This window comes from Amaranthus tricolor, chromosome 4 (assembly GCF_026212465.1).
Source record: "Amaranthus tricolor cultivar Red isolate AtriRed21 chromosome 4, ASM2621246v1, whole genome shotgun sequence".
Classification (NCBI taxonomy): Eukaryota; Viridiplantae; Streptophyta; class Magnoliopsida; order Caryophyllales; family Amaranthaceae; genus Amaranthus; species Amaranthus tricolor.
The window spans coordinates 12200953-12265952 of record NC_080050.1 but is presented as its reverse complement, the minus strand read 5'-3'; the positions used below and the strand labels follow the sequence as shown (position 1 = coordinate 12265952).

The window sequence follows — 65000 nt, the reverse complement described above, 5'->3', positions numbered from 1 at the left end:
CCTTTGGGTACTAGGTTCAAGTCCATTTTCTCCTTTTTTTTTATTAATCATCTTTATCGACATTATCATTGATTCGTTTCTTATTAATTTATTTTTTTCATTCTTTTTAGTAAATATTTTAATAACGATGACAACTTGACAAGCAATGAATTTCGCTAATAATCAAGTAATCATCAAAGGTACGTCCGCAATATTATAGTATTTTTTATTATATAAATATTTAAAAGAAAAAATAAAAATGGAACCGATCGTCCGACCCGCCCGTCCCGTGAGTTAGAACCGCCGGAACCGCCTCATGAATCGCCAAGGAACTGTTTGGAACCGCCCGGAACCGAAACCGGTCGCGACAGGTTCCAAATGGAACCGGAACGGAACCGGACCAACCCGAACCGTGGCCATGCCTAAGTATATGATATTATGAAATGTAACCAGGGTTTTCTATTGTCACAAAGCTACCGTGTTTATCCTCTTTTAGTTCGTCTTATCAACACATTTAACTTATTAATTTATTATTTTATATTTGCTCGGTCATGAGGGTAGACTAAAGAGGACACAATCCAAGTCCCATGCCTATAGGTTAGCAATTTGCCCAATAAAGTGGCGCACTTCTGTATAAATAACAAAGGCTAAAAAATAATTAAAGAACCAGTACAATGAGGAAAAGGATCGGAGACTAACAGTGGGAATGTGGGATCTTCATAATTAGTATGCATCAAATGTGGAGACAAGTTTCTTTTAAAGAAGGATGCAGGTATTTTGATCAAAAAAGTATGTGCACTACATACATGCAGTGGCACATCCAACGTTTAGAGTCCCTAAAGCACCAACGAATAGACGAAATTTTGACAGAGTTTTGTTTGTATAATTAACAACTAAAATATTTTTTATTTCGGTAAAATGAGTTCTAGAAGCGCAATAATCCCTAGAGAAAGCCAGGGTAATATAAAAGGTAACGAATAAACTACAAATATTCAAATTTAAAATGATATTATGGTCCAATTAAATGAAATGTAAAGTAAAGAACCAAACAACAACTGAAGCAGAGACCCGTTAAGAGTTGAAATCCTTTATGCAATTGCTTTTTAACACCCAAAATTTGATTTTATAAACTATCAATGATTCTAGTTCCCACAAATTCGTAGAGCATTTAAAAGCAAATAATTTCAGTTTTAAACTCCCAACCTCAGAAAATTCAAAGAAACCCAACAAAATCCAGTTCAATACAAATATATATGAACCAGAATAAATTGACAAATATTCACTCATTGTAAGAATAAAAAAAAATAAAAAAATATTCAATAATTCAACTATTCAAGATAAACAAAGACATTAAAATTAACAAATATTCAATTACTCAAAGAACATAAACAAAAAAAAAATCAAGAAAGAACATTTTAACAAAATTCAATAATCAAGATGAAAAATAAAGATTAGAAAAACAAGAGTAAGAATTTGTGATTAAGATTAAGACTAAAGATTAGAACATAAAGATTAAGATTAAGATTATGAGCGAAAATACCTAGAAAAATCAAAATTTTGATTTTTTAGGGTTTTTATAAAGAGGAGTAGAGCTGTAGACGTGAGCACTGAGCAGCCAGTAGGCGAGCCAACGGCAGCAGCAGACGGAAGTGGTGAGGCGACGGCGACGGTGACGGTGAGGCAGTATGCCGAGAGGGGCTGACGGGAGATGGCTGTTATTAAACAGTAGAGTTTTTTAGGTTTTTAAGAGTAGAGAGAAGAGAGAGAATTTTAGAGTTTTGAAGTTCATTGCTATTCTAAAAAACGTGTGTTCTAATCTCCTAAAATTCGCTTGTTTTTTTTATTTCGCTTGGGGCATATGCCCGGTGGAGCCCATACATAGATCCGCCCCTAACTAAGTGTGTAGGTTTAATTGTATCACATTTTGGACATTTAGTGTATATTAAATCCTAAAATATATTACCAAGTATCACAAATAGTAGTGGGAAAAAGTGTATTAAAAATACAAGGTCGAAAGGGGACAAAACGCAAAAAAGGAAACCGAGTCAGTAGGAAAATCCAACTCGGCTTTCATGTGGTTTGCACTATAGCCGAGTCGGCTTTTAGTGCTGACCAGGTTCTATTTTGCCTTTTTTTCTACTTTGATAAATGGGTATTAGATTCAATTCTTGATCATCTTTGATTATGAAATTACATGGGTGTTAATGGCTTGTAATAACTCTCATGAATTCTATAATTAACATGGCATTGACGTATAGTCATTAAGTTTGATCAGCCTTGACCTTTGTTTATTATGACTAGTATAAATACGGGGTCTTAAGGAAGCATGTCACACAGCTTTATTTGAATTTTTATCTATTCTTACTTTCTCTCTTACTTGTGATTTCCAAAAAAAGTTATAAAGTTTTTGTCAATCTTCCAAGTTTTATAATTCATATAAACACTTTATTATTATGTGGTATACCCTAAGTATTAAGGGTATATTGTGTTATTTGTGTCTCGCTGTGAATTTCTAAATTCAAACCCAAATACCTTTGTGGGAGAAATATCACAAAAAAAAGTGAATACACGCCTACAACAATTATGAAGTTTTTTGGTAACAGTCTTCGTTGCACAAGTATCATCAAGTTTTCTTTTAGTGTAATTGTGTAGTTTATTTTAGCCATCAACAATGAGGAATACAATTCCTCCTAATTGTAATTTGTATTTCATTATTATTATTATTTGTAATAATCTTTTGTGATACTTTACTTCGGGATGGAAAGTATCAAAGAACTCACTTCCAATTTCACTAAGATAGAAAAGTTAGTCGGGATTGATTTTTTTCATTGGCAAAAAAAATGATGATTCATCTTACTACACTGAACGTGGCGTACGTGATAAGCACCCCTAAGCGGAGGAAATGAAAGTGAACCCTTGGAATAAACAAGGATAAAGAACAAATGGAAAAATGATGATTTCACTTGCTGAGTTCATATTCTCAATGGGATGCAAGACTTGCTCATTGACATCTTCCACCTCCATAAGTCCGCTATGGAGATTTGGGAAAGCTTGGAGAATAAATATATGGCGGAGGATGCTAGCTCCAAGAAATTTCTTGTAATAACTTTAATTCTTACAAGAGGTTGAAAATCGCCCTGTTATCGATCAATTTCATGAACTACAAAGAATGCATGCTAACATGAAAATTCATGAAATTAAATATAGACGAAATTTTTATTGTTTCACGTATTATAGACAACTTGCTTCTTTCTTGGAGGGATGTTAGACATGCTTTAAAGCATAAGAGAGAAGAGATAACACTCTCCGATTTTGTACAAGATATTGTTGTTGAGTCTAGCATAAGGATTCAAGAGAATCAAAAGGATGACAATCCAAATATTATTACAATTGACATGGTTGCGGACCTATTCTACGAAAAAGCAAAAGAAAAATACTTCTTTCAAGGGGAAGACTAATAATTCTACTAACAAAGCCCTAGAAAGTGCATGTTGGGAGTGTGGAAAGCCCGGACACCAAAATAAAAATTGTTTTGTTTTCAAGAACAAGAAAAAGAAGGCAATGGGTGTTCAAGCTTCTACGAGCAAAGACCCTCTAGTATTGAATCGATTAGGCTACAAACTAGTGTTTGAAGCGGATAGGTATATTATTTGCAAGAATAACTTGTATCTAGGACATGCTTATCTTTCTAATAGTTTGTTTATGTTATATTTGAATTTGAATAAGATCACAAGAACACCATTTAAAGTGTTGAACAAAAATCCAAAATTTTAGACTTAATACATAGTGATCTTTGTGACTTTCATAATACACCATCATTAAGAAATAAGAAATATGTCATTACATTTATTGATGATTTTTCCAAGTTTTTCTATGTATATCTTTTACATACAAAAGATGAAGCTCTTAATTATTTTAAGATTTACAAAAATGAAGTAGAAATGCAAATAGGTAGTAAACTTAAAATGTTAAGAACTGATAAAAAAGGTGAATAATATGATCCAACTTATTTTAGTTAAATGGGTATAATAGTACATGAAACAACCGCCGGATACACACCGCAATCATTTAGTGTGGCGGAGAGGAAAAATCGTACTCTGGAAGAGATGGTTAATTCCATGTTATCCTACTCAGGCTTGAGTGAAGGATATTTGGGTCAGTAGTGGAAAAAATCTCATTTGCTGCGGTTTTTTGGCCATAATATGCTGCGGTTTAGATCCAAGCATTAGTGATAGCAGCAGATGGCCTATTTTAAATGCTGCGGTTTTTAAACCGCAGCATAAAAAAAGACTATATGCTGCGGTTTTATAGGAACCGCAGAATATAATGTAAGACTATATGCTGCAGTTCCCACAAAACTGCAACATATAGTCTTTTTTTTTAAATCAAAAATACACTAATATTGCGGTTTTGGGAGAACTGTAGCATATAGCATTTTTTTTTCTTTTTCGTTTAATATTAATAAATAATCCAATGATTAATGTATAATGTAATAAACAATGATTAATGTATAATGTAATAATCCAATTATCACCATTAATCACCAACTAATATATATATACACTCTCGATGGTATATATAATAATATTTACATATACAAATTAAAGTCCTAAATCTAAACTAATTACATTATTTACTAAGAACAAAAATTAGCAAGATACGCGGCAATCTTGTCTTTCAATTCGCGCATTTCCCATCTCTCAAAGGGCGTGTTTTCCTTGGAGTGTAGTATAAAACCTATAATTTAATATTAAATTAAATGATACATAAACATTAGATTTTACCAATAGTAAATATATAATATTATAATTTAAGAACGTAACAAATACTTACGGCATCAATGTTTTCGACTCCAACCTCCTTCAAGGATTGTAAGATATCGTCCATGTATTTGAGTGTAGTAGCTGCTATCAATGGTATTATAAGGTTGTCGAAAGCACTAAAATAAAATAGTTGTTAGTGCAAAAAAAGCTTAAAAACCCTTAAAATCGCAACTTAGCACGTAATTTCAAGCATATGACTATGATTTTCAATTCTAACCACTTGAACACAATAATATCAACCAAATAGTGTTGTGTGCCAAGTTTCATGCAAAACAAACCAAGTTTGAGCTACTTTATGCGCGAAAGTGCCAAAAAAGCTTAAAAACCTTTAAAATCGCAACTTAGCACGTAATTTCTAGCATATGACTATGATTTTAAATTCGAACCACTTCAACACAATAATATATACCAAATAGTGTTGTGTGCCAAGTTTCATGCAAAACAAACCATGTTTGAGCTACTTTATAAGCGAAAGTGCCAAAAAAGCTTAAAAACCCTTAAAATCGCAATTTAGCACGTAATTTCTAGCATATGACTATGATTTTCAATTCTAGCCACTTCAACACAATTATATATACCAAATAGTGTTGTGTGCAAAGTTTCATGCAAAACAAAGCAAGTTTGAGCTACTTTATGCGCGAAAGTGCCAAAAAAGCTTTAAAAACCTTAAAATTCATACTTTGTGAGTCACTTAATTCAAATGTATTCCTTCTGCGTGATCTACACGCATATAACCAACATCTACATCATCTTGATCCACTGATTTTGGATTGATAAAGGGCGGGGAGTCTTCAAAAGCTTCATATTCTTCCTCATCTTCAACATCACCTATACCAAGGATACTTCTTTTTCCAGATACAACAATAGTCCTTTTTTTATCAGACGGGTCTACAATGTAGAATACCTTCTAGTATGAATGACTTCTCACTATCACGCAAACGAGCTAAGTTTACAAGAGTGAGTCCACAAGGATCGTCATTTTTTATGCATCGTCGATTATTATCTACCCATTTACATTTGAAAAGACCAATAGTGAAAGTAGAGTAGTCAAGCTTCTATATTTCATGTACCCGCTCTTAGTACACCAATTTAGCTTCAACCGGCAATTGATCCTTGGCACTCCTGTAAAATGTAGATGACGCCAAATAGAAACCCCACTATTCTGTAGATAAGATGACTTCTTATCTTGACCCTCAATCCAAAATGTGAAGCCATTGACAGCGTAACCCTCATATTTGTTGACATCATCACGAGGACTAAAAAGCTAACCACTTAACAATTTCAAATACACTCTTGAGTTCTTCACTTATTACTCGATTATGAAACCAATCAATAAACGTCTTATTATACAAGTGCATCAATCCCCTAACCCCTTTACAAGGATATTTTGCGCGCGATATATCTAAATGCTCATTCAAAAAAGGATGGACTTCAGGAATATGATGCAACACATACAAGTGTGCTTGTAGAAGACTGTCTCGAGGAGGTGTGATCGATTTGGAGCCAATTGTTCCTTTTCCCTCAAGCCTTCCTTCATGTCGAGAGGTGGGAGGTCCAATAGGCTTTACCATGGCCAAATACTCGGCTATAAAGTTACTAATCTCATCGCTCATAGTGTCTTGAATCGTATTCTCCTCAGGTTGTGCTGCATTCCTCACCTTGTTTTTTAAAACACCCATGTGTCTTTCAAAAGGATAACACCACCTTAAAAAAATAGACCCAAAAGATTGATCTCACGAACAAGATGGACAATAAGATGAACCATTATGTCAAAGAAAGAAGGTGAAAAATACATCTCAAACTTGCATAAAGTTATAATCACGTCGACTTGAAGAGCATCAAGTTTAAAGGGATCAAGAACTTTACTACAAATTGTGTTGAAGAACGAACATATCTCGGTAATAGCATATCTCATATGTTTTGGCAATATTCCACGGATTGCAATTAGTAAGAACACTTGCATCATTACATGGCAATCGTGAGATTTCATGCTTCCCTACTTCAACTCACCATTTAGGGTCACAAATCTCTTCATGTTGGATGAGTACCCAGACGGAACCTTAATGCCATAGAAAGACTCACAAAATGCCCGCTTCTCTGCTTTGGACAATGTGCAAGCTAGAGGCAACTAAACTTTGTCATTACTCATCTTCTTCTTACTGCCCTTTCCCTTGTTACCGCCACCAACTTCATCAGCTTTATTACTTTTCTTACTCACCTTAACATGTGCCCACAACTCCGGACGAACACCCTTACATACAAGCCAATCTCGCACGGCCTTAACATCCTTTGTCTTACCCAGAATACTCATGAGAGTCCCGAGTATAGCATCGCATACATTTTTCTCTATATGCATAACGTCAAGACAATGCCTAACCTATAGATCTCTCCAAAATAAAAGCTTCCAGAAGATTGATTCTTTTTTCCATAATCGGTGTTTACCCCCTTGCATCTGTCGTGTTTTACCAAATATAGTCTCAACTACCTTAACCTATTCATAAACCTCATAACTGGTCAACGATCGACGAGCTACACGGTCCTCAACCTCCCCGTTGAACATCTTCTTCTTCTTATGATATTTGTGATCTCGTGGGAAGAACTTTCGATGGTGCATGAATATGTGTTTGCACTTAGGAATCCACGTGGATTCCATGTCCTCAATACATATTGGGCATGCTTTCTTCCCTTTGTTCTTATACCCCGATAAGTTGCCATATGCCGGAAAATCATTAACGGTGCATAAAAGCATTACACGCAAGGTGAACTCCTCATTAGCATATGCATCAAGCACGAAAACGCCTTATTCCACATCTTTCTCAAATCCTCAACGAGAGGTGCAAGATATACATCTATGTCATTGCTAGGTTGTTTAGGACCCGAGATAAGGTCCGAAAGCATAATGCACTTACGCTTCATACACAACCAAGGTGGCAAATTATAGATCACTAACAACTCTGCCAAAGTACTATGTTGAGAACTAAGATTGCCGAATGGATTCATTCCATCCGTACACAGTTCGAGCCTTAAATTACGAACCTCATCCCCAAAAGTCTTATGCAACCTATCAATACTCTTCCACTCCGGAGAATCAGATGGATGTGTGAGCAAGTGACCTTTCTTCAGCTTATCTGCATGCCATCTCAAATTTAACGCATCTTTCTTTATAGAAAACAAGCGCTTAAATCTAGGTATTATTGGAAGATACCACAATACCTTAGCCGAGGGCCCTTTAGCATCCCGAGCCCTTTTACGCTTGTAGTGTGATAACCACACCTAGGACACTCTTCTAAGTTCTTGTTTTCATTCCAATACAATACACAATCATTCGAAAACGCATGAATCTTCTGTTACTCTAAGCCGAAAGGACACATGAGCTTTTTGGCATAATATGTTGACTTTAGAAGTTCATTTCCCTCAGGAAGCATCTCACCTAACGCTTCTAATAACATTGTGAAACTAGCGTCACTCCAATTGAACTTTGACTTAATGTTGAAAATTGTCAACACTACTATTAGTTTGGTGAACTTTGTACATCCAGGGTACAAAGGCCTTTGAAAAGCCTCTGTCAACAAGTCATAAACACGAAGAAGTTTTACTCATCCTCGACTCCCTCCATCATCTAATCAACACGATCCACATCCTCATCCTCATTGACATCCTCTTCATATGTCTCATACTCATCAACACGATCTACTACATCCTCATTGACATCGGTCACATTATTGACATCCTCAACAACACTTTTCTCTTTTTAAACTCCCTCCTCACCATACCAAACCCAAACATGATATTGAGGCCTGAACCCACGTCGATGTATGTGCTCCCTAAGGATATGAACACTATCTACCTTTGATACATTGCCACAAGTAACACATGGGCAATAAAAACCAACTCTCCCCCTAACTTGATGTTTAATCCCAATACTACAAAGTTCGAATACGCCATCAATAAATCATGACGATTCAATGCTTCCATACATCCAAGAACGATCTTTTGTCATCCTAAGTGTGATTAATTAATTCCAAACAAAATTAATACACCACTTGTAACATATATAATTAACCCTAATTAACCCAAATTAACCCTATTTAACCCCATATAACCTTTATATTATTTAAAGTAATCAAAGTATGTATATTTGAATTACAAAACATATATAACAAAAAAAAAAACCATTTTCTTTAATCAAATACACATAAATCAAAATAATAAGAAACTAATAATATACAACTACATACATAAGTAAATTATTCACATTCAAATATGCAACTACATATATACATAAGTAACTATTCACATTCAATCTACCCTAAAAATCCTAATTAATTAAAATTATTCACATTCAAATATTCAAGTACGACATACATAAGTAAATTATTCACATTCAAATATAAATTTGTTTCTACAATAGGATTATGTAACCTATAATGAAAGACAAAATCAAAATTAGTATAAAAAAGACTAAATCCTTATTAAAACACAATAAAGCTATTCTTGAAGAACATTAGCAAAGATTGAAAAATTTATACTTTGAAGAAGAACAAGCTTAGCCCTAATTTCGTGGGTTTTTGAAGGAAAAGCAACAATGGTGGGTTGAAAAACTTAAACAAAGATGGAGAAGGAAATTCGTGCAATGGGTGGTTATTGAAGAACACGTACAGTAGCAGTCGTGGGGTTTGGAAGATGATGAACGAAATTGAAGAGAAGAACACAGTAGCAGTCGTGGGTTTTTGAAGAACTCGAAGAACTTGAAGAGATTTTTGCAGAGATTTTCGTGGGTTTTTGAAGAAATTTTTCAAGAACTTGAAGAAGAAGACAATCGTCGTCGTGGGTTTTAGGAGAATACAACAGTTATATGAGGGTTTTGAGGAAATGAACGTTGAAACGCGGGTAAATTTATATTTTTAGAATCACTATTTGCTGCGGGCTGCTAAAAACCGCAGCATATAATCACTATTTGCTGCGGGCTACAACAAAACCGCAGCATTTGATTAAATTTTTTTTTTTTGCGAATTCTTTTATGCTATTTTAAGCTGCGTTCAACAAAAACCGCAACAATTGATTAGCAGCAGATATGTTTTTTTTCTACTAGTGGGTGAAGCAATGTTGACGGTTTGTCATATTCTTAACTGGGTTCCAACAAGAACAAATAAGGGGACTGCTTATACACTTTGGTACAAAAGAAAACCAAATTTAAGTTATCTTAAAGTTTGGTGTTGTAGGGCCATTATAAGATTGCCTAATAAAAAAGAAAGAAACTCGGTGAACGAGGGATAAAATGCATTTTTATAGGTTATGCTATTCACAGAAAAACTTATAGTTCAATGTAAGAGAACAAAATAACTCATATCGATTCATTTGGTTACTAAGTCAAGAGATGCAACTTTTGATGAAAATAGATTTTCATCATTGAGTAGACAAAGAATTCTATAAAAACTTACCAATTTCGATGTTCATGATAATCAACAAGGTTCTCCTCTAGGTATTGATGAAAATTAACAACTAGATGAACAACAAAATGTTGATCCTATTCCTATACGGGATAAGAGACAACGGAAAGTTATAAGCTTTGGACTCAAATTTTAAAGTATATTTGGTTGAAGGTACTAGAAATGAAGTTCATTTTAGTGTTTCATTAATTAAATGTGGAATCCATCATGGAAAATAACACTTGGGTGTTGATGGATTTTCCTCATACTTGTAAACCAATAGGTTGCAAGTGGATTTTTCGAATGAAAATGAACATTGACGTTACTATTGATAAGTTCAAGGCCTGTTTAGTGGCACAAGGCTATAGAAAAAATCTTGGTGTCGATTATTTCGATACATATGTACCAGTTGCAAGGACAACCACTATAAGGTTGTTGACAACTTTAGCTAAAATCTATCATATAGAGATTCATCAAATGAATGTTAAAATTGCATTTCTATATGGGGAATTAGATGAGGAGGTGTATATGAAACAACCCAAAGGGTTTGTTTTGGAGGAATAAAAGCAAAAGGTGTGTAAACGTGTTAAGTCCTTATATGGACTCAAACAAGCACCTACACAGTGGAATAAAAAATTTGATGAAACAATTTTGTACTTTGGGTGCAAATTAAATCAAGTCGATAAGTGTGTGTATAACAAGTTTGTTACCCATGAAAATGGGGTTATTTTGTCTATAAGTAGATGACATGCTCATATTTGGTACTTGTTTATTGCAAGTTCAAGAGACAAAATATTTTTTTATCTAGGTCTTGTCAAATGAAGGACATGGGGGAAATCGATGTGATTTTAGGTATTAATATCATGAGAGATTGTAATCAAATCAAGTTAAGTCAATCTCACTATGTTGAGAAAATACTTAAGCGGTTTAGCACGCTTAGCATTAGTCTCTACTCCTGTGGAACCAGATATGAAATATGCCAAACATACTAGACAACCAATTTCATAATTGAACTAATTGAAGGTCATTGGATCTTTGATGTATGCTATGACCTGTACAAGGCTAGACATAGCATTTTCGGTTGGTAAACTAAGTAGATTTATAAAAAACCCAGGTCCCCATCATTGGATAGCGATAAGAAGAGTATTACGATACTTGTTGCATACTATGGATTGTGGTATAGCGTATAGTAGTGAACCTTCTGTTTTGAAAGGTTATTCTGATGCTAGTTGGATCACTAATGAAGAGGATAACTCTTCAACTAGTTGTTGGGTGTTTGTTTATGGGAGAGGTGCCATTTCATGGTCCTCGAAGAAACAAAGTTGTATAGCTGCAGAATTCATAGTCCTTGCCTCAACAGCGAATGAAGCGGAGTGGTTAAGGAATCACATGTTTGAGATATGTTTGTTACTAAAGCCAATTTCACCCGTGGCAATTCATGCGAATTGTAACGACTTTCAATAGACCTTATAGTCAAGTGTATAATGGTGTGTGTCGTTATATTGCTCTTAGGCATAGTAAAGTTGAAGGACTTATCACTGATGGGGTCATAACTCTTGACTATGTGAACACTAAGTTCAATGTGGCTGATTCTTTCACTAAAGCCTTGAGTAGGGATTTAATTGAACAAGCGCCAATTGAAACTGGTCTATGTAAATGAAATTCAATTAGAAAATCCCAATTTTACACGCGAGTAACATCATATCTTGAATTCAATGTGATAAAGTTCCTTTTGATTTATATAAGGAATAAGTTTTAATGACCCACACTATCTTTAGACTGTGATGAACGAGGTAGTCGTCCATTAAAAGTTCTCTTGGTCAAGAGTTGAAGAGCTCTTGGTGTTATATGCATATAACGGGGATTACATGTAATGAGAACCTACTTATATAAGTTTTACGTGTGGCCACTTCAAGTATTCAAAATTGACATACCGACTATGATGAATGACTTTGTGTTATTAATTTTGTGTGTACTTCATCTTCGAGTGGTTGGTTAGGTCGTTTGATTCTAATTCGTAGGGATATCAATTCTAGCTCGATAATTCGTGAAGTATGTTTTACTAGGCGTTAATTCAATCTCTAAGGACATTAACGTTGATGCATGAAATGGAATAAATTTTGTTTTGTAAAAGAGTAAGAGGTTTTAATATACTTTAAATGGGGGAAGATTGTTGGACATTTAGTGTATATTTAATCCTAAGATATTTTACCAAGTACTACAAATGGTAGTAGGACAAAGTTTATTAAAAATACAAGGTTCGAAGGGGGTCAAAGGGAAGGATAAGAGGAAAATACAGAAAACCGAGTCAGCAGGAAAAGTCGACCCGGCTTTCCTGTGGTTGACACTACAGCTGAATCAGCTTTTAGTGCTGACCAGGATCTGTTTTGCATTTTCATCTTCTTTGATAAATGGGCATTGGATGTCATTCTTGTTCAATTTTGATTTTGAAATTACAAGGGTGTTGTTGGCTTGGAATAATGCTCATAAATACCACAGTTAACATGGGATTGATGTATGACCAGCAAGCTTGATCATCAATGGTAATTAGTGAGCCTTGACCTTTGTTTACTATGACTAGTATAAATAGAGGGTCTTTGGGAAGGATGTCACACACCTTTTATTGAATTCTTATCTATCCTTACTTTCTTTTTACTTGTGATTTCAAAAAGAGTTATAAAATTTTTGTCAATCTTCTAAGTTTTATAATTCATATAAACACTTTGTTGTTAAGTGGTATACCCTAAGTACTAAGGGTATATTATGTTGTTTGTATCTCATTACGAATTTTCAAATTCAAACCCAAGTACCTTTATGGGAAAAATATCACAAAAGAAAAGTGAGTACACACCTACAACAAGTATCAAGTTTCCTGATAACGGCCTTTGTTGCACAAGTATCTTCAAGTTTTCTTTTAGTGTAATTGTGTAGTTGGTTTTAGTCATCAACAAAGGGGAAATACAAATTCCTCCTAATTGTAATTTGTATTTCATTATTTTTATTTGTAAAATTGCATTTGTAAAACTTGTATGTCTCTTGTGGAGTGTGTATCACGATGGTGTTTGTTTGTATATTCCACTCCTATACTTTTTCATCTTGAGTGGCCTATCTTCAGGGGCCAATGTTCAATGGCTTTTTCCCAAAACTGGGGTTTTATGCCAGTAGTCTTGGTTTTTCCAATTTCACTGTTCTTCCTTTGATGAATTCCCAATTTTCAAAAAAAAAAAAAAAAACTTTTTACCCAAGAAGATAAACCTCTACTTTTTTAGAAATTTTTAATCTTTGAACACAATATGCAAATTAATGTTTGTCCCAATCTCCAAAATAATATTTACCGTGCAAGTTCAAGAATTCAGGCGACCTTCATCATGTCCATGTTCCCGCTTTCTCAATTGTATATATCTTTTTCCTTTAATTTAAATTGATTTGTTTTCAAGTTGCAAGTCGGATTTATTTCCAAACTATTTCTTTCAATCTAATACCAAGAAATTTGAGAACAATTAATTGTTTTTTCTCCAAAATTGGAAGGGATTGAAACAATAATTGTTGTAGTGTTGTCGTTGGTGGAGTCTGCAGTTTGGTGGCAGGTGGTGGTCTAGTGGTTGTTTAGGTTGGTGGCTCTTGTATAGTATTACCCTGTAGTTCTAAAACCTAAATTTCAAGCTATTGGTGATGAGTTTGATCATCTCATTGCTCATGCTGTATCTTACACACTTGAGAGTAAAGATGTGAGAGGCATGGATTATGGAGGATTGAAGTTCGGATCACTTGATGAAGTGATCAATATTGATGATTTGGAAAGCTTTGGGCAAGACATGGAGTGGCTTGATCAAAGCAAGAGAGCATTCAAAGAGGGGTTTGGCTTGTGCCTTGAACAAGGCAAGACAAAGGGGAAAAAGTGCTCATCCAAGACAATAATGAAGAGAAGGCAATAGCTGTTTGCCCCAGCCGCTCGTTCAAGCGCTTGCCTAGCTCGTTCGAGTGGTTACTCTAGGCTCATTAGAATCGTATTGTTCTTCGTGGGATTTTAGGCTTAGGGAGCAAGCCTTTTATCTTAGGGTTTTCTAATATGTTAGGCACTATATGTATGAGTCTTAGAACATCATTAGAAGTTTGTGGAGAGCCTAATACATAGAAACAACTAGGGTTTAGCCAATAGAGTTCTTTCTTTCTTGTATTAGGTTGTTTGTGAGAAATTAAAATTGAAGGTTTAATCTTTACTTTGAGAAAGTGTTCTCAAATATTGTGTTAGGATTTTCATTAGTATATGTTTATATATTAATAAAAATAATCTTGTTTTGAGGGGAGGTATCCTTAGATACCGCATAAATCTTGTGTGTTTGCTCTTCTTTGTTGTTGCTATGTTTTTTTGCATTCTTTAACCCATTTTGTTCTTCCCAAACATTTCGAAGCCTTGCATTTCATATCCAATGAATTAATACATTGATTTTTGAAGCCTTCCCATTTATTATGAAATTTTCATATTTGAAAAATTTTGTAATGAAGTTTGATTGAAGTTCATAGTTTTTGTTTAATTTTTGTAATAATTTGGAATGATTTTCGAATACTTGTTTTCACCCATAAAAAATATTATTTATGGTTTTTATAAATTAAATGTTCTTTTATATTTTTCTCGGTTCACACTTTCGAAAGATCTATGTTTTCGGAAAATTTAGGAGGAAAGAACATCAAGAACAATATACATCGATGCTATTGTTTTGGTTTGTTGTACGGTAGATTTAATGATGTACAATATTTGAAAACGTTATATAATGATATTGTATGATTGAAGCAGAAGTTATCTTGCAACTTTTCAAATTGAAATAGGACTTTTAATTATACTTTTAAAAGATTATACTTCATCTTAGAAATTTTAAAAGAGGAAACTATCTACTTATTTATTTTTGTCTTTTTTTTTTATTTAGTTTTTTCAATAAATACCTACAAAATCAACTTGGTGAGATATAGGGAGTAACAACATTTGTCAGAACCAAGAGGTGTAAGGAAAAAAAAGTAAATCTTTGTATGGAACAGCTAGCATTCATGCCCATGCATGCTTGTCTACCATGTTGGTGCTGATTTCTATGATTATGGTTTTCCAACTGCATTAAGTGCAGTCAATGACTTGAGTTTAATAAGTTAGAGTGCAGTAAAAAATTGTTATTTATACTATCTTTGAAGATTAGACAAAGCCAAGTTATTGGAATCTATGATGATAATGCGTGCAGCAAGAAAAGGTTGGTGGACGCTGAGTTGCATGTGAAGTAAGTACAAAGAAAGTCATCAAAGTCATCCCCATTTCTATACTCCCTATCGTCCCATTGAATTTGCATTATATTTTAATTTGGTTCGTTTCAATAATTATTTTAGTTTTAGTTTTGGATAGTGGCCTATCACTTTCTTTTACTTTTATCCATATATTTTAACTCTTTTAATTTCATCCACACGATTTATTTTCTTTCTTCGTTTATTACAACTTTTATAAAACTTATCCGCTTTATCTTTGATGCAAATCAAAGATTACAGATGAATAGTTGAAGTATAAATATTACTCCCTCCTATTCACCTTACGTGTCTCATTTCCTTTTATGGTCAAGTCATCTTAATTGTCTCAATTCTATTTTTGGTATGGGTTTTGACTTTTATGTCCTTAGTAGCTTTATCCTGTTTTCAATTATACCCTTCATTACTCATACTAATTTTCCTCCCTTACATTAAAAACCCATAATATCACTCTATTTCCTACACTTAGGGTCCTACTTTTGACTCTCCTTAAAATCCGTAAAAAGTCGAATGAGACTCTTAAGGTGAATAGGAGGGAGTATGAAGTATCTAAGGCATTTGATATCATTGTTCTTTTTTTAAAAAAAGGGAAATTAACACTTACTCCTCATAAAATAGTTTTTAAAAATAATTTTATCAGTATTTGCAAAATCACAATCTAAAATCCAACTTTAGTTAATTTTTTCTTTAACTTTTTTTTTAAATGTCTTCTTGATTTTGTTTTAAAAAATGAATCAAGCAGACTCCTACGCTCATAAGACTAGTATTTAGTTGCACTTGTCCTGAACTAAACAACCGAAATCGACTCTATATAAGGGAATTATTTTGTGAAATCTAATGACTTAAGATCGGTTCATGAAAGGCCGATTAAAAATTAATTAGATTTAACTCTAATATAGTTATATTAAACTCGGCCACTTGAACCCTAATCATTCATACTTGATTTATAGGCTTAAATCATATATGTACACGAACTAACCCGACCAAGGGTCTAGATCTTATTATTTTTTGAGACTCGATAGGTCAGGGTCTGTTATTAATTGTTTCCGTAAATAAGGTATATGTGTCTAATTAATATAGTTTTCATATCAAAACTGATCTTTTGACCTTATCCAACCAAGATTATATGGAACTCATAAACTCGGACCTGCTTCGCAATCATAACTTGACTAACGGTCAATAAGTGACCTTATACCCAGACCTGACCAATACAGGCCGAACACAATTTAAGTCATCCTAGACTCTTGGTGTCTAACTCCTGAGTCTAGGATCCATTTTAAACCTATGTTGGACTTTTAGTTAACCGTAATTTGTTGTTTTATTTTTTTATACCTAATGATTTTGGATCAACGGTTTTAGTCTAATAGAAATTATTTGATTTTGGTCCAATTATTTCAAACAAAGTCTGTTTATATATTTAAGATCAATTTTGATCAAACCTAGCCCCAACCTATCATAGCTATGACCTATTTCAAACATATTACTCTTGCTTTGAAGTCTAAAGAATGTAAATATAGTGAAGTAACAATAAAGGGCTAAATCTCATTTTTAACTCTAGACTCATCACATAAGGTTGATTTAAAAGTTTTTAACTCTAATGAGAATATTGATAGGTGTTTGAGCTTAAAAGGATGAATTTGTTTAAAATCTCGATATCTTTTATATTTAAATCAAATTAAAACTATCTCTCATGTTGCTTTCATAATAATGTTTAAATAGAAAAACAAAAATTAAAAAAAAAAAATTTTGGAAAGGAAAAAACTAAAAACAACGGTAGCTAAGATACATCATTTTTTTAATAACAATATTTCTCCCTTATATTGTATGTAAGAGTACTTTTTTTTAAAAAAAAATAAACTTATTAAAAAAAACTTAGGATTATAGAAATATTAGTAATTAAATTGGAGCGTTTTTTGTTTTCACTTCAGAAAAATTAAGGATCAATAAATATTTAAGATATACTTGTATATAAATATACTAATCAAACAGTATAATGGTACAGATAAAGCGTTATTAAGGCATAAATATCCACTTAGCAAAGCCCATATTATATGGAGGTTTGTTTCAGTTTGGTATGTTTCAGATTGGATGATTGACCACTTTCAGAACAACAAGTATATAATACGGGAAGGAAGCTAGGAAACTTCTATCATAACATACCTTTAGTTGAACTTGAAGAAAATCATGGTTTTATGATCCATGAACGAGTTTGTATGTTTAATTTATTTGATCAGTAGCGTAATAAATTAATTAACTAAATACTATTTATCGAAAAAAAAAAGATCAAGAATTAATATATATCCACAGTAAATAAGATCAAGAATTTGGATAAAATTATCTATATAAAAAAAGTATAAATATTAAATGACATAATCGAATAGACTAAGAAAGCCGGCCATAAACTGAGAGAATAAATTAAACTTTGTTTCTGTGTACTTTAAATTCTTAGTAAAACTTTATAAAGTTTGCATCGTCTAAACAACCAACAAAGAAAAGAGAACATTCATTTATAAATCCAACAAAGGATCGAGTAAATTGTAACAACAATTTTATAATTTTTAATAAGGTGGTCTATTAGGATTACCCCAAAAAGCTTCAGGTTGCAAAGAATTCAACAAATTTGGAGACAAGCCACTATGCAATAATCCTCCTCCATTTCCGCCGCCATTATTACTTGGATCACTCATAACTTGTCCCCCTAATCCTCCAGATGGTGAAGATTCTATGCCACCTCCCCCCGGCAACATAACCCCAGCTCCGTCTTCCTCTTCAAGAGGCAATCTTTCATAGGCGGCGTTTCCAAAAGATGCCGCCATGACCACTATTGGCCCTGATGCTAGTAGTGGCCCCACAACCCCACCCCCAACTACCTGGCCCTGCCCTCCAGCTAAATAAATAGTTAGACCTGAAGCAGTAGGTGGGGCCGGCGGAGGTAGAAAAGACCCAGAAAGAGAAAGAATCTCAAACCTCCCATGTAGCGTTACAACCGCCCCCGGAGCTCCAGGCTGGCGAAGTGTAACATTAAGAACGGTCCCGGTCCCACTTAAGATACAAACCCCTCTTTGCCTACGACGGGCAAAATTAGTAATAGTATCCATGATATCACAGCCATTAGCTAGTTCCATAACATGAGATCTAAGGGCATTAGCACTATCCCTTGTGATTATAATGGGTGGTTTTGGTTTATTCTTTGATCCAGCGGGTCTTCCTCTTGGGCGTCTATGGATCTCACTATCTCCCCCATGATCTCCACCTTCATCTTTGCTTTCGGCTGCTCCGGACTCATCTCTTTCCCTTTTAAGATTTGATTTGAGGTCACTGCTACTCCCACTTTGTTCAGCTTCTGAGCTTTGATGATGATGCTGTTGTTGTTGTTGCTGTTGTTGAAAATGATGAAATTGATGATGAAGATTATTATTACTATGAAATGGAGGTGGAAGTGGTCTTCCATGAGCTGTAACTTGATCCATTTTCAACCTTTAAATTTAAAGCTTAATAACCCTAGCTAGCTAATTAAAAGAAAGAAATTTAATCATGATGATAAGACTATAGTTTATTTTCAAGGATGAAAAATTAGTTCAAATCTTGTTTGGATTTAGAATGAAAGAGGTGATGAATCATTTTAGAATAACTTAATAACTCCATGCTCTTTTTTGTAAGCTTAGACTTTTCCTTTTATTGGGTTGGATTATTTGGTTTTGTTGATTTGTAAGCTAAGCTCATGTAAATTTTGCTATCTAAAAATCTGAAGTTTTAGGTTGACTGTTGAGTGATTGTATAGGTGATTTTAATGGTGTTGGTAAGGATTTGGGAAAAGAGAGGGAAGGAATATTAGGAAGTTGAAGATTGGGTTTGAGAGCAAAGATGTTTGCTAATATTTGTTGGGGGTAAGAAAAGGGAAGAAAATTGACAGAATTGGGTTAGGGTTAGGTTTTAAAGGGATATATTTTGTTTTTTATTTTTATCATCAGTTCATTACTCCTTCGTTTTCTATTGTTCTTTCCTTTTAGAATATTCCATCTTTATAAAAGAGAAATTTGATTAATGTTTTTAACACATATTTAGAAGATAAAACATATTCATGTGAGATCTTGTTAGATTTATCATCATGTACTTCCTACGTTCTAATTTACTTGCAACGTTTGATTTTTTACGCAATCTAATGCACTAATTTAATTTTTAATATCTTTAATTATGTATAATAATAAATTATAAAAATTTGATATTAATAATCTTTGCAATGAGATGAATTAAACAAGATCTCACTTAACTGTATTTTAACCTATAGATAAAAAACTAATCACAAATTAAGAGTGATATATGAATAGTACTATTTTGTCTAATGTTGCAACTAATTTGGAAGGGAGGAATTATACTTTTTTACTATGTATTTTTTATAATTTTTTATTAAGTGTGTTTAGAGATATTGAGATTTAAAATTTACTTTGAAAACTGTGTAAAAATTAAACAGAAAAAAAAATAGATTGAGTATTTATTTTTTTAATTATTTATTTATGTGAAAGTGTTAGGGGTGGTTAGATTATGGGTTTTAGGATTTTGTGCAAGTGAGAGGGAGAAAAGCAGCATGCGCATGGGTAATGTGTGAATGGATCGGAAGGAATTATTAAATAATGGTACAAGATTAATATTATTATATATACTTCATTATTTATTGTTTCTGTAGATTATATGATTATTTTTTCAAGTTAGTTATTTATATTAAAAACGTATATTTATTTCGTCAAATTTATGTAATTTAAACAAAGTTTTTGCCATTTCTAATTTTTTACGTTCCATTTGGTTAGTTATACTAAATGTTGGTAATAAAAATGATTTATAGTGTAAAATTTTATTAAAAGTTTCATTTGATTCCCATGGTAATGAAACTTTGATTACAAAAATTTTTTTGTTTACAAATTTTCATTACCACCAAATCCTATGGTGGTAATACATCGGAATGAAATTTATGAAGAAAATGAGATGATTGTAGTTGGACAAGCATGGCCAGCAAGGCAGCAAGAGATTTTTCAATCAAAATTACACTAGTTTCATTCTCATTACCACCATTTAATACCACCTACCAAAAGTGCCATTAAGGTTTTACAACCATAATTAGCTAGTTATTAACAAGGTGAGTTGATGATGATAAGAGTAATAATGCGGAATATAGATTGTTTGGGGTTTTGAATACTTGATTTGTATTGAATATTAATGAAAGGTAGTACCTCTATTTATAGATGTAATTAGGACATAATAAGGAAATAGCAATAGAATCTTAACCCTAAACCTAAATAATATAGAAAAATATCAATAATAGAATAACTTTAATTTCCTTAATATTAGAAAAGATGATCTAATATATTTTATTTTCCTACGCTTCCTCTCAAGTTAGGTCTCGGGATCACCGAAATCGAATTTGCACAATTCTTTGAATTCAATCACCTTTAACAGAAAGTCGCTAGTTGATCTTTTGATTTCACAAAGCAAAATTTAATAATCTCTTACGCAAATTTTCCATAATTGATTTTCAATTTTTCGGGTTTAGATTAAAAGTAAAGAAACTGTAATATCCGTTTTTTTATAATATAGTAATAATAAATCAAAAAAAAAAAACAAATTTCAGAAAAAAAAATTTTATAAAGAAAAAAAAAATTAACTTCCCATTAACAAATAACTTCCCACATCTCCCTCTAAATCTTATAACTAACCTCGATTACCCACTATAAATTAAACCATTCACCCTTAATTCATTCACATTATTACTCACACTCTCTTTTTCTCCTACAAACTACTTCCTCCATCTTCCAATTGCTTAAAATTTAATCAAGAAAAGGCAAGATTTTGATAGTAAAGACAGCGAATTCGTAGACAGAGATTATTAGGAGCGTACGTTGTCTACGATCGCGTGACAAGGTAATTCTCAATGTCCATCTAATTAGGACTATCCCATTAATATTATGTGTTAAGTGATAATTAATGTGTTTAAATAAAATGCATGATTTTATATGACATTATTTTGTATGATATTATGTTTTATATATTCTCAAATTATATCTACTATTATTTTAAAAAAAATGTCTCATTTTCTCTTCTTCATGGCCAAAATTTAGAGGAAGTTTTAAGAGAAATTTTTTTTTTTAATAAAATACATGTTTTATAATAATCTTAGTTTATAGGAAGATATCATGTAAAAATATTTTACATGAACAAATTTTAAACATACCTTGTGACATAAAGAATTTGACATAACTTATTTTATATTTGTAGAATTCTTCAAATTTGATGTCGATTGAAAACTCTTAGATGGTAGATTATTTTTATGAAGATTTGATTTTATGAATAAAAATTTTCAAACTATAGCATGCTTCTAGGAAGGACTATAAGAAAAAGGGTTGGGGTTTTCTAGCAGAGTGGGGAATGTGGGGGTGATTTTGTTTTGTTCTATATCTTTGATCTTGTGTTGGAAGATTTACGGAAATGTAGTATAAAGTTTTGAGTACAATTTATTGTACATGGTACTAGTTAAAGTGACATGTTGTATGATTGACAATCACTTGTACAAGTGCATAAAATATTTATGGGAAATAACATATAGTAACTCTGAACTTTTGACTTTTTTATGTGGTAGATAAATATTTTTTTTCTTAATATTTATTAAGGAAATTCCAAATGTTAGTATCAAAGTTTCATAAAATGTCAGTGGTAGCACTTTTAAAAGATTTTTCTTTATAGTACCATCCAGTTTATGTCTTATCTAACTGTCGTAGCATTTTCGTTAAATTCTTATAAAAGTATATTTAGTTCACCATTTTGACGTTTTCACTCTTATTAAGCATTGGTTGTTGTCTTAATAATTTTCCTTAAACCATTTTTATGCTCTTAAATGTTTAATTTACAATTTTGATGTTTAATTCACTATTTAATTCATCAAAGCTCTTAAATGTAATAATTTTGTTTTCATTCAAATTGTTGTCTTTATAATTTACATTAGTTAAGTACATATGTATTAGTGCTTAAAATGCAACTTTAAACTTTATAATCCTTGTTAAGTATATTAAGTGAACATTATGGCTTATGTAATACTCCCTCCGAACCAATTTAAATGTCTCATTTGTTTGGGCATGGTTATTAAGGATGGTGTGGGGTCCATTAAAAAAGGTAAATAGTAAAGGGTAAGTAGTAAAAGGTAGTTGGGTAAGTAAGGTATATGGAGGTATATTCGTAATTACTTGTGTGAACTAAGGATATTTAGGTATAAAAAGATTGACAAAAATTGAAATGGAACAATTAAAAAGATTTTATCAAATAAGGAAATGAGACAACTAAATTGGTTCGAAGGGAGTAGTTGTTAAGGCACCTTTTGTCAAAAATGCCAAGAATTTAATTGAAAACAAAATTATTACTCCCCCCACACCAATATAATTGTCACATTTCTTTATTTGGCAAAACCATATCAATTGTCACATTTTTATTTTTGTCAATTTTTTTTACCTAAATATCCTTAGTTTACACAAGTAATTACGAATATACTTCCATATACCTTACTTACCCAACTATTCTTCACTATTTACTCTTCACTAATTATCCTTCACTAATTACCCAACTACCACCTTTTTAATGGACCCCACACCACTCTTAATATCCGTGCCCAAGCAAATGAGACATTTATATTGTTGTGGAGGGAGTATAACATTTAAGAACGTTGATGAATCAAACGGTGAATTAAACGTCAAAATGGTTTGAGAGCATAAAAATGGTTTAAGGCATATCATAAAGACAACAAACAACACTTAATAAGGGTAGAAACGTCACAATGTTGAATTAAACGAAAATCAACAAGAATTAAACGGAAAATGCTACGGAAATTAGATAAGATATAAACTTGATGCTATCATGTGGAAAAATCTTATAAAAGTGCTACTATTGACATTTCATAAAAATTCAACGCTATCATGTGAAATTTTCCAATTTATTATAATCTCATCATGGAAAATGAGTAATTGCATGTACTTGATACTTTGTAGAATTGTTGCTCAATTTTTAGTATTTCCTCCAAAGTTTAATTGAATCCTTATAACTTGTAACTAACTTATAAGTTATTAAGTTTATGATCTTTGTAGCAATTCTTCTAATTGCTACCATTAATAATCTTAAAAAACTTTAAACGCCAAATTTATAATTAGAATTAATGGGATTAAAATCTAAATTATTTCAACGGATTCAGAGCAATAGATGCATATTTTGAAAATAAGTTTGTAAAAAAGTTTATTTTGAGAATGTTTATTAAAAAAAACGCTTACTTTAATCAAATTGACATCTAAGCTAGTTGGGGGGGCGGATTTAGGGGGGTGTTCGGGTAGGCCGGTGACAGCACATATATTTCACAGAAAATTGGTAATATAAGATTGAAGAGATGAAAAGCCATTGATGTCGTAGTTGTGTGCTGCGTGAATTGCTGAAGAATGAAGAAGAAGATGTGGTCAGGGGCTCTTCTGTTATTCATGAAGTAGTTTGAGAGCGAGATAGGTTATAGGAATTAGGAGTAATGTTATTTATTAGTTTAGGAGATATGAGTTGGGCTTTAGTTTTAGCTAACTATGAAAAATTATTTAGGCTTTTGTGTAAGCTAAAACAATTTAGATTTCTTATTCTATAATTTTTTTTCATAATAATCATTCATTCCACAATCATTAAACTTATTTTCTTCTAAATAAAATTCAACAACTTTTATTTAGTATTATTTTACAGTCAGATATGTTTAAAGTGACTAGTTTAAACAATTAAAATGAATTTTTTAATTTTAAAAGTGTCAATTTTATCATCTAAAGTATTTTTTTTTTGTTGTTCCTCTAAAATATATCCTTACTCTTAGTATGTTTTTTAGTTGTTCAATATAACATTAATTTTCAAAAAAAGATTTTGATTAAGTTCATTGTTTGGTATTTTAGTTAGTATTTGTATCAATTTTATTTTGATTAACTTAAAACTTAGGAGAAGTAGTTTTATTTAAATTGATTATTTCAATATTTAATTTTTGTTAAATGCTATATTTTTTATTAAACTTGTAACATCACTTATTTATTTTCTGGATCCGCCAATGGGTGGGACAAAGGTAACATTGGATTGACAACGTCAATTTCTTTGTGATGCTTTATTATTGATTAATTTTGCATAAGTATATATTCTTAAATTAGGCTTTCTAGTATAATTGAAGACTCTGATCATCAAATCTAGGTAAAATTAGATGTTCCGGTCTTAAGGTATACTAAATGCTCGAAATCACTTGGATCATCTTTGAAAGAATTTCTGTTATGCAAGTTCCCTATATTCCCAAGCCTTAAAACTATTCTTATCAAACAATTTGTTAATATAGCATTTATTCTTTTGTTAGTTTAATGCAAAAAATATATAGAGACTATAAGCATTTTTAAATTATTAAAATGACGATGAATAAGATTTAATTATGTCTAAAATTTATCATAGAATAAAAAGAAAAATTGATTCTAAAAGTCTAACTTTTAGCCTATCTGTAGATAAAGGGCTAACCTTTAATTTATTTTACAAGGGACAAATGTTTACGTCTTATTTGCAAACAAAGGGCTTTTTGACCGGCAACCGGGTGACCATTTGATACTTTTACCTACCCAGTTATAGGTGTCACTTTATCATTGTTATGAAAAAGTAAATTCAATTACTTTTCATTTCAACATCTCACATGTAACTTACCTTCTTCAACCCAAAATATTTTGTAATCGTCTTCTTCAATCCTTTAATAGCAGTTCATCGATTTAGGGTTTGACATTTGATTGAGAAGGTTGATTATGTGGTTTTGCAAAGTTTTTTTCGAAAACATCTTATAGTACACAAATATTTCTTTTTAATTTCTCAATTAAGCCTTGCAATGTTTCTTTAGAGGTACAAATTTTGCTTAGAAACTAGGCTTTCTTCAATTTATGCTCAAATGTTAATTTTATACATATGTAATTTTGAACTTTTTGGATTTTATATCGATTTATAAACACAATAGAGCTTAATGTGTCTATTAGAATTTGGTATTGGGGTAGATTTATGAAATCCGAAGGTTCTATTATGTATGATGGAGGTTTTAGTAGAACATTTGCGGTGGGTTTCGATTATTTTTCCATGAATTACTTAATGAACTTAACTATTAGATGCAATGGAGATAGAGAGATAGAATAGCTTTTTTACCTACTTTTACGTTTTAATTTGAAGGATAAATTAAAGAAGATAAATATGGAGAATGATATATGTTGTCTATTTTTATGTGCAGCAATTCAAAATAAAGCAGTGGATGTGATCTATCTAAACTTGTGACATCCCTAACTAGGGATGACAATGGATACGGAATCCGACCCGGATCCGTGGATCCGTATCCGTTTTCACGGATCTGGGTCCTAAAAATATAGACTCGTCGGGTCCGGGTCGATCCGGATCCTGTTAAATTTCACATGTCCGGATCCGGATCTGCGAAAAATACCCATACCCGGACCCGCGAATCTAGAGGACCCGTTTTTTTTAATTTTTTTTTATATCAGCAGCCTAACTGCCTAAGTAACCCTAGCCCTGTTTTTGACTTTTGAATACCCACCTCCCCACTCCCAGTAGCCCGTCTCCCTCCCAATTCCCAAACTCCCATCTCCCTCCCAGGCTCCCACTCTCGCAGTCTCGCTCTCTCTGTCTCTCATACTCACAGTCGCAGGCTCGCAGCACGGCATTCCCTCGCTCCCAGACTCCCTCCCTTAGTCCCTCTGCCTCGAGTACTCCTCCCACTCTCCCAGTCTCGCACCGGCAGTCCAGCACCATCACAGGAGGTAATGAACTTATAAACCCTAATTTTTTTTTCGTACACTAATTTTGATTTATGTTGAGTAGTTATTTATTTATTTGAGTTTAGTGGTTGATTTATGTTGATTTATTTGAATTTAGTGGTTGATTTATGTTGATTTATTTGAGTTTAAGGGTTGATTTATGTTGATTTATTTGAGTTTAATGGTTGATTTATGTTGAGTTCAATGGTAATTTTTGATTTATTTGGAGTGGTTTTTTGTTTATTTGAGTTTAATGGTTGATTTATGTTGATGTATTTGAGTTTAGTGATTTATGACTAGTAAATTTATCACTTGTCAGCTGTCCCATTCTTCTTTCTCTCAAGACTTGAACAATCTGCTTATGAAAAACCCGTGTAGGATCAGCTTAGCTCCAGCATTTGAAGCTTTTTTCAAACTTTAAAGTTTTTACTACACCAAATAAACACATTTAATCAGCTTCTGGACATGAATGAAATGTACATTTTTGCTTGATTTTTGGTATTTATGATATTTTTTTGAAATTCAAGTTGCTTAGTATTAGTACTCTTGCTTCTTAGGTTCTTTGATGATTGTATATAAGATACTTTTCGGTTGCTGTTAGTGGATTGATTTCCTTTTTACTTGATCTCTAATCAGGGGCAGAGGGAAGTTATTTAATGCCCCACATAAATTTTAGAATTTTCCAAAAAAGTATACTACAATCATTTTGGCCCAAAACCTTTTGTTTTTCAATATTAGCCTAAATTTTAATTTTAATTATTTAATTTTGTCTATAATTAACAAAATAAGAAATCACATACTATAACTATTAAATAAATGAAAACCATATCTATTGACAGCATAAACAAATAAGAGAATAGGGAAAAGGCCACGACGTTGTCTTTGAATTTTCATTGAAGGCGTTGGACTATTCCGAGAAGACTAATTTAGAGATGGCTTAATACTTTTTTTTTGGTATCATTTGAATGTACTGAATTTTTTATATAATAATTTTATTTGTACAACATTGACTTTGAAATTGACTTTTTTGAATACACTTAATATAAGTTGTATAATGTTTTTTATGGTGATTCATTGTGAAATTATATATATTGTTAACATTAGTCTATAAATATCGCTGTATTGCAATCTAAACATATTTAAAAAAATAATAATAAAAATAAAAACTGGACCCGAATCCGGTACTGGATCCGCAGTATCCGCAGATCCGGATCTTGGTCCTTCAAAACTGGACCCGCAGATCCGAGTCCGGATCTGGATCCTGTTCTTAAAAACGGATCCGGATCCGAGTCCATCTGGACCCGATCCAGATCCGACCCGTTGCCATCGCTATCCCTAACCATCTATAAACTCTAAGAAAGGTAAAGAGAGAAAAAGAAAGACAAGGAAAGAGAAAGACGAAATAAAGTAGAGTGAAAGAAGTTAATTGAAGAGAAACTGGTTATTATAGTTGCCACTTATCTGAAAGCTTTTTTTTTGCAAATAGGATGTAAAGATTAATCTTTTGTAAAATAAATTAAAGACTAACCCTTTATTTGCAGACGAGTTAAAGGCTAGTCTTTTAGACGCAATTGTTCTAATAAATTAAACTAAAATGGAAAATAAAAACAACTTTAACAAATGAAGGAACTACTAAACTTTTCAATTATCCTTCTCTTCTAACTTTGGTAGCAAGTATGCAAGGCCGGCTAGCCAAGGATCAAACATGATTGTAAAAATTCGCCATATTTCATACTCTCCATTTCATATATTTTGTATTTGGATTAGCTTATAAAAAACAATTATTCGTATGACCAACAAGCTAATACCAATCTTAAGCAAATTCGAACTCGAAAGAAAAGGCAACGATTAATATGAAATGAAAAGAATACTCAACTTTTTGACCATGTTTTCCATGTGACGAGGAAAAAGAAAATAATAAAATGATAATTTAAAAAATTGAACAATAATATTGAGCATTCACCATAACAAAACCTTTGATTGCTCAATTAGTATCCAGAGTTTTTACACAAACGCTGCAAAGAATAATAACAGAAAGATACAGCAAATATCCGGATGTATCTATAATGCCTGAAGCCATCTAATTCCTTAGTAAACAAAACATCACAGAAGGTATGGGAACCAACGGGATATCAATCATAGATAATAAATAAAATACTAGAGGATCGAGCTATAATATTACTTGACAAAATAGAATGAAATCTAGATACGATCAACAGGATCGCAGCAGCACAGGACCGACTGATACATTAAGCATTTCACTCAAAGCTACCTGGACATCTTTAGACCCATGTTCACAACTAATCAAAGTAGAAAGCAGAGGGAAGAACCTTACCAGATGCCTCTCAAATGAAGCGTCTTCCAACTTACATATAGCTTGAAGTGTAGCTACAATAAGGGGTGCACGTCCGGCCAACTCTCTACGCCTCCGTGAGCCCAAGGGTACCTTCCAGTGGGCTCCACTATCAGCAGATGGCTCGATCGTATTTCCCGATGAAGCTTCAATGTAGAATTGAAGAACTTCCCGACATAGATCAACAAGATAGGATTCTATTTCCTCCTCATTGAAGTCCGAAGGTCGATCGAGGATAAGGTTTTGTAATAGCGTGAGACACGTCTGATAAGACTCGTTTTCGAGGCGTAGAAGTGGAGGGTCTTGCATTTGTGTGATGGATCCAATCTCTTGTAGTTTCGAACATAGATTTGCATCACAGTTTATCTTATGTGCATGTGATGCCACGGCACGCAAAGCATCAAACAGAACATAAACATTTTTTGCTGAAATCCGAGGCCTATATAACATGTATATCTCCATTGCAGCCTGCAAATTTCAACAAGAAAACACAAGTTCTTACAAATTTGCAGTATTCATCAATTGGGGTTCTAATTGGCTAAAATAAAAAAAATCTAAAGCGGTCACATGGTACCAAATTTTTGCTAATTTTTTTATAAAAATTAATCAAATTAAAACCACCAAGCATCCTTCATATATGCTCTTTACTCTATTTAATCATATAAATATTGCATTTACAAATTACTCATGTGAATTTGCAGGTGCTGTGAATAGGAATGAAAAGAAACTAGGGTAAAAGATGAAGGTCATGCAGAACACAAAAAAAGTTTCTATTTATGTGAAGTTGTTGAACCAGGAGTCAATTTGAGACGACCTCCTTGTAACCAAGTTCAGATTTGTACGTCAAACCCTCCCAAACCCAAGTTCAAATTTTGTACATCAAACCCTCCCAAACTCAAGTTCAGATTTTGTACGTCAAATCCTCCCAAACCCCACCAAGGGAACCACTTAATGTCATTGAGGTAATGAAACATTCCTATTGTCGTAGCATCTAAGAACTGCATTTCAGGGCAGCGCGCTACTCAGCTGAAAAGCAATTAGTGATCTTGAACTAAACTAGGACCAAATCTGACAAAAGCATTGCATTTTGAGATCTACAAAACTCAAAAGCTTGAAAAAATTAAAGGGAAATCTTCCTATAATCAGTTTTTTACATTAGATTGAGCCAATTAGGACAAAAAAAAAAAAGTATATTACGGTGTGTTTATCCCTAGTCATACCTAAGGTCTTAAGTTGACTTTTAGGATATGACTTTGGGATAAAGGGAAAAGCATTAGATGAAATCTTATAATGAGTCCTTGATTTTCAAACCTTGAGTAAGAACCTAGTGGACCCAAAACTTTTTCACAACAAATCATGAAATGCGTCTAAGATAAAGTGTGAAATTCAAAAGTCTTGTATGATGATAAAAAAGGGAATAATCTGATGCGACAGAGTTTTGAATCTGGGGGTATTAACACCCATGAATCTATTTGAAAGTGAAAAAAATGCCCTTACTTGATAAACGAACATTGATAGGAGTACATATTTCCAGTTAAAATGTAAAATTGTTGACAAATTGTTTCAGAATCTAAAAATTTCAATTTCGGAAGGAAGTTATGCGTATTTGTTTCCCATTTCAATTTCTCTGCAACACAGAACTCAACATAGAAAACCGATTAAGATATTTGACCTCTTTGTAGTTTATGGTCTTTGTACTTGTTTTAATGCCAACTCCATATTGTTGGAATTAATCCTTTGGCAGTTACTTGTTTTGCTAATATAGTCTTGTAGCATTATTAAATTCAAATACACAAAAAAATAAAGGGGGTAATTTGATAGAGAAAGTGCAACATGGCATTCAATTAAACATACCTGAATCAACAAGAGCTGAACAGCACAACGGCATTTTACATCAGATATAGAACCATAAAAATGCTGTGTTCTTAAGCTCTCTGAATCATGATCAAGTGTACCAATTCCAGAAGACTCTTCAGGATCTTGTCCGACAACTGATTCTTCAACACTCCCAACTAAATTAGCCCCCGTGAAGATAAAAGAAAAATCAGGAAGGGTTGAAATGGCTGCTTCTTTCAATGAAGATACCACTTCAAGCCATTTCTCTTCCGAGAAGAGTTCACCAGAATTGCTGACCAACCGAACAAACGCAGCAATACCAATCCCAGCAAGGCTCTGGTGAGGACGTTTAATGAAACTCACCAACAGCGCCAGAACATTTTTCAAAAGGGGATGGACAGTAGAGTAGAACTTAACAAAAAGATCCACAATTAGCTCAAGAGATAACGTACAAGTCTCATACAGCCATGAATCTTGATCGAAATCAACAATCTCCCCATCACCAAATGCATTCTCTGTGGATGGGTCAACTGCGTGGCGTACATAATCAAATATACGAAACAATACCGATTCAAAAACTCGCTCCCACAAGGGCAGTGAAAAGTGTTGTCCATGGTTCCGCAGAGTGTCAAACAAAATCTGAAGTGCACTTTTTCTAATTTCTGGTCTTGGATCAAAACTTAATTCTGACAACCCTGCAAATGGAATGAAAATGACAATAGTAAACTTCCCACAAACAAGCTATCATCCATAATCACTAAATGCAGTGTGTTTCATCAAATGACATCAGCAAAAATTGTTGGTCACTAACGATTCAAGGTTGTTCACAGTATAACTATGCTACCACACATTTATCTGAACCATTACGCTACATGATTGAATATTGGAAATTTACAATGTTCAGTAGACTACACAAAATTAAGTCGAAATAGACGCACTAGAAAAAAAGGTACATGAAAACTTTAAGCATTTATCTTACCAGCTAACAACGGGAACCAGAAATATAGGTTGTCGACCTTCTCGCTCAATTCTCCATTTTCCAGCTTTCCTTCCATCGCTGATTGCGATACAGATGGAGATACATTTCCTGGAGTTTCCTTATCCTTGTTTTTGCCTGAAGAGCCCAGATCCCCTTGAGCAAGCTTCTCAGCACAGTAGCGCAGGAAGCCAATGGCACTTAGACTAATGTCCTTGTTGAATCTGCTATTAGTAAATGCAACAAGGCAATTCACACAATCTGTAAAAGTAGTAGTCTCTGTCTCAGTGATATACGGAAAGTAGTCTCGAACAATCTTTTCCATTATCTCAAAGGCCAAGAGAACAATGTTTTTGTGATCATCATAAGCAGCTGTTGTGAAGACCTACACACATTCAAATGAGAATAACGCCACTATTATTTTGAACGCCACTATTTTTTCAAGTCTAAATAACCCAACAGAAAACAGTCACAATATATATATATATATATATATATATATATATATATATATATGAGCAAGATCAAGTAAAAACAACTAAGTTGGTGAAAACTGTGAAAACAGACAAAAGGGGTACATATCACATTAAATGGGGTACATATTCGACATAAGAGAGTGTGCGTTGAAATGAGAGCTCGATTAGAGTCTAAGAAACAATTCTCAAAATCTAATATCACCACGATCGAAGGTATGAAGTACCTTGATGAACAAACTATACTTTTAGTGAAAATGGCAATGTTTGAATGAAATAAACAATGCAAAAATGACACAAGTATTTACGACGTTCACCCAATGTTGGCTACATCCTCAAAGGTGTGTAATATCTTTTTTATACTATAACAATGGAGTGTCAACACCTCTTACAATGAAGGATTACAATTGAGAGTAAGAGAGATTAAGGCTATATGTTTAGGCTAGGTGTTTGTGTTTGATGATTACAAATGAGCATATAAACAATCAAAAAACAGCATCCTAGGCCTTCTACGAGCACCTCATGCAGAGCCAGATTCTTGGACTTTTAAGCTTCTCCTTTAAGTACATTAATTATACACTTACTATCACCATTAAGCCACATGTTTAAGACATACTTCGATGCCTTCAAATCTTCATGCATTGATTCCCATTCTTAAAAACCACTTTAATACCACTTTAATACCCATCATAATTCACATCTTAATGCATTCCATTAAGGCACACTTAAGCACCACACTTTATGTCACACTTAACTCACCCATAAGATTCCACATCCCTAAGCAAACATCAATGCATAGACTTTATTTATGCACTCAAGTCACAGTTATTCAACATGCATGTTTTTTGAGTTCATAGTTTTTAAGATATTTACGAAACTGCCACTGAAAATATGTACCCATCAGACTGCTTATGTACTCCCAATTTGAAAGTTGAAGTTATTTACCAAAATGCCAAAAATATATGTAACCCAAAGCTGAATATATACCCATGTTTTCAGTTTTCACCACTTTAACCGGTTTTCACGTGATCCTTTTCTTATATATATATATATATATATATATATATTACACACAAGAAGCATACTGGACATCGTGGTAAGGAACTGGGAAGAAGGTATATAAGTTGAGAAGCAAAATATCCTAAGTGTCCCTTTTACCAAAAAGTTGATTTCACATCAACAGCAACAGACAACTCATTCAAAAAGCCCTATGAAAATTAAGACAATAAGCAACGAAAGAGACAAGATAACTATCAGGAGACAAGCATGCTAATGAATCAAAGATTAATTTATAAAAAAAGTACCCAACATTCGCACCATGAAGACATTCAAGTCAAGTCCGAAGAAAATATGGAAGGGCGGAAAATGGAAAGCCAAGCAACTGAAGATAAGATGCAGTAACTATGTACTCAAATTTAGGACAATTGCCAGTCCCATAAACTTGTTCACTCAAAGTGATTTAAATTTATACAAAGAAGAGTCAACAACCAATGTTCAACTCTATTCATTAAAGAGGTTGTTTAAATCAATATAAGTCAAAATTGTTAACAGACACGTTGAGCAGCAATTCAGGGAAACAAGTAGAGAACACTCTTAACCCATCTCTTTCAGTTCAGCAACCAGCCCATCCGCACGAATCACTAAATATGTCCAACACGAGGAATTAAACAAAACCTAGTTAGGCATGCAGCCCAAAATTATCCAACTCCATATAAATTTGCCCTTCCTTTCAAACAATGATATGAATCATCTTTATACTTCTCCGTGTACAATAATTATGCGCATATACAAGTTTACTATTAGTGATGGTCTAAAAAAACTTAACGCCAGTGGTTATCATCACAAGAACAACAAATGAACATATTATGAGCAAATAGATAGTAGATGAAGCAAATACCATGAACATGCTCTTCCATCCAGACTTAACATTGTTTACTCGAGATAACACCATCTGAGAGACACATCTGATTATCAATTCCCTAATCTCAACGGCACTACTCCTTCGCATCACAATAACAAATGGTTTCATAAACTCGTTCTGGAAATTATAATTAGCCAACTCTTCCCGTTCCAGAAACTTCATTGACAATTGACGCAAGGAATCCATTGCAAAAATCGCAATTGAAAGGTTCTCAGAACATCCAATAGTTACAAAGAAGTCCGAAAGCACATTCCAGATGCTTGACCATACAAGCCTAATGCGGTTCATGTTGTAGTGCCTGTTTATGATAATGAGAACATAAAAGATAATGAAACACCAAAAGATAAAATAAATCATAGTTATGTGTCCACATGATTGATTTACTTACGCAATCTCAACAATCTTGGTCAGGCTAAAGACCCGTGGATCAGAGGCAGATTGTAATTCATCCATCGAGACCTTGCACAGGGCCTTAACAAAATCAATTATTCCCTCACTGTTTAGCTTTTGACTTCGAGTAAATATCCGATTCATTTCACTACTTCCAACTTGTTCAAGCATGTTCAAATTAGAGACTAAACTATTCATCTGTTCTGACGTAACAGAAGTATTTCCCCCAATGCTAGCACTATCATAAGAGCCTCTTCTCACAGCAGCAGCAGCATATAGAATTTTTCCAGCATTTTTTTTCTTTAATAGAGGAAGAATATTAGACTTGATCTGCTTTGACTTCTCTTGATCACTTTGAGGAGCTGCAAAGAAGGCAGCATCAGGAGGAGCACCTTCACCTAGTAGGTGCAAATGCTCAAAACGGGAAACACATGTCAAGATATGCTCCCAGGCTTCTTGCAAGTAATTGCCATCTTCATCTGCTATTGTAACTATTGCCTGTAGAAAAAGGATAAAACCATATAACACTGTCTATAAACAGATGATTACAAATTCTCCTCAATAGAAAAGAAAAAAGAAAAGGTCAGACAAAATGCGTTTGACCACAAAAGGGTGACTGAGAAGCATTGAAATTGGTCAAGGCAAACATCCATTAATCTAAAATTTTAGATAATCAGTTGCACAAAACAGTTCTGAAGAAGTATTCGTTCACCCAAACTTAAATTCTTGCATAAAAATATGTTTAACCAACAAATAAATCCATCCTGAATTTGGATGGCATCAGAAATTATGAGGAAGATTAGCATTGTAGGCCAGAAAACAACAATTAAATGAAGAACAGTTGAATGATGATAGTCCATACTCAAGAAGGCGCATCTCTTATAAAAGAACATTGAAAAATTTTAAGGATAAAATGTTCAATTTTCTTTTCTATGTTCTAAAAATTATCTAGTGTAGGCCAATGCAGAGAACATATAAAACTGTAGCAAAACCCCCCGTGCAATCCCCAGATGGAGATTATAATAAGAGTCTTGTTCCCATTGCAGCAATGATGCTTACAAGAAAATGCAATTGTAGCTACTACATAATAACAGATATTATTTCATAACCTTTATGAAACGTTACATTTGATCCACCGTAATCTACAGCTATATTGCCCAATAAATTCACACGTAATAACTGAAAAAGATAACACGAGAATCTAAGGAAGTGCAAACCTTAATAGCATATATGTTTTTTTGTTTGATATCCGCAGGTGAGTGGAGTGAGGTAAACTTAGCAAGTGACGTCACAAAAGCATCTCTGTGAGTCTTCATAGACATCACTGAAGTAACATGGATAGCATAACGGAAACCATCAAGGCACAACGAGATGATTAATTCATCGTCACTTTGATCAAGTGGTACACTGAAAGCTGCCAGCATAGGAGCCCAACAAACCTCTATCATGAATCTGAGGATTACGACATCTGTTGCAGCATAATAAGCTGACCTACAAATGGCTAGATAATGTAAGTAACTAAAAAGAATACAAAACAATTATAACAGAAAATGAATTTCAAATTTAATAAACAGAGTTTCAGGTACCGAAACAGCTTTAAGAAATGAGAAGACCAAAGGGATTCAAATGTGTTAGGGTAGGGATGATAAAGCACGGCCCAGACAGAAAAAAAAAAAAAAAAAAAAAAAAAAAAAAAAAGAACATCGACAATCAAAACTAAAAACCATATATCAACTACCGAAACAAGAAAAAATGAGCAGCAAACTGCTAGTCACTATCAAGTATGGCCATTCTGAGTTTGTGACTCAAAAAACTATAGAAAGAGGAAGAGAAACTTTTTGTTTTTGATCTGAGAAATCTTCTCCTTTTGCAATTTAGTATAAAGGGTCAAGATAAACTTTTCTTGTGAATTTAATATTAAAAAAATATACTCTACTTCAACACTGGCCCGTGATTAGATTAACAAATGCATACCACCTATTGTGAATTTGTGATCAAACAAATGGGAAATTTATCCATAAAGCACATTTATGATGCCTATTTCTAATCTAACCAGTAACCAGCATACTTGCAATACTACCAGAGTTAACTCCAACTTGTAAAACCTCACTAACTTGGATGGCCAACCTCACGGCAAAATGTTCTTTGTAATTCCCAGTTTAACAATATCAATGACTTTACATTGCTCCAATCCTCGCGCATAACAAATCAAGAAAGGATCGGATTTAACCTCACTCTTGTAAAGTTGTGACAACAAAGACACAAATTCTTACTTGAGACCGTCTTTTGTAAAGACAGCTCTCAAAAGCCCAGCCCAAATCTAATTTGTGTTAATTTAAACAAAAAAACTGACGCGCATGTGTGAAGTGAAATGTGAAAAGTCACATAATATAGTTGGGGTTATAACAACATTTGTTTGGGATTATAACATAATATATTTGGTGTTATACCAGCATATATTTGGGGTTTATAACATAATTTATTTGGAGTTATAACATAATACATTTGAAGTTATAACTATATATATATATATATATATATATATATATATATATATATATATATATATATATATATATATATATTTTAGATTATAACATAATATATATGGGGTTTTAACAACATATATTTGTGGTTATAACATTATGTGCTTAGGGTTATAGTATTATATATTTGGGAATATAATGATCTGTTTTTAGGGTTATAACATTATATAGTGTATGGATAATGGTTTGCGTTTGGAATTATAACATATATTTGGATATTTAATAGTCTGTGTTTTGGGTTATAGTATTATGTATTTAGGGTTTTAAAATTATGTAGTTGGGTATATAATGGTTTGTATTTGAGGGTATAGTATTTTTATAACACCAAATATATTACGTTATAACCCCAAATATATAATGTGATAACCCCATATATATTATATTATAACCTCAAATATATATTGTTATAACTCTAAATATATTATGTTATAACCCCAAATATATCATGTTATAAACATAAATATATGTTGTTATAACCCCATATATATTATGCTATAACCTTAAATATATATATTGTTATAACTTTCAAATATATTAATGTTATAACCCTAAATAAATTATGTTATAATCCCCAAATATATGCTGGTATAACACCAAATATATTATGTTATAACCCCAAATAAATGTTGTTATAACCCCAAATATATTATGTGACTTTTCACATTCCACTTCACATGCGCGCGTCAGTTTTTTGTTTTTAAACTAACATAAATTAGATTTTGGCTGGGCTTTTGAGGACCGTCTTGACAAAAGACGGTCTCTCAAGAGAGCGCCTGTAACAAAAAAAGATATCTGCTATAAAAGTCCCGAACTTTGCTTTCACCCTTCCCTCTTCCCACCGATCCTCCCCACCCCAAGCCCCGCACCACCACACACACCTACAATAAAACACAACCATCCAAAACCAACCTCCAGTGATGACCATCATATTCTTCTTTCCCATTGGTATTAGTCTCGTCCCAACCCCCACTCCCCTTCAATCAAAAAACACTACCATCCAAAACCAATCAATAGCCTTAATCCCAACCTATTAATCCAGTTACATAAACTATAGCAGATCAATGTGAGGGATAGGCAGATAGCAATACTCTATTCAGCCTGTCCCTAAAAATCAGAAAAAAAAATATGGGTGCAAAACAATAGAAATTATAATAGTTATGGATGATCTTTTTGTGAAGGTGATTATTATAACAGTGAAGATGAAGCATTAAGAGTATGAAAATAATAGGAAACGGGGAGAAATGAAGGTTACAAGGGAGTGCAAACAACAGTCAATAATCAAAGTATCTCAAGCCACCAACATAAGAGTTAGATCAAATCTCAGGATCAAGGGCCAAAATGAACAAGAAAAATTACAACCAGAGGCAATGATAAATGACTATCAACCTATCTATCTCAAGCTTCCGTGATATTTCAGAGAAAACAGCAAATATATAGCAAGAAAAAGACTCTTACTCGGACTTCCGGGCTTTTTCTTTAAATTGTTCTTGCATATGCCTTATTAGGTCATCACTAGTTTCCATGTAGTTTTCATCTCGCTTACGGATCACTATATTCAGGATATTATCCAAGCCTAAGATTCTGTTGGAATTTATAGACTGCTTTTGCAAAGAAGCTAGATCATCATCCTTCAGCTTAATCTCATTTTTGGTTATTCGTTCATACAAAGATCTCATAAACTCCTCAGAAAGATCTTTTCCATCATCTATACCACGATTGTTCCTAATGAAATCTTCAGCAGACATCTGCAAAAGTTGAACCATAATAAGAGGACTAAGTGGAAGACGTATTGGAAAATGAGAGGAGTTCCGAAAAGGAAAAGAATCTACATGATATACCTTATTCTTGACCATAGGATTGTGGGCATCAGTGTTCAACATTATAACAGAATAAGCAAGGACATAAGCTGTGTCTGCACTAGAGAAAGCCTTTGGATTACATTTCCAGTAACGTTCAGCAAACTTCTCCATGATCCGGTCAATCTTCTGGGCCTCACCAGGCAACCTGAAGCCTTGCAAAAATATCCTTATAGCTTCATCTAGCTCCATACCTTGAAAATCAAATGAATCTATGTATGCATGCATCACTTTCAATGACATATCTTCTCTTTCCCCAAGATAATCACCAATTAAAGTTTTGTTCAGATCAGAAGCATTTTTCAGAAACGTAGCAATTTCCTCTGGTGAACTACCCACCTTATTAGCACTGATAAGAAACTCAATTCCCTTTTTCGGCTTCCTATTGAAAAGAGATATACCTTCCTGCCATAGGTTATACATTAGCACAGAAAACAAAATGATAACAATGAAAAGTTGGCTAAATTAAACACACTTAATTATAGCGAAAGAGAGGAAGCTAATCAGAGCAGAAATTGAGGAAAGATTTGAGTTCACAACTAGAAGGAAAGAGACAACATGAAACTAAATGATTTGAATATTTTTGTAGTTTAAAAGATTTCTGTATTCAATTAATAGGACGAATATAAGATAATGGTATGAAAGAAAACTTGCATTCTTCATAAAAATGTGGGCTTGATCCTGATCAGTTAAGTTTCAGGATTTTCATATTTTTGAAGGTCATCGGTAATACATTAGAAGTCTGAATAATTTAACAACAAATTAAAAGACATAAATATTCCTGATTATTCTAAAAACTCTTCCATGTTATCCCAACTCCTCGAAAGAGAAGGGCTCCCTGCAAGATAAGTGGAGCCAAAAACATTTAAGTTAAACCTTGAAAGAGTATGCCCCATGCCACAATGGAGAACATAGAAAATGCACTTGGTTCTTGTCCTCCCCCTCCTCCCTTCCCCAAATCCTTCCATCCAGATAAATAGTAAAATATCTTCCCAAAGTACCTGAAGTTCGAGTTTATATGCTCGGCGTTGCTCAATTGTTTGCACATCAGAAACATCAGTTGAAGATTCGGAATGACTATCAGATCCATCTATAGGCTCGTCCCCATGACCATTTACTAAATGAGGACTACCAGTTTCAGGACTGTTGTCTGCAGGTTCATATTTTTTTAATGAATGAGTATCTGGGATCCGCAGTTGCCTATTCATCCAATCTCCCATTGATTTCAAGACAGCAACCAAGCATGTCATTGCATCAACTTTCAGAGTAACTTCTTGTGGTGGCAGCAATGTAGTGGTTGCACCAGGAGGGACGCCTTGAGCAGTTTTAAGAAGGCCATTGACCATTCTGCAACAATCAGGCAAGGCAAAGTAAACTAACGCAACTCAGTTAACTGTAATAAGTTAATATCTTTGATGATCAAGTTTGAACCATCAAACAGGTTGGTATTAATCTCAAAGGGAAGCAGACATCCAAAAAATTGTACTGTATGAGTATACAAAAAGCACCAGCCGAAAAAACACACCTCTCAAAAATATTTGATGAATTGACATCACAATCATAGTTGATGAATATGTCTACCAAGATTTGAGAATCATCACAGAGTTTCTCTAGAAATCGTAGAACAATCATCTTCTGCTGAAAATTAGGTTGAGCCACATTTTCCAAAACTCTAAGAACTATCATAGGGAAAAACACCCCAATTTCAGCCTTCAGCCCCGCTCTAAATCTGGCTACTAAACTCATAAAGATGGAGCAAGAAAGCTGGAAAACAATCATGAGAGTAGAAGCGCTGTTCTTAAGCAGTGATAAACACAGATATTGCTTGATAGCTCCCAAGAATCTGCTTCAACACAAAAGACAAAAAAAAAAACAGAAACAAAGTAATTAAGTAAATAATGTATAGGGAAGAAACCAAGCCTCAAAATATAAAAGAGATGTAAACAACATTAAGACAGGCAAGATCACATTATTATAAACCTAACCTAAGCCACATAAACATAGTCTTTGAAGGACGGACCACAGCTCATAAGTTCCAATGATTGTATAGTTGTCAACTTAAAAGAAAGAACTGAAAATAATAACTACTCAACCCACAAGAAGTCAAGAGCCCAGCCCAGCCAACAGCCTAACAGTTCTTAGGTGATGTATTATCCATAGAGTTTGCACATTTCTACAGAATCAGTAAAGTCGATAACAAATTTTGTGGAAGAGTGGTAAATTGATACTAGTAGTTTCCATGCCAGATTTTTAGTTGGGGGGGGGGGGGGGGGGGGGTGTTGAGCATGTATTAAATGACAAACAAAGCACAATTTGTAAAAAAGAACAAGGTAAATAGATAACAATTATCATAAAAAATATTTATAAAGGTGACTAGAAAATAAATTCACTGCCCCAATGCATTAAGTGGTTCCCACCTAGGGTGGAGTTTGAGAGATCGGATGTACACAACTTTACCCTAGTTAGTTCCGATTAACCACAAGTAGTAAACATCATCTACTCACATAAATATGAAGTGCACATGATCTAATTAGTCATTTTACTATAGTCCATTATAATCCAAAACCAAAAAATTCTAAATATTTGCCCCAATCAAAATAAGGGACGAAGGATGGATCCATAAGGATAAATTCAAATTAAAAAATTGACAAGAACAATCTAGTATTGGGAACACTTGGTAAGAGAATGTTCAACAGAGTCTACTTTTCCAATTGTTACATTGACCACCTACAACCCCCTCCTATGTAACCATCACATAGTAAAACAAAAATATTGTTCTTTGTATACTTCTTCTAAAGATAAAATATAAATTTCCTCTTAGACCAAATTGCTACTAATACGTAAACCTTAACAAACTTGTGTCTTTGCATAGTTCCTTATCATCTAAAGAGAAAACACTAATGTATAAAGATTTTCTATCAAAAGGACGTAACACACTACAAGCAACCCATTATACCTCAAAAAAAAAACGAAAACAAATCATATTTATATGGTACATTGAATAGTTATCAATCTACATTCGAAAATTATTAAAAGATATTCAATTTGTTGTGTAGATATTTTTATTGAATATTTCGATATATGATACCAATTTTACACATCTCACAAAGTGAACCAACACACCAACCAAATGTTCCGCAATATGACAAAACAAATCACAATGTAATCTTCACAAAACACCCTCTCAATCCTATCAACATGCAAATGGATCTATGACATTTAACAAACATTTCCCAATTGTTGCTCATAGTATATATACCTCTTTTCAACTCTTTGAATCCTTAATTTTTCAATCACATCAATTGAAAAGTTTTAAAAAGTAGAACAATCTCAGGTACTTTCTTGAATTGGTAGAGAAGAGCACATTTTCAACAAACCCAACATAGTGCAAAAACAAAGTCGCATCTCATTGCATTGGCCGCATTGTAAAGAATTTCTAAATTGTGAAGGTGTAAGAAATTGCTTTTTGGGCCATTTCAAAGAATATCATGCATACGGCCCAGATTTAGCATTAGGATAACCACATCACTTCTTTTATCGCATCATCATATCGTTATCGCATTTTTGCATTATGAAACTTGATCAATCCTTACACAGTTTGATTTATATCCAAAATGAGTCACCACAATCACACAAATGTAATGGATATTGAGCGATTAGTATTAGTTCTTTTTTTCAATTTTGATAATTTAGGATTAGGATTGTCCTTGAAGAAAGGAAAATCTTCTTTCTACATGTTTTAGAATTTTGGATTGACAATGTGCACTAACTTCCCTTGAACCAAGACTCTAGAAGACTCTTTATATAATTGATCTACAAGCGTCACATTGTGGTTACAAAAAACTCAATTGGCATAGCACACATGCTTTAACCAGTAAAATCAAAATTCTCAAAATAAAGAACTTGGCTCCAACATACTATGATAAGCCCAATTTAGAAGCATCTTACAAACATTTAAAAAATGACAACTCTTAAAATCAACGTAGACCAATAAACCGTCAAAGCAACCTGCAAAGAATATTCTATCCATCTCAAAATCAATTCTAAACTCATGTTGTGGATTCAAGTTGGTAGCTCTTTTCATCACTTAGCTCAACTAATGGATAAAAATCTGAACATACTAGTAATAAATAAGCTCAAGTTTCAACAGTTGTCCTATGGAAAAACTCCCCATGCCATCCCGAGCAACACTTTTACAATAGCTTTCAAAGAATATCTCTTTGAAGTAACATGTCTAAAAAGTCACTTGCATACAATCCTAGTCGTATAAAAAATAAGACAAACATTGTTTGAGATTTTACTATAATTACAAACATCTCTTTAACAAAGTTGATACAAATATTAGATTTGTACAATTAGATTTATTTTAAGAGCTACTTTTTTACATTATATTCTTTTTGATAAAAATGTCGAGCAATTTTTATCAACAAATGACCAAAGTTCAATGTTGAACTATTTGACGCCTAGAACAATACAACGACGACGAAGAGGCAACAACTTCTATAAAATTGAGTCATCAACTATAAATTCCGAAGCTCATCTAAATTGTGACAAAAAAAAACCAGCATGTGACTTCCACATAGCCATATCAAAAAAGAAACAATCTTCTTGCACCATCACCAACCAAGAAAATATTCCAACACAAATTTCATCCTGATAAAACACTTTAATGGTCTCAAACTTTGAAAACTCCAACACCACCATCATAGAAACTAGATTAAAAAAAGTGATTAACAAAAAAAGACACTATCATGTCTTAAAGTAGAAAAAAAAATCCTAGATAACACTATTGAGTTCATTTTATCCAACTTAAAAAGTTCAAAAACCAATCAAAAATATTTGATGAGTAGACAAGGTGGTCATCAACCAATTCACACCATATACCCCATGGCCCACATCCCAAACCTAGCAATCGAAAGGCACACACATGCTTATTTAGATAGAAAATTCATATCCATAACCCTAAAAACTACATAAGCAACTAAAAGGGGAAATATAAAGCATTGGTCACATTCAGTGGAGCGTGATTTTGTCATCAATTATTAATTTAATACTATTAAATTATACATAAGCCTTAAAGCAATGTTAGCAATGGCATTATCGAAATGTTCATAGCATGAGCAATATAGTAGGATCCTTAGTTATTACCAATGAATCAATGACCAAAAAATGGGTTAGGGGAGAAACATATGGCAAAAAAGGTCATTAAATAGCCCAATAAAACGCATGTTCATAAGGTAGGAACAAATCAATTTGTCGAGCAAAATTATAGCGCATCCAAATTGGTCTACAAAGCAGAGGTAGGTATATCACTAACGAAAAGGTAGAAACTACTAGAATCTCATGTTGTGAGTGGCATGCAAGTAGGTACTATATTAGCAAATATCTCAATAATCTTCTTTGCTTATAGTCAAATTAGTGTTAATTTCTTTTTCAAACTAACTCATTCAAAATTTTGTAACACGAGTCAACTCTTACAACATTCACCAAAATTTAGTATCTAACACGTTCTCTTTCTTCTCAAAAAAGTATTAATCAAAATTATAAATACAAACAGACAATTCTTTAAAATGCCCAAAATCCCTTACTCTATTTTTTTTTTGGCAATATTCAATATAATCATAGTTTCCTTATTCAACTCAAAACAGTCTATGCCAAGAATAACTAGTTATCCGCTAACTCATACCTTCATCACAATTGTGTAACCTCAATGGTGTGTTCTTTTCTTACGACATTATTAAGAGTCTAATCTTCACATAACTATACCATAATTAAGATTCCTACGACGTAGTTACATCTCAAAATTTCTTGAATGATGAAACGGTAACATTCTTTCAGCTAAGAAGACATTAAGAAACTATATCGAATATAGATTTTAACCTCAAAGAAATTGTCTCAATACTTAAAAATTTTAAAATCTTACATAGAATTTTCTTATCTCAAAAGTACTTTAAGTGATATTACATGAGCACTATGCTTCAATGTTTTACATCATATTCCATAGAATATGTCAATCAAAGTGAAATTTTCTTCACAAGATGAATCAAGTCACTTATGAGTCTTATTCTCTTCTCACAATAATGAATTGTAAGTGGAGAGCAGACAAAATCCCTTTACCCTTTCTAAGAACCTAAGGAACTCATTCATTCACATGCTTCATAATAGCCATCCCTAATTCAATACCAATCCCTAATCCGATACATACATGAGAATGAAGTTTCTCTGACATCAACAAAAATGGTTGTATCATTGAACTTTGTTCTTGTATATCATTACTTGGTATAATCACCACACTTTGGCTTCTTACTATGACAGACATCAAAAGCTCCTAATTAAGCATTATGGCATTAGGGTATTTAACTATATTAAATAACTTGTTAACAATTAAAAGGAATTTGATTTTAATTTCCCTAGCCTCTATGAAGGCAAGACCCGGCATATGTCTTCCAATCTATGTAATTTCATTTCTAATCTTCATTTATGAGTACTCAAGGCGTTTCCGTCAATGAAGGATGTCTATGCAACAATGTCGTCTTGTTTTGCATTTCATGAGTTATATACATGAGTTTTCACCAATTAAATAGAAAAGCAATTAATTTCTCATAATGTTTTCTTTATCAATGTTTAGAGTTGCTGAATCATGTTTCAACCAATCAAAGACTCATGTGTCATTTAAAAAGGCAATACTAGGGAGAGGTGAAACGGTCACTAAAGTTTATGGGGGCTAACCAAGATAAAATACAAGAGTAGTGCAAGGACAGCATAAGATTGGACCTCTCAAAAGCAATTTGATAGCTATAATTTATTCATAAATGTCAAACAACTAATCAATAGGTAAAATAGACTTCAATATGCATCTACCTATAGTCTATAGGGGAGTTTATATCACAAAGAATGAAGTTCAGTTGCACTTATTAACTTACCACTAGATCATGCTAAAAAATCTAATAAACTTTCATTAACTTCAATAAACAGTATCTCACTAAATTTGACATGGAACCAAAACAAAAGGTTTACCTGTCACTGGTCCTAAAAACGGTACCAGCGTTCTCCAACAAAATCTTGAGCAACTCAAGAGCAACAATCTTCCCCCTCATTAACTGCGGATCCGACAATGCTTCTTTAGGAGGTGTCTTCATTGATAACTTGCACAACGCCCGAAACACCAAGAATGCATCCCTCCTCAACTTATTCCCAATCTGAACCTCCAAATCATCATCTCTCTCCAAAACTGCAGCGCCTTCAGCAGCCGCCTCCCCATCTGCCAACTCCCCTTTTCTCCCTTCCAACGCCGACTTATACATACTAATCTCCCAATACTTAGCATCCAACATATCCTTATCCGTCGAATCCAACAAATCAGCTGGATTCGTCCCCTCCACGGTAGCATTAATCTTCGTCTCAAACGCTCCATCATGTGCCACAACACCAGTCCCAGCACCACCTTTATCACCACCCACATTCACAGTATTCAAAACCCCATCAATATCCTGCATTATCCTAGTAATAAACCCTTGAACTTGCTGAGTCACTCCAGGATCAGAATCCTCCTTCTCTGGCGGCTCCATAAGTTCAGCTACCACAATTGGCTGAACAGGAACGGACGATGAATCCGCTTCCATTCGCCTAAAAACAATCACAAGCATCTGAATCAACGAGGCTTTAGCTGTTGTTTGATTCACAACATTCCTGCTCCCTAAATAAATATCATAACAAGTCCTAACAATCTGCAACAAGCAATCACCATGAATCCTAAGACTAGTCGAAGTAACGGCAGACAATAATGTTCGCAACACAACGAGTTCAATATTCTCATCATTACGAAGCAACTCAATACACTTACAAACCGAGTCAATAACTCGTGAAAGCAACTTCGACTCAGGGTTTGACCCAGTTGAATCGGCCTCACCTCGGATATATCCATGAGAAATAAGCTTCTGAATACACGAAATTCCAGCATCAGCGATCTTCGGGTTCGACGAAGAAGAAGCGTTGATGAGAGGAGAGAGAATGAGCTCAGAATCTTCTAGAGTATACTCGTGAGTTCCACTATCAACAACTGGACCGATCACAATCGATGTAGAAGAAGATTCAGGTGAAGAAGACGATAGCGAATGAATATTTGTGTTGATTTTTTCTAGAAGAGATTTGCACTCATGAACAAGTTTAGAATTCTTCCGCCATGATCCATTTTTGATGATCTTCTCTAAAGAAGGCACCAATACTTGTTTCAGTCGGGAATCAGCTTCCGAAGAAGCCATTCCCGATAAATAATCGAGATCTGAAAAACGTTGAGGTGAAAATTTAGGAATTAGGGTTTATATTTCAAGCGATTCGTAGGGAGAGATTTCGATCGGAGGAAAGAGAAGTATGAAAAGGTGGATTGTCAATCTTGAGATTTGGTTTGATTCTCTGTGTGCGTTTAGTGTTAAGATGAGTGACGAAGAAGTGTATTAGTTTTTGAATCAAATGAAAATGGTTTTTTTTATTTTTATGAAATAATTTTCTGATGATTGTTGTTTGAAAAATACTCAAAGGTTTAATCAATTGAGAAGCTAAATTGTTTTTTTTTTTTAAAAAAAGTTATAATCTACTACAAAATTAAAAATATAACTTTATAAAAGAAAATTGTAAGAACCATGAAACTTTGATGGCATTGGGTAATTGCAAGCTAAGGAAGGTTGACAATTATTATGAATATGATATGAGTATAAAAAACAGGAGTTTGCAATTTTGCATACCCATGAAACAATCGTTAATATTGCCTATAAAGTTAAAATGAATGATTTTTTGTTTTGACAGAGTGGTGAAAATGTTGTCAATTATTAATTTGTAAAGTAAAACTACACCTTATAATTTCTTTGATTTTGTTTCGATGTGTTGATTTGGGTATTGGGTCAGTTTTGACGATTGTCATTTGATTTAATAGGATTTCAAATTGGTTAGTTTTCAGTTGCATGTCAGGACATGTCATGCTCAGGTCTGGTCGATTTAACAACGATTATTAGCTTTATTGGGTATTGCACCAGTTCGTTACCAATTGAAGTTCGAGTTGAGTGTCAATTGGATCGGTATGTCATCAGCGTGTACGCGCATGCACACACAAACACATATATGTCAATAGGGCTGTAAAAACGGGTTAAAAGGTCGGAAACAGGTCGGTCAAAAACAGGTTCGGTCAAAAACGGTCGGTCAAAAGCAGGTCGTATAAGTCTTTCGGTACCGGTCGGTATCGGTCGGTTTATTCGGTATCCGGTCGAATCCGGTTTTTTTCTGGTTGCGGGTGTCGGTCGGTATGGGTCCGGTATTTATCGGTCCGGTCATTACCGGAAACAGGTCACATTCGGTCGGTCAAAAACGGTTTTTTGCAGGTCGTAATCGGTATACAGATCATCACCGGGCGGTCAAAATCGGTAATCGGTCGGTCACAATCGGTATGCGGGTCAGAATCGGTCGGTCACAATCGGTCGGTTTTGGTCGGTATCAGTTCAGTTCAATTTAGTTGAACCGGGATTCAGTTCTGTTCAGTTCAGTTTTGGTTGGTATCGGTTCGGTTCAATTCAGTTAAACCGATATTCCGGTTAATTTGGTTGATATCGGTTCAGTTCAATTCATTTAAACCATGATTTAATTCAGTTCAATTATGTTCCAATTATTCTGTTCCAATTTGGTAAAAAATCGCATCGTGTTGCCTCATAATGTCATTGATCATGCGTTTATCCATGATGGGAATGATATATAGAAGGTGGAACCTCACATCAAGTTTTATAGATGTCGTTAGGTTATGAGTTTTATGACATCAAATTCAACTAATCAACTCCGTCTAAGTTAATTAATAGATCATAACATGTTAATTGATCGACTTCATCTAATATCAATTAGACAATTACAATTTACAACAATAATATGTTATTAATGTCACAATGTAAGTTTGTTAGATTGTCTTAATAATATATCTTCATCATTGATTGAATTGACCTTCGTTTGTCCATGGGGTGTGTTATTTTCAACTAATGTGATCGGTCATAATTAGAGGTGTTCATTCGGTTGATCGGGTCGGTTTCGGACGGGTGTTATTCGGTTCGGTTGTATTTCGGATCGGTTATTTTTCGGCTATCATTGACTTATAGAGTTATAGTTATAGACTTATAGACTATCATTGACATTTGACTGTTAACTCAATGTTATTACTTATTACTATTAGTTATTAGTTATTATTGATCTTGAATACTCTAAACTCTAAAGTAATTTATAGGCTATTATTAATAATCGATCGTAATTCAAAGTTCACTTATCATAATTCGATCTATTATAGATTATAGTAAATGAAACTAGTGTAGTACTCCACCTTTTTTTTTTACTTTGAATTAAATAGCCTAAATTATGTAATTTGACCAAATTCAATAATAAAAATATTTAATATTTGATATAAAATATTTATATTACTCAAATAAATTATTTTAGATATAATCATATAATTGTCCAATTTGATGATAAAATGTTATTGGTTATATTGATAGCACACGGATAACGGGTTTAAGCCGTTGGATTTATAATGGTAATATCATATCAGTGGTCAAGATTGTGCCACGTCGCCGGATGAAAAAGGGATTTGATGTATTTTCGTCATCTTGAAAGTGAATCTGATACAATACCTTATTTCCCAATTCCCGCTCGACTAAACCCTAACCCAACTCTCTCTTCTTCATCCTCTCACTGAAACCGGCGGCCCTCTTTCAATCCCATCCCTTCTCCTCCAATCCGGCTGGTAGAGTTTTAGGTATTTCTACTCCTCAAGTTTAGTTCATTGATTTTTGTTTAATATCTATCAAATCTGTTCATCTTTGTTTTTTGTGTTTAAAATCTTTGTCCGATTTGATTTTGTGTTCTTCCATTTTCGATTTGATTTGATTTAGTCTTCTTCCATTTTTTTTTTTGTTCGATTTGATTTTGTATTTAATTTTCTGGGTTTAATGTGTTCGTTTAGGGTTAGATTTAGGGTTTTTTGTATTTAATCTTTGTTTTTTGTGTTTAATCTTTGTTTTTCGTGTTTAATCTTTGTTCGATTTAGTCTTCTTCCAAAAAATTCGGTCTGGCGGTTCATGTTCTTGCTTAAATTAAATTATGTGGAAAACAACAATCTAACTATAAGAGGAATTAAATTATGTGGAAAAGAAATTGAATCAGAGAATGAAAAAGATTATGGAAACTAGGGTTAAATATCTTCTGTTTCCTTTTCCTTTCTTCTCTATTTTCCATTTTTCATGTTCTTGCTCTCGAAAATGGAGTATATCGTAGCTGCTCTCGACCAGTTGCTCCCATGAGTTCTATGTCCACGTTTTCCGGCGAGAAATGCCTTCTGAATTTCATGTACTTTAGTTTTTGTATCTCCATCAATAGATTTTACTCTGTTTAATCTTTTTCTCAATTTTCTTCGAGTTGTTGATAAAATTGAAGATGCGTTGGAAACACTTGCAATATTTTGTAAAGTTTAACTGAATTACTACTATTAGTTACTTTCTTATTCCTGTTGTCATATGTGTTTTTGGAAAACAGAAGGATTTAGATATTATAAATCTTTGCTTCATTTTTGTGTTCTTTGCTGCCTTGACTATTTGTGCTTGAATATAGGGTTTATTTTTGTTTGAAAATAACCCATGGTGTTATTTTTTTTTTTTAAGGTATGGCTGACCCTGCTGTGGCTGTCCCCGAACAAAGAAGAGTTGTTAAACATAAAAAAATTACGTCACCGGTTTGGGATCAGTACCATGTATCGTACCCCAATGACGTACGGACGGTAAAGTGTAAATACTGCGATTATGAGGCGGCAGCACCAGGTAGTGCAGGTACAACTAATTATAAACGTCATACTGAGGGCTGTAAAGGTTATAAAGAGTTCATAAAAAATAACCCAAACGCTAATGTTGTGTATGATCATGATACTTACGTGCTTAAGTTTGCTGATTCGATATTATATCATGGATATTGTTTGAGTATGGTAGAGCATATTAAAACTAGAGAATTGCATCGTTGGTTAAATCCTAATGTCAAAGATGTGTCTAGATATACGATAACTAAATGCGTAATGGGTGAACATGAAAAGTACAAAAAACTAGTATTTGACAATATGCAATCTTGTAAGAGTCGTATATGCTTAACTTGTGATGGATGGACAGCATGTACTTCGCGTTCATATTTTGCCCTTACTGCCCATTTCATCGATGATGATTATAAATTGCATTCCCTTTTGTTAAATTTTCGCCGTTTTCCCCCACCCCACGATGGTGAATCTATATTCATGTTTGTGAAAGGTTTGTTGAATGACTGGAATATAGGTAGAAAAGTTTTTTCAATCACACTTGATAATGCTTCCTCTAATAATAGAATGGTTGAAAAACTAAAACGTGATTTGCACTCCTCTTCTCCTCTCCCTTTAGATGGCAAGTATTTTCATATAAGGTGTTGTGCTCATATTTTGAACCTTATTGTTAAAAAGGGTTTGAAACTTGTTGATAATTCCGTGACTAAGTTACGTGCGGTTGTTATATATGTTGATTCTTCTGATTTTCGACTTACAAATTTTGAGAAAGCTAAAATTGATAAAGGTTTGCAATCAAAGGGTAAATTAGTTTTGGATGTTTCCACTAGATGGAACTCTACTTATGACATGATTCATAGGGCTCTTGAGGTAAAGGATGCTATTGATTTATATCTTGTTCGTGAAAGGGATATTGATGTTGATATTATTTCTGAGAATGAGTGGGATACACTTCAAGATATTTGTGATTTTCTTGAGCCATTCTATGAGATTACCAAGCTTTTTTCTGGTTCAAAATATCCCACTGCAAATTTGTACCTTTCTTGCATAATATGTATTGAAAAGATTTTGACTGATTCCCACCAAGATCCTAGTGATGCTGTGAGAAAGATGGCTGCTCCTATGTGGGAAATGTTTGATAAATATTGGTCCGATCATTCTATGGTTCTGTCTTTTGCCTTTTTACTTGATCCACGTTTTAAGATGACTTTCCTTAGTGATTATTATTCTATGCTGTATGTACCTACTGCGGTTGAACAAAAGGTAAATGATGTGCTTGCTGCGTTTGTTGCTTTATATGAATGTTATATGAATACCACTCAATCTGCTCCTGTTGCACCCTCTCCGTCAAACCTTGGTCCTCCTCGTCCGTTCCAAATGCGCAAGTTACGTCATGATTTTCCTCGTATTTCTGCATCTAGGACGGCGAGAGGTGATGTGGACTCTTATTTGGCCATGTCTCTTGTTGTTGATTATGATGGTTTTGATGTTCTTGAATATTGGAAGGGACAGTCTACCTCTTATCCAACACTCGCACTAATGGCTAGAGATATTCTAGCCATTCCAATTACTTCTGTTGCATCTGAATCTGCTTTTAGTGTTGGTGGTCGGATCCTTAACAAATTGAGATCTTCTTTGTTACCAAAAAATGTTGAAATTTTGGTGACAACGCGAAATTGGCTATTTGGGTTTGAACCCGAGGAAAATGCGAAGGAGATATTAAGTGTTATTGAGGAAAATAACACTGATTATGATGATAATGCTTCAGGTAAGTGTAGTGCTCTATGAAGATTTTTTTCTTGTAATTGGGTTTTTTACCAAATTATCATATCTGAGCGCCCAATTTATATTTTATAATTAATTTATATTTTTTTTATTTTATTTATTATAACTTTCTGTCGTTTTTCCATCTCATGCTCTTAATCATAATACTCAGTATCTGAAAGTTGTTACTTTTATATGATCTTAAGGTACACTAAGTTTGGTGGACCAGTTCCTTACAGATTATTGAAAGGCGGTGTCGCATTGAGGACTAGGAGCAGGAGATCTAAGGTGGTGATGGAAGAGGAGGAAGAAGATGAAAGTGATGAAATGAGTTATACTTCTGAGAAAATTAAAGAAAAGTGATGAAATGAGTTATACTTTTGCAATTTCTTATGCATAACTAAAATTTGGAAAAGACTTTTTGTGTAGTTAGGATTATTGATGTTTATATTATTGGTAGGGAAAAAAATGTAATGGATCTATTTTAAATTTCGTCTAAACTATTAAATGAAATGAAAGTGGTTTATCAATTTCATAGGTTAATATTTTGTATTGGTTTATATTGTTATATGTTGATTTTAATACAGTATTAATTAGTCAGCAAATTAACCTGAACTTGGTAATTATATTGGTTGCAAAGTATGAACTATGTTTATGCAATTTTGCAATTTCTGAGTTTTGTAAAATTTATACTTAATTTTTTAGAAAAGAAAAAGGCTTTACTAAATTACTGAGTTAATATATATTAACTTATAATTTATATATTTATTTTATAAAAATTTATATTTAATTTAATTTTTATCATATAGAAATAATATAATTAAGTTTAATTTAATTATTTTATATAAAATTTTATTATATTTTGACAACTTAGAAGAATTATGTAGATAAGTTCGGTCCAAAACAGGTTCGGTACAAAACAGGTTCCAGGTTCGGTATAATACAGGTTCGGTACAATATAGATTCGGTCAAAAACGGTCGGTTAAAAACGGGTATTAAGCGGGTCGAAAACAGGTTTCGGTCTGAAAACAGGTTCGGTATCGGTCGGTCACGGTATGATAAAAACAGGTCGAAAATGGTTTTCGGTTTAAAACAGGTTCGGTACCGGTCGGTTTCGGTATGTGTAAAACAGGTCGGAAACGGTTTCGGTCACCATTCGGGTTCGGTAGCGGTCGGTATCTGGTCACTTGTATTCGGTCAAAAACGGGTTCGGTATCGGTCGGTAACAAGTCGGTAAAACAGGTTTCTGACCACATTTACAGCCCTATATGTCAAATAGATATTAGGATATATACTAACAAAAAAGGGGGAATGTATAAAAAAGCTTAGACTTGGTATGATCCCAAGCTAAGCTCACCAACCCACACAAAAAGAGACCACTCTCAGGCAAATCCCCAAAACTCACTCACCTAATAAGCAAGTCTCTCATCTTACTCAAAACACTCTCAACTGTTCTAAAAATAATATTCTTTAAGACATCCAATGTAACAGACCGTTTTTCTTAATCTTAAATATTTTGACAAATTCAATAATCGTTTCGTTTTATTATTTTCTTTTTAATGCCGTTTCGAATTTTTATTCCAATCGTTTTTAAGCTCTCGATTTTCTTTTATGTATAATTTATTTCTCTTAAAATAAATTACCTAAATATTAAGTCTAGCTAAATTACCTACAATAACTTAATCTTTTTATTTCCTATATTAATTTATGATTAAAAATAAAAATATATATAATAATAAAAAAAATAAAAATAAAAAAAATAAAAAGTAAAAGTAAAAATCTAAAAAGTGGGCGGCAAGACTAAGTAAACTAGGTGCCAAAGTAATTAATTTAGTCTTATCCATTACATAAAACCAAGAATAAAGATCTTGGATTTTTTGTATTTCTTGCTCATGAAGTAAAATTTAATAATAGATAATTTTACAATCAATAGCCTATAAATTAACCAAGTGTGCCGTGGGAAAAATGGGAGAGGAAAAAAAAATCAGAAAATTTATTCCTAAAAGCAAATTTCTAAAGAAAAATTCTAAAAAACCCTAGAAAAATTCCTAAAAATTCTCAAAAATTTTCTAATAATAGTATTTAGTGTTAATTATAGAAATTCAAGGAGAGAAAGCTAATTTTGTGGCTAGAAATTCTACAACAAAGGGAATTAATTAATAGTGATATTATTAAAGGTATAAATTCTTACATATATTTATTTACATGAAATTATGCCCATAAATTTTTATATGTGTTTATTATATTTAAATTTCATTTTCTGCAAATTTTGGTGAATTAATTCGTTGTAATTTAATTTATATGATTTATTCTTTGAATTGCCAAAAACCGCAAAATCTGAAATAATTTAAATTAAAATAGTAAATATTAATATTTTTAAACGAAATTTTTTCTGTACATATATATATATGAGATATAGATTGTGTATTAATTTCGTGAAATATTATTGAGTATAAATATTATTATTAATTTTTTCTAAAAAAACAAACCGCAAAATTTGAAATAATTTTAATTAAAATAGTAAAAATTAATATTTTTAAACGAAAATTTTTCTGTACATATATACATATGAAATATAAGTTGTGTATTAATTTCGTGAATTATAGTCGAGTATAAATATTATTATTAATTGTTGCTTAAAAAACGCATAAAATAAGAAAATTCATAAATTAGTTAAAAATAAATAATTCTGGAAAAAAAAAATAATTTTTTTTTAGTGTTACTGTATTTTCATTTCATTTAAATTATTTTTTTTTTTTGTAAAATTTTGTGATATTTAAATTTTAAAGAAATAAATTAATAATCTAAATTGTTATTGTAGGCAAAAAGAAAGAAAAGTGAAATAATAATTAAAATTAATTTATTTTGGTGAATAAAAATATATACCAACTTATTTAATAAAAATTTATTTATTTTAAAATATTTCATGTAGATTTTGATCTTAACAAAATTAATTATTCATGTACTAAATCTAAAAATAAGTTATTAAGAAAATAATGAAGCATAATTGAAATTTATTTATAAATAAATACTAAAGACCCATTTAGTTTTGATTTTAATAATAATAAATGATTATTTGTATGTAAGTCGTAATGAATTTATTTCTATTGTATGTTATTGTAATGTTGCATTTATATGAAAACAGTAACATGATAATAAAAAGGCTTGATAGTAAGGAAATGCCGAACCATGCTTCCGGCATGTAAAAAACGTGGGACGTGTTGTCCGGCACGTAAAATACGGCGAACACAGTAAGGTTGTTTAACCTGATCTGTGGCTCGAGCAACATTGTACTGGAGGAGTGACGACTCCCACTAAGTTAGGGGTTTTGGTTTACCTCACCCTAACAGGCCCTTACATATATCAAACAAAGATCATATGTGTTGCATTCATTAAATAAGTAATCGGATTCCACGCCCTAACACTCAAGCAGAAGTGTTAGTAAATCACGCCCTGGTACTCAAGCAGAAGGACCAGAAGTTATATATATATATAAATGAATCTAATATAAAAATGAATTCCCTATAATACATAAGATACCTTGCATATATATTATTTATTACAATGCACTTATTTTTGCTTATTACTTAATTGTCGTGCATATACTATCCATACTTGTATAGTTGCGGTAAGTTTTTATACTCGGTTTTTTTTTAAAGCTGACCGATTTCCATCGGCTGTTCCCATATTTCGGGAGCATATGCTGCAGGTAACTTTACATGAAGTTATTAAGAAGCTATAGTATTGTCTGTGTGATGTTAGTATATATGTAGTTTATATTACGGGTATGTAAAAACGATAATTATGTATTAAAGAAAAATGTAATACGTAAAATTATATTTTAATGATTTAAGTTTTCTTTGTTTTTATTGAAAATTCTGTTTTGTCTGATTTGTTTTTCGCAATAACCACGGTACGATAGACTTCCGCTTAGCATTACCTACTATTATATTATTATAAACCTAAATTCGAAAAGAACGCTCCGTTACACTTGGTATCAGAGCCAACGTTTTTCGAACGGTCGGATCTTCTTATCCGATACTAGGAAACACCGTGATAAATTACGTTTTTGAAAAAAAAAAAATTTATTTTAAAAGAAATTTGTTTGATGTGTTTATGTGTTTAAAAAAAAAACAATGTGATTTGCGATTTAAAATATAGCTTACGCAACAATTCCCTACCTTATTAAAAGATGCCAAAAGGTGGTAGTAGAGGGTATATCGTAAGAGGTGAACCATTGGAGATCATTATGATGGTTTACACCAGGAGTTTGAAGTTGAAGGTAAAGTAATTTCTGGAAAATTTCCTGTTGGTAATTTTACAGCAAATGTTTTGTTTGATTGTGGAGCGGATAGGTCTTTTATTTCTAGCGCTTTTCTCCGCATATCTTCTATTTCTTTGAAACCTCAAAAATCCCACTTGTGTATCAACTTACCTGATGGTACACCTTACCTGTGTGACCGTATCTTTTATGATTTTCCATTGGAGATTTGTGGGAATCTTTTACCAGCTGACTTAATTCAATTCGATTTGGGAACATTTGATATCATTTTGGGTATGGATTCGTTGGAGAGATATTCAGCGGAGATTTTGTGTAAGGAAAAGGTTGTTAGAATAAAAACTCCTGAGGGAACGAAGTATGTTCGGAAAAACTCAGGATCTCTGCTAGAGACAATTTCTGTAATTCAAGCAACACAAATGATAAAACAAGGACATGAAGGGTTCTTATGTTATGTTACTACTGAAGAAGTAAAACCTAAACCTAGTTTGCAAGAAACCCCGATCGTGCAAGAATATTCTGATGTGTTTCCTGAAGAATTACCCGGTATACCTCCAAGAAGAGAAGTAGACTTCCATATTGACCTTATTCCTGATATCACCCCTATTTCTAAAACTCCTTACCGTTTTGCTCCAGCTGAATTGGCTGAGCTGAAAAAGCAGCTAGATGAATTGCTGGAAAAAGGTTTCATTCGACCTAGCGTTTCACCATGGGGAGCTCCGGTCCTCTTTGTCAGAAAGAAAGATGGGAGTATGAGGCTATGCATTGATTATCGGGAGATCAATAAGATTACCATCAAGAATCGTTATCCTTTGCCAAGGATAGACGACCTTTTTGATCAGTTAGGGGGAGCAAGGGTCTTTTCGAAGATAGATTTGAGGTCTGGTTATCATCAATTGAGGATTGCTGAAGAAGATATTCCTAAGACTGCATTCAGAACCAGATATGGGCACTATGAGTTTCTAGTAATGCCATTTGGTCTAACGAATGCTCCAGCAGCATTTATGGACCTCATGCAAAGATATTTCAACCCTTACCTGGATAAGTTTGTGGTTGTGTTTATTGATGATATATTGGTGTATTCGAAGAATGAAGAGCAACATGAGCAGCACTTAAGGATAGTTTTAGAGAAGTTGAGAAAGGAGAAACTTTATGGCAAGTTTAGTAAATGTGAATTTTGGTTAGAGAACATATCTTTCTTAGGGCACGTTGTTTCGAAAGATGGAATTTCTGTTGACCCTGAAAAGATTAGAGCAGTGATGGAATGGCCGAATCCAAAGAGTGTTACTGAAGTAAGAAGTTTCTTAGGCTTGGCAGGCTATTACAGGAAGTTTGTGGAAAATTTTTCTAAAATTTCCCGACCGTTGTTTGAGTTGCTTAAAAAGGGAGTTCGGTTTCAGTGGGGCGAGAAGCAGAGTAAATCATTAGAAGAGCTTAAAAGGAGACTTACGACGGCACCTGTGTTGATCATGCCCGACTGTGGGAAAGCATTTGAGGTATATTGTGATACATCGAAGGAAGGTTTGGGATGTGTGCTAATGCAAGAAGGCAAAGTAGTAGCTTATGCGTCAAGGCAATTAAGGCCACACGAGTTGAATTATCCAGTACACGACATTGAACTAGCAGCTGTAATTTTTGCTCTGAAGTTATGGAGACATTATCTCTATGGAGTACCATGCAAGATCTTCACTGATCATAAAAATTTGAAATATGTCTTCACTCAGAAGGAACTGAATATGCGACAAAGGCGGTGGCTGGAAATCATTAAAGACTTTGAAGTTGACATAAATTATCATCCCGGAAAAGCAAACAAAGTGGCAGATGCATTGAGCAGAAGGCCGAGGATATCTGTAAATGCTATAATGACGGTACCTTGGGAATTATACCGAGAAATCCAGAAGTTAGATCTAGAAATTGTTCATCACTATCAAGTTGTTGAATATTTGGGAGCAATGACTATACAACCGACTTTGTTCGAAAGAATTATAGAAGCACAACAAGAAGATCCCGAAATAATCAAGTTAATCATTCGAGTTCAAAGAAAAGAGACAGAAGCGTTCGAAGTGGGTGAGAAAGGTGAACTAAGAATGAACGGGAGATTGTGTATATCAGACAACACAGAGTTGAAAAAAGAGATTTTGAAGGAAGGACACCAAGGAATGTTTCACTTACACCCTGGTAGAGATAAAATGATTGAAGAATTAAGGAAATTATTTTGGTGGAAAGGTATGAGGAAAGATGTAGCTGATTTTGTATCTCGATGCTTGATATGCCAGAAGGTGAAATTTGAAAGGCAGAAGAGTTCTGGACTACTTCAACCACTAGAAATTCCTGAGTGGAAATGGGATTCCGTATCCATGGATTTTGTAGTTGGATTACCAAGAACGCAACGAGGAAATGACACAATTTGGGTAATAGTTGACAGATTGACCAAAGTTGCAAGGTTCCTGCCAATAAAGGGAACATGGTCAGTAAAACAATTGGCTGATGCTTATGTTCGAGAAATTGTAAGATTACATGGAGTACCGAGAACAATTGTGTCTGACAGAGACCCAAAATTTTTGTCACGATTTTGGGAAAAGTTGCAAGAAGCATTCGGATCGAAGCTATGTTTAAGTACTGCATTTCATCCGGCTACTGATGGCCAAACCGAAAGAACCATCCAGACATTAGAGGATCTTTTGAGATGTTGTATTCTTGAATTTGGTGGTTCATGGGAACAGAAATTGCCTTTGATAGAGTTTTCGTACAACAACAGCTATCAAACCAGCATTAAGATGGCACCAAACGAAGCCTTATACGGAAGAAAATGTCGAGTGCCGTTGTATTGGGATCAGATGGACCGAAATGTGCCTAAAGGACCAGATCTTATCCAAGACTCTATTGATAGCTTGAGGGTAGTACAAGAGAACATGAAGGCAGCACAAAGTAGACAGAAGAGTTATGCAGACAACCGTCGCAGAGCTTTACAATTTGCTGAAGGTAATAAAGTATTTCTAAAGATTTCACCAACGAAAGGAGTCCAACGCTTTTGGATAAAAGGGAAATTAAGCCCTAAATTTATCAGACCTTTTGAAATTTTGAAAAGAGTAGGGGAGGTGGCATACGAACTAGCTTTACCCCCGGGTTTAGCTAGAGTTCATAATGTATTCCATGTTTCTCAATTGAGAAAGTATATCCACGATCCATCCCATGTGTTAGTTCACGAACCCCTCCAAATTGATGAAAACCTAGCTTATGAAGAAAGACCAATTAGAATTTTGGATCGTCAAGTGAAAGAATTGAGGAATAAAAGAATACCTCAAGTTAAAGTGCTATGGTCGAACCATCATATCGAAGAAGCAACTTGGGAAAGTGAAACTGATATGAGAGAACGCTATCCCCAGTTGTTCATTTAGGTTCAAGTTTCGGGACGAAACTATGTTAAGGGGGGAAGAGTTGTAACAGACCGTTTTTCTTAATCTTAAATATTTTGACAAATTCAATAATCGTTTCGTTTTATTATTTTCTTTTTAATGCCGTTTCGAATTTTTATTCCAATCGTTTTTAAGCTCTCGATTTTCTTTTATGTATAATTTATTTCTCTTAAAATAAATTACCTAAATATTAAGTCTAGCTAAATTACCTACAATAACTTAATCTTTTTATTTCCTATATTAATTTATGATTAAAAATAAAAATATATATAATAATAAAAAAAATAAAAATAAAAAAAATAAAAAGTAAAAGTAAAAATCTAAAAAGTGGGCGGCAAGACTAAGTAAACTAGGTGCCAAAGTAATTAATTTAGTCTTATCCATTACATAAAACCAAGAATAAAGATCTTGGATTTTTTGTATTTCTTGCTCATGAAGTAAAATTTAATAATAGATAATTTTGCAATCAATAGCCTATAAATTAACCAAGTGTGCCGTGGGAAAAATGGGAGAGGAAAAAAAAAAATCAGAAAATTTATTCCTAAAAGCAAATTTCTAAAGAAAAATTCTAAAAAACCCTAGAAAAATTCCTAAAAATTCTCAAAAATTTTCTAATAATAGTATTTAGTGTTAATTATAGAAATTCAAGGAGAGAAAGCTAATTTTGTGGCTAGAAATTCTACAACAAAGGGAATTAATTAATAGTGATATTATTAAAGGTATAAATTCTTACATATATTTATTTACATGAAATTATGCCCATAAATTTTTATATGTGTTTATTATATTTAAATTTCATTTTCTGCAAATTTTGGTGAATTAATTCGTTGTAATTTAATTTATATGATTTATTCTTTGAATTGCCAAAAACCGCAAAATCTGAAATAATTTAAATTAAAATAGTAAATATTAATATTTTTAAACGAAATTTTTTCTGTATATATATATATATGAGATATAGATTGTGTATTAATTTCGTGAAATATTATTGAGTATAAATATTATTATTAATTTTTTCTAAAAAAACAAACCGCAAAATTTGAAATAATTTTAATTAAAATAGTAAAAATTAATATTTTTAAACGAAAATTTTTCTGTACATATATACATATGAAATATAAGTTGTGTATTAATTTCGTGAATTATAGTTGAGTATAAATATTATTATTAATTGTTGCTTAAAAAACGCATAAAATAAGAAAATTCATAAATTAGTTAAAAATAAATAATTCTGGAAAAAAAAATAATTTTTTTTTAGTGTTACTGTATTTTCATTTCATTTAAATTATTTTTTTTTTTTTTTGTAAAATTTTGTGATATTTAAATTTTAAAGAAATAAATTAATAATCTAAATTGTTATTGTAGGCAAAAAGAAAGAAAAGTGAAATAATAATTAAAATTAATTTATTTTGGTGAATAAAAATATATACCAACTTATTTAATAAAAATTTATTTATTTTAAAATATTTCATGTAGATTTTGATCTTAACAAAATTAATTATTCATGTACTAAATCTAAAAATAAGTTATTAAGAAAATAATGAAGCATAATTGAAATTTATTTATAAATAAATACTAAAGACCCATTTAGTTTTGATTTTAATAATAATAAATGATTATTTGTATGTAAGTCGTAATGAATTTATTTCTATTGTATGTTATTGTAATGTTGCATTTATATGAAAACAGTAACATGATAATAAAAAGGCTTTGATAGTAAGGAAATGCCGAACCATGCTTCCGGCATGTAAAAAACGTGGGACGTGTTTTCCGGCACGTAAAATACGGCGAACACAGTAAGGTTGTTTAACCTGATCTGTGGCTCGAGCAACATTGTACTGGAGGAGTGACGACTCCCACTAAGTTAGGGGTTTTGGTTTACCTCACCCTAACAGGCCCTTACATATATCAAACAAAGATCATATGTGTTGCATTCATTAAATAAGTAATCGGATTCCACGCCCTAACACTCAAGCAGAAGTGTTAGTAAATCACGCCCTGGTACTCAAGCAGAAGGACCAGAAGTTATATATATATATAAATGAATCTAATATAAAAATGAATTCCCTATAATACATAAGATACCTTGCATATTATTTATTGCAATGCACTTATTTTTGCTTATTACTTAATTGTCGTGCATATACTATCCATACTTGTATAGTTGCGGTAAGTTTTTATACTCGGTTTTTTTTTAAAGCTGACCGATGTCCATCGGCTGTTCCCATATTTCGGGAGCAGATGCTGCAGGTAACTTTACATGAAGTTATTAAGAAGCTATAGTATTGTCTGTGTGATGTTAGTATATATGTAGTTTATATTACGGGTATGTAAAAACGATAATTATGTATTAAAGAAAGATGTAATACGTAAAATTATATTTTAATGATTTAAGTTTTCTTTGTTTTTATTGAAAATTCTTTTTTGTCTTATTTGTTTTTCGCAATAACCACGGTACGATAGACTTCCGCTTAGCATTACCTACTATTATATTATTATAAACCTAAATTCGAAAAGAACGCTCCGTTACATCCAAGACCACTGAATTAGTCGACGCAGAAAATTTATTTGGTCCGCTACATCTAGTTACCGTAGATCATTTTTGTCTAGCATGTCACAATAAGCTTAACTTTGTCAATCTTCACACACACACACATATATCAGACTTTTCTAGGGATATCAAATGATGAGATATAAATACCCCATTACTACACCATTTTTCAAGTATCTGTTATTTCATAGTTCAAGCATTTAGCTCTCAAACATTTATTGATCTTCAAGAAATATTTATTGAAACAAATTGCATTAATACTCTTCAATCATTTTACCTATTAATGAATACATTTATTCAATAAGACAAATAAGAATATGTGTACACTACTTAGGCCTTATGCCATAAAGAAGCCTTAATATTAACTCTCCACTAAGAGACATTGTGCACTTATGCAAGGGTCTATTATGCAATCATTTAGAAGTCTCACTGACATGGCGTCGAAGATCAAGGTCCCAAAAACTATTATGGGCCCTCCTAATCCTTGTTACCTTTGTAGGTCAAAGGCATCAAGGTGGTCTTACCACAAGATTGCTCAAATTGTAAGGACAACCCTTAAACTTTGGCATAACATGTTATAAGTAAAATCATTGACTAATTCTAACTTAGTCCTTAATTAATTGTGTCAAATTCATAACATGAACAAATATATATTTTATTAAAGATATGCAAAGTTTATTAGTTCCATCCATGATAAAATATTATACTTGCAAAACAATTTAATTGAAATACATAATTGTTAAGCAATCTTTCACTAAGTTTCTCCTCTTGTATTGTTTTGGATAAATAAAAGTAAGATTTGACTACTGTGGCATAACATTTCCTAAGACAAACCATGGGAAGGTACATGCAACGAGGACTTTGATCTAACCCATGTGTTGTTGCAAGATGATGAGTTTGTGCAGAACAATAAGTTGCAGGATGAAGAGCCAATACATGAGGAGAAGGAGGACAAGAAGAGTTTTACGCCTTCTAAGGTAGTTGTAAGTAAGCATCCTTCCACTTAAAGTATTAGTTTTCCCCAAATAAGAAGTATGTCAAAAGTTCTTTGACAAGATATATTAGAAAGAGAAAGAAAAAGCTTATTTGGGATGATACTAAAAACTTTTAAAGTGTTCATATTGCTGACGATGACACTGGGTGGTTGGAATTTCTAAAGCATATTCAAATTAATACTAAAGCTAAAACAAACCTCTTTCTTGCCAATGATATTTTTTAGCCTAGTTAATTACTTAATTAGGTTGCGCTACGTCGAGCTGTAGACGTTAAACAAGTGCTTTGCAGGAGGCAACCCGTATATTTATACATATCACCATTATTATTTTTTATTTCTTTTATTTATTTTTATATAAATTTGTTATTATTCTAATGCTTTTAATTTGTTTGTTATATGTAGTAAAAGAAGAACCTGAACAGGTGCAGATCAGAAATAAGCGGTGAGTCGTCACCAGCTACTAGTACATGCCCCATCACAATTTCGAAAAAGAACGAGGTAAAATTTTAAGAATAGAAAAAAGCGACAAGTCGCCACCTAGAAAGCAACAAGTAGCCGTCTTTCATTGAATTTCGCCCTTTTCTTCAATAAGCCACGATTTCTTTTCTCAGTTCCCACATCTTCTTTCCCATTTCTCTCTTAACATTATTTCTTCCATTTCCAACCAAATTCACACATCAATTCCTTCTAAACTCAAGATCCATGCATAATTTCTCATTCTCTACCACTTTTCCACCATAAAAATGAAAACTTCAACCATCTTCACCTCTTACACTCCACGCACCATTATTGGGGCACAAGAAAGAAAACCGAATTAACAAGGAATTGTTAGCTCAAATTTTTCTTTATATATATATATATATATATATATATATATATATATATATATATATATATATATATATATATATGTATTTATATATATATATATATATATATATATATATATATATATATATATATATATATATATATATATATATATATATATATATATATATATATATATATATATATATATATATATATATATGTATATATATATATATATATGTATATATATATATATATATATGTATATATATATATATATATATATATATATATATATATATATATATATATATATATATGTATATATATATATATATATGTATATATATATACATATATGTATATATATATATATATATATATATATATATATATATATATACATATATATATATATATATATATATATATATATATATATATAAATATATATATATATATATATATATATATATATATATATATACATATATATATATATATATATATATGAATATGTATGTATATATATATATATATATATATATATATATATATATATATATATATATATATATATATATATATATATATATATATATATATATATATATATATATATATATATATATATATATATATATATATATATATATATATATATATATATA

At 32.6% G+C, this 65000-nt stretch overlaps 2 protein-coding genes across 2 annotated transcripts; both read right to left on the bottom strand.

Annotated features, from left to right (window-relative positions):
• Nucleotides 1-17839: 17839 nt before the first annotated feature.
• LOC130809945 (AT-hook motif nuclear-localized protein 22-like) lies at nt 17840-19431 on the bottom strand. The gene has a single exon (XM_057675820.1). It carries the CDS (start codon nt 18982-18984, stop codon nt 18073-18075), a length of 912 nt encoding a protein of 303 aa, XP_057531803.1. The 5' UTR covers nt 18985-19431; the 3' UTR covers nt 17840-18072.
• An 8863-nt stretch (nt 19432-28294) lies between these two features.
• Nucleotides 28295-47244, bottom strand: LOC130809944 (brefeldin A-inhibited guanine nucleotide-exchange protein 2). The gene is made up of 11 exons (XM_057675819.1): nt 45712-47244; nt 40220-40537; nt 39696-40041; nt 38677-39099; nt 38294-38583; nt 35510-35783; nt 34291-34790; nt 33879-34200; nt 31512-31893; nt 30551-31227; nt 28295-29164 (listed from the first exon to the last, which is right to left on the bottom strand). The coding sequence occupies exons 1-11, from the start codon at nt 46953-46955 to the stop codon at nt 28556-28558; spliced, it is 5385 nt and encodes a 1794-aa protein (XP_057531802.1). The 5' UTR covers nt 46956-47244; the 3' UTR covers nt 28295-28555.
• Between the last annotated feature and the right edge of the window lie 17756 nt (nt 47245-65000).

Bases quoted from the DNA above. Each gene is read 5' to 3' on its own strand.
- LOC130809945 (XM_057675820.1), bottom strand. From the start codon at position 18,984: ATGGATCAAGTTACAGCTCATGGAAGACCACTTCCACCTCCATTTCAT.
- LOC130809944 (XM_057675819.1), bottom strand. From the start codon at position 46,955: ATGGCTTCTTCGGAAGCTGATTCCCGACTGAAACAAGTATTGGTGCCT. The intron at 39,100-39,695 runs GTACTTTGGGAA...AACCTATGGCAG, and splicing joins CATATAAACTCGAACTTCAG to GAAGGTATATCTCTTTTCAA. The intron at 31,894-33,878 runs GTATTTGCTTCA...GAATGTGTGTAG, and splicing joins GATGGAAGAGCATGTTCATG to GTCTTCACAACAGCTGCTTA.